Raw genomic sequence first — 60,948 nt, 5'->3', positions numbered from 1 at the left:
TAAAACCTGCCTGTCCAGCACACCCATCAAAGCATTTTAAAAATGGGTTAATTTATGACCTTCCCTCAGTTTCTATAAAAACTTGATGGTATTGCTACTTCACTAAAGCATATTTGGGGCTTATCTAAATCCGTGTTCCTAGGCTATGGCTATTCATATTTGCCCCAGAATAAATGATCTCTTGTGTTCCTTGGAGGCATGAGCAGTTTCTCTTCTCCGTTATTGCTCCAAGCACTTGGGTAGGACATCCAGGAGTGTGTGGCACGCGGCATTCTTCACTTTACGGATGACAGGAAGTAGAGGAAGAGAAAGATGCGGAAACTCCTGGTACAAGATACAGTGGGACCAAAGAATCCCAGTGATCTCTTCCTCCAGCGAGGCCTCTGGTCCTAACATTCCCTGTGCCCCCGCTACACAGCGCCACCAGCTGGGGGCTGAGCACTCAGCACATCACCGGTGGGGGATAGTTTACCTTCAAACCATAGCAGAGGCCCTTTCCACAGGGAGACTAGTGGCCCTGTAGGGCTTAACTAGCCTCTGAAAGCAAGAGAAACCAAAAGTTCACTCAGGCTCCCCCTGGCTTCCTGCCTTTATTTTACAGTATAGAGCACAAATCTCAAGACTCTGTGCTGGGAATTAGTGACAAAAGTGTTGAACTTGCTGGGCAGTGGTGGCGCACACCTTTAATCCTAGCCCTCAGGAGGCAAAGGCAGGAGGGTCTTGGTGAGTTCCAGGCCAGCCAGGACTGTTACACAGAGAAACCCTGTCTTGGAAAAAAAAAGCTGATGATGCATCAAAAAAGAAAAGTTAATTTTTAGTATAAAACTTTCATTAGGAACTCTCTTTTAGGAATAATCTATTAGTTAATGTTTACAAATGTGATTTTTTTTTCTTTTCAGGAAGACACAAGATTACTGCCCCCAGGCCAGGCTGTGGTGGTGCACGCCTTTAATCCCAGCACTTGGGAGGCAGAGGCAGGCGGATCTCTGGGAGTTCGAGGCCAGCCTGGTCTACAAGAGCTAGTTCCAGGACAGGAACCAAAAGCTACGGAGAAACCCTGTCTCAAAAAATCCAAAAAAAAAAAAAAAAGATTACTGCCCCTAAACATTTTTTTTAATTGCAAGCATCTCTATTGATTTCCTCTACTTAAAAAGTATTGTTGGTCCCTAAGGCCCCACCAAGGAGGAGGTCACAGCACGGTTGATGCAATAGCAAGAGGACTTTTTATTCTGCCACGACAGAGGTCCCTCAGCCTTGAGAGGAGAAGGACTCCTGCTTTGTCCTTTACATGTTCTTTTAAAGGAAAAAAATTTTACAAAATCAGGGAGGGGGTAGTACAGAATCAAAGGGAAAGTCCAGAAATCATTTGTCAACTGTTTTGACTAGTTCATACAATGGTCAGCTAACTCTACTTGATCAATGTTATGGCGGTTACAAGGAGGAACACCTGCAGGTCGTCTCATCCCAGTTCCAGGGTCCGGGTCTATTGGAGAAAGACTACAATGGGGATGGAAAGTACTCAAAGCTCCTGTGCATGCGTGGCTGGTTACTAGGGACCTGGTTCCCAGGAAGGGAGGGTGCAGTAGTGCTAAGGTGCCTCCTAATGCTAGAGGCCTGGTTCCCAGGATGGGGGGTGCAGTAGTGCTAAGGTGTCTCAAAGTCTTTCATTATCTCCCCAGGGTTGAGGCGAAGCCTCAGTTCTTGGTAATGTTTGCTGTGCAAGCGTGAGGACCGGAGTTCAGATCCCCAGTACTCATATAAAAGGTTGAGTGTGGCAGTGCGTACCTGTAATCCCAGAATAAAAAGAATGAAGACAGGAGGACTCTGGAATCCACTGGCCAGCGAGACCAGTCCAGTTGGTGAGTTCTAGGCTCAGTGAGATTTTAAAACACAGGATGAAGAAAAACAGAGGAAGCTTCCTGATGTTGATCTGTTCCCCATGAATGCATGTACTTGCTCACCTTTATGTGCAAAAACACACACACACACACACACACACACACATTTCCCATGGTATCTTTGTTTTTACTTGTTAAACATGTGAGTTATTTTTTAAATGTGGCCTCTAGCTATGCCTGTAACAGTTTGATGGTCATTTCTTGATTTATATTTGATATCTGATATATATGGGAATGTAATAATTAGCTTTTAAAAGTTTTGCTGACATGCATGTTTCTTATATTCACACACACACACACACACACACACACACACACATTTTTTGGCAGTGTTCAGGATGGAGCCTAGGCCCAAGCATGCTAGGCCAATGCTCACCGTTTCTTCTGTTTTGTTTATTTATTTAGACAGGGCCTCATTTAGCCAAGGCTACTCTCAAAATCTCCGGGTAGCTGAAGATGATCTGGAACTCCCGATCCTACCACCTCCACTTGCCTTTTTCCAACATGTCTGATTTATACAGCGCTGGGGGTAGGAACCTGGGCTTTCTATGTGTCAGGTCTTTATGTGCCTCGTTTCTCCTGTTTTAGTCTTAGGTGACTCTGAGATTAAAGCATGTTCATGCTTCTTTCCTGAATGTTTATTTGGAATAGATGCCCGATAAATATGAGTTACAAGCTACAGTAATAGCTTTATTAGCATAGGACAATTCCGGGGGCTTATCTTCTGCTTGGTCCAGTCTTAGGCTTACTAATACCTGTTTATAAGTTGGAAAATCATCATAAGACACTCTTAAACACATAAGATACCAATTTAAGCCGGATGGTGGTGGCACACGCCTTTAATCCCAGCACTCTGGAGGCAGAAGCAGGTGGATCTCTGTGAGTTCGAGACCAGCCTGGTCTACAGAGCTAGTTCCAGGACAGGCTCCAAAGCCACAGAGAAACCCTGTCTCGAAAAAACCAAAAAAAAAAAAAAAAAAAAAAAAAAAAAAAAAAAAAAAAAAAAAAAAAAAAAAAAAAAAAAAAAAAAAACCAATTTGATTGCCTGATAAAATTCACCTTTGGAATTATGACATAATCCTTCCAATGAGCAAAGCTATCTTACATATTTTTTCCCTCAATCTCAAAGAAAACAATCAAATCAAAGCATATGTTACTGGTTAAGAGTCCAGTCGAGCTGGGTGGTGGTGGCATAAGACTTTAGTCCTAGTTCTTGGGAGGCAGAGTCAGGCAGATCTCTGAGTTCAAGGCCAGCCTGGTCTATAGGGTGAGTTCCAGGACAGCCAGGGTTACACAGAGAAACCAGAAGAAGAAGGAGAAAAAAGTCCAGTTGGTCAATAACATTTTAGTTTGTACCAACATCTGGGGAATGGATCTTTGTACTTGAAATTTGTCAGCCTCCTATTTCTCCACAAGACACACATGTGTTGTCAATGAAAACACTCACCTTTTCACTTGCAAATCAATATTTCCAGGGTCAAAGTCCTGGCCACCTCAAATGTTAGCCAGCAGGAGGCTTACCACAGGCAGGAAGCTCGTCAGCAGGGAAGCAAGCGAGGCAGTGGTAAACTCAGCTGCTGACCAGAGGAACGGATTCTTGCTCTAAGGAGAAGCCTTAGGCCGGGCAGTGGTGGTGTACACCTTTAATCCCAGCACTTGGGGTGCAGAGGCAGGTGGATCTATGAGTTCAAGGCCAGCCTGGTCTACAGAAACATCCTTGGGAAAGCTGTTAGGGAGACATTTTATGCAGGAGATGGGTTATTGAGGACTGTTGTCTTCTCATGTCTGGAGGTTTGTGGCCAAATGACTCACAACTAAACTCATCCTAATTGCTGGTTGGAAGGTGGTTTTCAATCATGCGAATCTCAAGAAGAACATAGGTGCCTAGTTCATCATCTACTCTTCTTTAAGAGATTTTTTAAATTATTTTTAATTATGTGTATGTGTATGTGTCTGTGTGGGGGTCTGTGCATGTGATTGCTAGTGCCCATGGAGGGCAAAGGGATTTGGATATCATGGAGCTGGAGTTATAGATGGTTGTGAGCTGCCTGATGATGTGGTGGGAACCGAATTCAAGTCTTCTGGAAGAGCAGCAAGTGTTCTTAGCTGCTGAGCCATCACCCCTCTTGTCTGCTCATGTCACTGTTTGGTTTGCCAAGGAGCAGTTCCTGCCATTTCTCACCGTGTCAGGCTAGAGGATGTAGCTGGCCGTCCCGTCCTCTTGCTGACCACCAGACTCAGGGTAATGGAGGAAAACAAGCTTCTCTAATCGTTGTGAGAGACAGGGTCAGGGGAGGTTAAAACAGTGGTGTAGGGATCTGGCCGCTTACAAGTACTCTATCTTCCTAGGCAGAGGGACTCTCTCTGAAACTCATGCCTTGACAGTGGGCAGAGGGTCTCTAGAGTGGCAGCTGTGTGACATACATGTTAACCCTTGCACAAGTTTTTAATGGCAACTTCTCTAGCCTTCAAAGCAAGCCCGAGAGGTTGGGCACGTGTCTTTAATGCCGTCACTTGAAAGTCAGGCAGGTCCTGTGAATTAAAGGCCTCCCTGGTGGTCTACACTGTGAATTCCAGGCCAGACAGATCTATGTAGTGAGACTGTTTCAAAAAGCAAAACAAAAGAATGACACCACAACAGGCATTTCGTGAGCATGGACCGGGTGATGGTGGTGAATGAATGGGATGTCTTCATCACAAAGAACGCCAGATAACCAAGATCCGCTGAGACTGGAAGAGACTTCCCCAGGGAAGAGCACAATAGTACCAAATGGCTGGCCCTGAAAACATAAAAACATGTGACATTATACAGACTGAGCAGGCTGTACTTATTTATTTAGAAACACACTCAGATGTAACAACTGTTAAAGAAAAAGAGGTTGTGAATTTGAAAGAGCAAGGTGGGGGGAAGGTGTATGGGAAGGTTTGGAGGGAGGACAGGGAAAGCAGAAATGAACTTAATTGTAATCTCAAACAAAACAAAATAAAACAAAACTAAAAAGTAAATAAAAAAAAAAGATGTTTTTTAAAGAGCCCTGGAGTTACTTATCTCCAGCTAATTTGCTCCACCCTTCCTGCCCCAGCAAGGTCACCTGCTAGTTCATCTTCCACAGGGCAACCAGACCACATTTTTGCGACCACGCCCCCTTTGCACTTCGAAAATGAGGTGGACCAGATGTCCCTATTCCCCGAGGTTCCAGCTCCCTTGACTCCTGTCGCTTTGCTGACTCAGATCTTCCCTTCCTAAACCAAGGGGGTCTAACCTGAAGCCAATCTTGTGCAATCGCGGGGTTTAGGGGGCAATCAGGAGGGCGGGGCTAAGGGGCGGGGTGAGCGCCGTGACGCAAGAGGCTCGGGCCAATGAGGGCACCTCGCGGCGCCGGCAGAGTCGCCCCGCCATAAAAGAGAGGCGCGGCGGAGCTCCCCAGCTGGCCGCTGCCCTTCGTTCCAAGTGTTTCTCTCCAGGCTGACACCCTGTGCCGGTGACGGCCACAGGTCACGGCCGCCGGCGAAGCTGAGCCGCAGCGCTTGCAGCACCCCTGGGTGTCTCGGGAGCAGTCGCGCCGGGTCCATGGAGACGGGCCCGCTGCCGGCGGAGAAGCCGAGGGGACCCAGGTGCACCAATGGGTTCCCCGAGCGGGAGCTGTCGCGGCCCGGGGCCAGCCGGCCTGCCGAGAAGTCCCAGCTGCCCGAGGCCAAGGGCGCACAGCCCGCCGACGCCTGGAAGGCAGGGCGGCCCCGCAGCGAGGAGGATAACGAACTGAACCTCCCCAATCTGGCGGCCGCCTACTCGTCCATCCTGCGCTCTCTGGGCGAGGACCCCCAGCGGCAGGGGCTGCTCAAGACGCCCTGGAGGGCGGCCACCGCCATGCAGTTCTTCACCAAGGGATACCAGGAGACCATCTCAGGTCCGTGCGGCCGCCGGGGAGTGTGGGGCGTGGGGAGGCGGCTTCAGGAAGTGGGGCAAGCTCCGGGAACTTTCCCGAGTTGCCTTACTTTTGGCGCAGCGAGCTAAACTGTCACCTCCCAGCCGCAGCCCAGGAGCCTCCGCCTTTCTGAGGCGGATTCTCCTCCTGGGTCGTGTGGCTGGCGCCCGGGGGCCTTGGGGAGTGGGAGCTCTCGAGGACACGGCCACGGACACTGAGCTCCGGGGCGGGAGAAAATGTGGGACCTTCTCACACGAGCACCCAGAGCATGATGAGGCACAGGCAGCACCGCCTTCCCCTGGACTTAAGGATCTCCAGGACACCTGTGGAAGGGACGCAGTGCAGAGCGTTGGGGGTAAAGCCAGGCTTCTTGTATGTCAGTGAGCAAAGTTAGGTACTTGTGTGTGTGGGGGGGGGGGGGGGGGGGAGGCGCTTCTTCACGGAGTTGTAATTTGCATCCTACCTCCTCAGGTTTACTCCAGGTTTGGACTTTGCCAAAACCTGGCACAGTTCTGGGTTCAGGCTTCTGCAGTTTGAGGTGCGGGTTTTTCTTGAGCTAGTATTGTTGTTGGGGGCCTTTCACACTCGCTCCATCAAAAGAAATAAAGTAACCCCTGCCCCCCGCTACTGCTGAGAACTCGTGGGGAGGTTCAGTGGGCCTGGGGCTCCGTGCTTGTGGGCGCCCCAGACTAAAATCAGCAGGCTAAGCGTTCAGGCGGCAAACCCTTTCCACCCAGTGATGGGGAAGCAGTTGGTGAGGTAGGATGCCAAGGCAGGTGAAGGGGAAGTGGAGGATGACTAGGACCTCGCTGCCTGATTGTGAGCAGTGTTGGTCTCCATTTTAAAACAAAAACCTGATTCTTTTGGCTGAGCTCAAAGGCCTCATGTTCAGTTCACATCTGTGCACCTCTGACATGGTTGGTTTTTTTTTTTTTTTTCCGTACACCAATTTCTCCTGAAAAAAAAAAAAGAAAATAACAACAACAACAAAAACGGCACTGCTTTGAAAGGTAGTCCACCCTGTCCCCTGTCAGTCCCTGCCATTTCCCCGAAGATGTTGGGAGACTGAGAACCCGCCCCAGAAAGAACAATTATTTCTACCAAACCTTCCCCACCTCAAAGGAAGGGGTGGGAAATGAGAGCCTGAGAAGGGTGGGGCCCCAAAGGAAGCAAACCACTTCCTAGTGCTAGGAAGCTGGCCTAGACCTAGATCTGAGTCTGGGCTTCACTCTTTTGATGGTGGAAGTTTGGGTCTCAAAAGCAGAGCTTGAAAAATGGCAAAGACTGAAGGATTTCCTGTGAGTTCAGTATCTGGGAGTGTCGGTGTGCTTGGTAGTCCAGGATGTAACGAGGAGCATCCCGATGGAGCCTTGTTCATTCTGCCTCTAGTAGGTATACAAAGATGGTGTCCCATCAGACAGCGGAGTCTCTCCCTTCTGTGGGGCTCATCACTCCAAAGGAGAGTTCTCTAGAGAGACTTGCCTGTTATTTGAGAACTATTGCCCCAGGCTTGCCTCATAAGCTGAGCTTCAGCTACAGAAGTGTAAGCACCCTGCGTTCCAATTTCTCAGTAGGAACTCCTTTGACATGGAGACAGAAGATTGGCCTCTGTCAGCCGAGGAAGATGGAGGGCAGGAGTGTGACAGCTTAATGTGTATAGTTTCCTTTTCCAGTGATAGAATGTTCTGGAACTACACAGATGTGGTGGCTGCACCCATTGTGGGTACTTCCAAACAGCACACCATAGATGGTGAAAATTAAGAATTTTATAGATAATACAAACACGGGCTGTTGAAGATTATTGATAGCTACCAACTGAATTTGTAAAAATTATTATGTAGCCTTGGCTGACCTGGTGCTGGATGTGTAGGCCAGGCTGATCTAGACCTCACAGGGATCTGCCTGCTCCTGTCTACAGCCTGGAGGGATTTAGATCTTTTGTGTGTTTGGTGCCCTATCTATTAATTTCTTGTCAGAAACCGTGTGGCATTTCACATTACCCCTTTATCCATTCCTTACAGGTTCTTTTCTGTTTGTTTCTTGGCTCTGGGGAGTTGGTCATTTTCCCATCACCCTTCCCTGTCAGGCCTTTCTCCTCTTTCCAGTACTGCCTTTCCATGGGAGAGACTGTGGTCATCCATGACAGGACTGCATGTGTCAGGGTTCCCAAGTCTCCCTGTGGCTGTCTCCCCTGGGATACAGCTTGTGGGCCAGGAGGTGGGGTGGAGGAGAAGCCAGCACCCCTGCCAGGGCTGACTTCCCTTTGAACCTAGCATCACAGGCTGATCCCTGGTCTAACTCAGACCAAGTCCTTTCTCCATTTCTGTCTCCTTTCAGTTTAACCAAACCCTCGTCTCTTTCAGAGGTGAGGTTTTAACCTTGCAGGGTTGCTCCGTGCAGGGCACCTTTCTCCCGCCTCCTCCTGAGTGCTGGGGTTACAGGTATACAGCACAAAGACATTGTCTACGTTGCTTTCATTCAGAACTTTCACTAATTGAGTTGGCAGCTCCACTACTCCACTCCCCGAGGCCCTTTGGAGTGGCCCTTGCTCTCCGCTGTCTTCTCCAGGTATGAATCGTGACAGCCCTCTTGCCGGCAGCGTTAGCCACCGAAGGTTAAATGCTCTACCCGGCCCCATCCTCAGTTGTTCCTCTTCTGAGTTTGTGGAAATGCACAAGACTTCACCCTTCTGTTGCGTTTCTTCACGGCTGTGTTTTTGCTTGTCTCTCCTGGACTGCCAAGAGTCCTCATGACCATGGCGACAGTGTCCCGGATTTCAGGAAGCATATGTAAAATCCAGCATGAGGCCATGGCACTGGCAAGGACAGTAAGCCACGGCCCCCTCAGCCGTTTGTGTTGCAGATAGTCCCTGCTTCCTGAAGAGTTTATCCTGACAATGGGACAGTTTGTTTTTATAAAGACAGAGTCTTCACTACTTCATGAGAAAAGTCAGTAATTATGGAAGGTTTTCCTTGGGAAATCACAAATGTGTCTGATTTATTAGATCAGGTTGCATCAGTGAACTAAAAAGTGATAGCTCTGAAGCATCAAGAGAGACAAAAATACAATTCTTGAGATTTATTTTACTTTTTAATTATATATGTGGGTTACAGAGAGAGAGAGAGAGAGAGAGGGAGGGAGGGAGGGAGAGAGAGAGAGAGAGAGAGAGAGAGAGAGAGAGAGAGAGAGAGAATGCCCACATGAGGACATCACATTCCCAAAGCTGTAGTTACAGGCAGTTGTGAGCTATGGGTGCTGGGAATTGAACCTGGGTCCTCGAGCAGAACAGTACATATTCTTAACCTCTGAGCCATCCATCTAGTCTCAAAATAAAATTCTTTCCTATTCCCTCCTATATCACAGATGAAAGACAAATTCATGCCCTCTGTTTTAAAATACATGTTCTATGAGCTTGGGCAATGACTCAGTTGATATAATGCTTACTGAATAATCATTAAAACCTACCTCTGGTTCCCAGCACCCATATGAGACAGCAACGCATGGTGGCACACTTGTATTACCTTAGCATTGAGGAGGAGGAGGCAAGAGGATCCCCGGGACTTGCTGGCTAACCAGTCTAGACAAACTGGCAAGTTCATGGGGAAGTTGAGGAAGACAACTGACATCGATCTCTGGCCGTGTGCACATGTGCATACAGAACAGTTCATCTTAGGAGAGGAACTGTCACAATGGACAGATATGACATGTGGCTCATTTAAATCTTGACTCACTAATACTTCCGGTTGTTAATTTTGTTAGTGGATTGTTAAATAGAGCATATTTGTTGACAGAAAGAGAACCATGAGTAAAGGGGAAATCAGGAAGCTGTTGACACACAGTTTATGTGGATCAGAGCTCTGAGAACCAGGAGAAAAGCTTGAGTAGGTGGGTAGAGGCACCATGCATAGTTCTAAAATGACAGACAAGCATGACACGTGCCTTAATTTTCTATTGCTGTAAGAGACAGCGTGAACAAAGCAATTTATAAAAGAAGTCATTTAAGTGGGGGCTTTCTTGTAGTTTCAGAGGGCGAGCCCATGACCATCGTGTCGGCAAGTGTAGCAGCAGCCGGTAGGCTGGCTGGCAAGGTGCTGGGGCGGTAGCTGGAAGCTTACATCTTATCTGCAGGTTGGAGGCGGGGTGGTGGGGTCTGGGCTTGGCATGGGCTCCTGAAACCTCAAAGTTTATCCTCAGTATCACACCTCCACCAAGGCCACACCTCCTAATCCTTCCCAAATGGTTCTACCAACTGGGGAGCAGGTGTTTAAACATGAGCCTCTGGGGGCCATTCTCCCTGCCACCACCACAGCATTGGTACTGGCCTTAGTGTCTTAGGGCTGCCATGCGGAAATACCACTGGGGGCTTAAGCAGCTCACATCAGTGATTTTACAGTCCTGGAGGCTAAGTTTGAGAATGCGGAACCAGCAAACCCTTTGCAACTGTACTGGAGACCTCCCATGCTTTATCCTCGTTTCTGGTTGTGAAATCCAATCCCTGATCCTTGGTTTGCAGCCCACATTCCCATCTCTGTCTCTGTCAATGCCCACATTTTTGTCTTTTGAGGACATTGGTGATTGTAGACACATGTTCTAGTGTATCTCCTCTGAGTTACACCTGCAGCAACACTGTAGCCAACAGAGTCACATGCACCCAGGGCTTCAGCATGATTTTCTTGGGAGGGTTCAATCCAAAACAGTACTGAATATATTTATTCATAATATTCCCTGGGAATTTTTATTTATTTATTTAGAGACAGGATCCCTCTAGGTAGCCCTGGTTCTCCTGGAACTCACAGAAACCCACCGGCCTCTGCCCCTCATATGCTGAGACTAAGGATGTGTACCACCAGGCCTAGAGTCGTTTAATTTCTCTGCAGTGTTCTGGGAATTGTGCCTGGGCACAGAACGAGTGAAGCTGAATCTGCTTCTTACCCTCACAGGAGCTCACAGCCGCCAAAGGAGAGAAACATTAAGCAGTCACAGGAAGGAGAAACATTGACAATAACCACATGGCTCCGTGAGCGTTTAGCAAAGGCCCTTGACTAGCGCGGGGAGATGGCAGCGTGGAGGGTACAGTGGTGCCGGGACTGCTAGCTGCCTGCCCTGAGCGCCTGACAGGTGTCACCTCGCTCTGTCCCCACAATTGCCCTGTAGAACATGCCGTATTCCTGTGCCGTGCAGAGAACACCGAGGCACGCCCAGGGAGCACAGCCTCCAGGTAGTGGATGGAGGGATGCTGAGCTGAGAGGGTCATGGGCATCGTGTGACTTCCAGGCAGTGACAATATTTTACTAGTTTACTTGGCTCTTTCCTTCTTTGCATTTTTCCTGCCGTTGATTTGTCTGGCTCTAGAAACTCCTCCACATCCTAGAATCTCCCAGGTTTGCATTTGCAGCATCCTATTTGAGTTCAGGGTTTGGGTGAATGAGACTGCAGTACCAAAACTGACCAGGAGAGGGCTGATGCCTGATTACTGGTTTCTAGATTAGGGAGTCTTGGATTGCAGGGATCCTAATTCCAGCCTGCGTGAGGGGAGATGTTTCTGACAGCTATAGATTCTCTGTTGAGTCTGTGGCATTTATACTTGGGGACAAACTCGAGTGAGTTAGTTGAGATTTTCTGAACTATCTGGGAAATCTATTATGCTCAAGGCTGAAGATACTGATTTACTAGAATTTTGTTTTTACATCTTCAGAAAAGAAGGGACTGTAGGCGCTCCTCTGTGAATTCTCAGCAGCTTGCCATACACAGTGATGGACTTAATGGATATTTGGATTTGTTTTTGAAGGAGAGAGATCATTCGGTGCTTTGTTAGGACTATGGATTTAAAAATTATTTGTAAAAGACTCTTATTTTTATTTTGTGTGGGGGTTTTGTCTGCTGGTTTGTCTGTGCACTGTTTATGTGTAGTGCTCATGGAGGTCAGAAGAGGGCAGTGGATCCTCTGGAACTGGTGTTACAGATGGCTGCCATATGGGTGCTGGGAACCTAACCCTGGTCCTCTGCTGAGCCATCTCTCCTGCCAAGAATTAGAAATTTTAAATCCTTTCTTGTGGAAGGGTTTCGGTGTGCATGAAGAAGAGGCTGCGCCCCACAATGCGGCCTCTGTGACTGTTGACATAAATACAGGTCTATCTTGCTTTGTCCCTCCCTGCCTCATAATCTTTCACTGAATCATCTTAAAGCAAGTCCCTGACGTGACGGTCTCGTTGGTAAGCACTCTGCTGATCTCTAAAATAATAGGCTTTGAAACACAATAACATATGTGCCCACGTCCAGTTGACCATGGCCCCTTAATGCCAAGTGTCTTAGCAAATGTTTGCGGTTGTGATTCTCACAGGTTTCTTTGTATAACCTGGCCCCTTGGCTTTGTCATTATCATTTGCCTCAGACCCTTTGCCTGCTGGAGTGAAACAACTTGTTTTCCTGTGCCTGCAGCTGCTCTGAGCACGAGACCCTCACGAGTTCCTGATGTCAGGGGAGTGAATTCGGGTGGGTTTTGCAGCTGGAAATCCTACGAGTTAGGGCGTGGCTATCAGTTAAGGGTCCTTATATAAGTTTCCCTGGAGCACAATAAAGTTGGCATTCTTGTATCAAGGATGACCAGTGTCCAGGTGTCTCTGTCTGTATGCATTTTTTCAAACCCAGTCATTTTTTTAATTAATTAATTAATTTATTGTTTTTTGTTTTTTTCTAATAATTTTTTCATTACTTTATAAATAATACCATTCAAAATTTCCACTTCCTCCCCTCCTCCCACTTCTCTTCCACTCCCCCACTCAACCCTTCCCACTCCCCCTCCAGTCCTAAAAGAGGGCAGGGTTCCCTGCCCTGTGGGGAGTCCAAGGCCCTCCTCCCTCCATCTGGGCTTAGGAAGGTGTGCATCCAAATAGACTAGGATCCCAAAAAGCCAGTACATGCAGTAGAGACAAATCCCAGTGCCATTATCATTGGCTTCTCCGTCTGCCTCAATTGTCAGCCACATTAAGAGGGTCTGTATGCATGTTTTTAAGTCTCCAGCCTAGTTCCCGGCTAGCGAACCGTCCTGTAGTAGTGCAGGCATTACATAAACTGATCTTGATTAAGACAAATTCCCCACATTATACTGGGATACTCTTCTTGTGGTCTTCTTGTTGCTGTTTTTGAGACAGGGATATGGGCAAGGATAAAAATGCTCATGGCGCTCCACAGTTGTCCGGAACCAACCCCTGTAGAATTCTACATTCTTGTCGAACTTCCAAGTCTTCTAAGACAGGAACTCTTACTAATAACAGACAGACTAATACAGAGGTGATATGTTATATGTACTATACATAGTAAAAACATTTACAAACTATGAGAGATCATTTTTTCTGGGTTATATACAACTTACTAGAGAGAGGAACTGCTCAAGATTGGCAGAGAAAGTCAATACAAACTCATGACAATGGGGGAAGCTATGAACTCATAATGGTTCAACAGTTAATAGTTTTGTGGGTCAGGCGTTGAACCTGGGGTCTTGAGCATCCTAGGCAAGGGTGAGTTGTTCCACCAGCCTGGTTAATGCTTTTCCAGTTATGATTTAATGCTGAGGTGTTTATTAGCGTTTGACTACAAAGGGCCAGTGTGGGTTACACTAGCACACACCTGGAGGCGTTTCACTCTGTGCAGGGATGCGCATGTGTGGGGGGCACCAAGGTTAACTGATTTCTGGGACAATGTGGGTCCCTGAACTTGCAGCTCTCTGATTGGCCTGATGGTCTGCAAGACGCTGGGGATCCTCCTCCTGCCTCTGCCTTCCCAGTGCTGAGATTGTGGCCACCGTTATGGCTACCAAGCCTAGATTTTCTTTTATTAATTAATTAATTACTTTTGTATTGGTTCTGAGGGCCCTAAGCCCAGGTCCTCAAGCTTGTACATCTAGCACTTTTCCAACTAAGCTATTTCCCCATCCCAAATATTTACTTTAAAAATGGATTTGTGTGTATTTCCACAGTAGTAAATGATTAAAGCAGACTGCTGACGGTGTCTATTTTATACAAGCCTTCATCTTATAAATGTTGGTAAGCTACATGATTCTGATACTCGCCCCCTACCAAGCTGTCAGAAATATCCTCAGCAACCTATATGTAAGTAAATCAACACAGTCAACTTCATGGGTCTACTGTATTTAGTATATTTAATTTTCTAAGTACATGTTCGGATTTTCAAATAAACTAAAAATATTGTGACAGCCACGGTATGTAGCTTCAGTGATCTAAGAGCACCATGCTCACCCCACTACCCAGTATAGGTAGAAAATGGCCCCGCCCTGTAACCGACCTCTGCCAGCCAGCACCTCCTCATGTCACTCATAGTGGCTGTCCCATAGACTCCGAACTCGGCCACAACTGCCGAGCCAGGTTGTTCGTTCAAGACCAGGTCCTCCTGTACTGCTCGGGGTTTGTCCGTTCCATTCATCACCAGTGCGATTTACCCAGCTGCTCTGACGTCACCATTTAGTACCGTGAGCCCAGTCTCCTTACAGGTTGTACAAGCAATGTCAACACATGTAGCTAACACAACACATGGGCGGTGGGTCTGGTCCTGCAGCAGCTGCTGCCGGAGCTGTTCTTGCTGTTCACACCGTTGCCCAGTGAAAATATGCTGCAGGAGTCCCTGCTCCACGGTGGACTTAATGTTCAGTCACCGTGCGACAGCCTGCTTGTACATGGGTACAAGGCCAAGAACCGTGGACCGCTTCCATGTTGGCATTGGTTCCCCACCAAAAGCAAAAGTTGGGTGGACAGTTGTTTCTCTAGTTAATGTCACACACCCAGCTCCTGCTTGTAAGGTCACTAGCGTGTTGCTGGAGGTTGATGATTCAGAGCCACTTTACACGCTCCAGTCTCCAGAGTCCCTCCAATCCCTGGCTGACGGGTATCCTGCAAACCCTTCAAGCTGGAGAGATTGCCCAGGAAGCAGTCAGCCAAGCCACGCTGTTCAGCTCTTAAAATTGATCAGGGACCATGAATAGAAAGCTGTGCTTCACCAAAGAAAAATAGCTAAATATGAAAATTTAAATATTAGGAAACTTTGCAAAATATAAAATAAAAAGGAAAAGAAAAAAATCCCAAATAAATGCCAGGTCTGACAAAGAGTGCCACTCCTAGATTACCTAGATTACTTTACTTAAAAGCAATAAACTCCCACAAAAATAAATATAAAAACCCAAATATTTTATATGCTCTGAGAAAAAGCATTTTCAGTAAAATACAAACATTTTTTAAATTCAATTGCATATATATTATAGAAGAGTTCAGCATGGCATTTCTTTCTTTCTTTCTTCTTTTTTTTGAGACTAAGTCTCATTGTGTAGACCAGGCTGGTCTTGAACTCACAGAGACCCCACTCGTCTCTGCCTCCTGAGTGCTGGGACTAAGGGTGTGCACCTCCACGCCTGGCAGCAGCCCTCTTTCAAGTGACAGAACTGATAATGAGAGAGGAAATGTAATTTGAATTATAGAATTCTTGCTTTCATAGAAATTCCTCAGTGTTACAGGAACCGGAGCCGGGACAGCTTCCCCACAGGGTTCCTGGTGCCCTTTGTGGGAGGTGCCGAGGTGGGAAGTGATGGAAGGGGACTGTGGGGGGAGGGGCTGCCCAGACTCAGGCATCGGATGCTGGGAGACAGGTGGACGCCTGGAAGGGGCTCAACCACCAGCTCTGAGGTTTCCCCTGGTGTCCAGCTAGCTGTTGTGAGGACGCTGACAGCGCCAGCTCAAACCCAAGACTAAGTGACTGGCAGTCATTGTGGCAAGAGCATGTGTAGCGCTGGAAACTTGGGCCTGCAGTTCAAGAAGAGGATGCATATGCAGTTCTGGGCCTCCTCAGGCTTCCATTAGCACCACTCATGTATGCTGTTGTGACCCCGTAAGATCGTAATGGAGCAAAACCCTGGTGGTCAGGACACCCCATTATTGATGTGTGTCAAGTTCCTCTGTTGCCAGTAGGTTAGGATCATAGCCCACACAACTGTGTATTACACCAATGCTGGACAACGATAAACCACCATGATCCCGGGAGGTGATTGTTATGTTAAACTCCTTATTTTGTTTGTTTGTTTTTTTTTTTTTTTTTTTGAGACAGGGTTCCTCTGCATAACAGCCCTAGCTGTCCTGGAACTCACTCTGCAGACCAGGCTGGCTTTGAACTCACTGAGATCTGCCTGCCTCTGCCCCCCAAATGCTGGGATTAAAGGCGTGCGCCACCACTGCCTGACTATGTTAAACTCTTAATCGTTATTTCAGGATGTGCACCTACTCACTGAATACACTTAACTGTGGAACAGTCTGCCTTGGTGCACTGGAGAGCCTCTTTGTCCTGTGTTCATCTTCCACTCAATTGCATTATTTTCTTTTTGCTTTAATATTGTGTTTTGTTTGTCGTGGCCTTAAAACAGGATATATCTATAAATATGTAGACATACGCACACAGATACACACCACCAAGATCATGTTATCTAAGTGTATAGTAGGTTGTGTAAGCATGCTCCATGGTATTCATACAGTAACAAACTGCTCAATGATTCATTTCTCAGAGCATAACCCTATCATAACCAGGCATAGTTGGCACATTTTTGTAACCCACCACTTGGGCGGTGAGGCCTGGGGTACCTGAGACTCTGTTTCCAAAAAAAGCCCCAAAACATGTCCCCACCATTAAGCAATGCAAGTTTGATTTTATTGACTACAGGAAGATAAGAGCTTACATGTGAACCCGCCCCTTACCTGTATGATTACTGTCATGTCTATAGACTTGTTCTCCTTTTCCTTTTGTCTATGGTGGTACTACTGCTTCACCTGACCTGGAAGAATTAAGAAACTGCAAAAAGCACTGGGTGCTCAATATATCCCCTGTCTCATGCGGTTGGCCTAATTGGAACGTGTCTTAAGAACGTGAGCCTCTTTGGGGCTTTGAGTTGTCATATAAAGAGTCCAACAACCCCAGGGCTTCTGCTCTCTGGGAACATCCTGAGCACATGCAGGAACCGCATGCTGGTGTTTGACACGCGAGTCAAAGCCCATAGTTGACTCCAGCCCCAAGGAAGAGGAGCAGTGGCAAACACCTGTCTCATTTCTGGTCTATAGAATCTATATACCTAAGAAGTTAGCTGTAGGACACTCACTTCTGATTATGCAGCAGAAGCATCTAGAATGGATTCTGACATGAGGATACAAAGAATTTGCACAAAACTCAAGTCCAAATGGATTAAAGACCTCAATATAAATCTGACCACACTGAAACTGATAGAAGAGAAAGTGGGAAGTAGACTGCAACACATGTGCACAGGAGACCACTTCCTACATTTAACCCCAGTAGCACAGACAACAAGAGCAACAGAGAATAAATGGGACCTCCTGAAACTGAGAAGTTTCTGTAAAGCAAAGGGCATTGCCATTAAGACAAAAAGGCATCCTATTGAATGGGAGAATATCTTCACCAACCCTGCATTTGCACAGAGTAAAGGGAGAGCCCTAAACAGTTTTAGGCTAGAGATGTAAATGTGTGTATTACCAGTGGAAATTGGTAATTTCCAAGCTCCCAGAGAGTGCCTGATCCCAGAGAGTGCCTGAGTGCACTAAGGCAGAGGGCAGAGGCTTTTGGATGTCCGAATTGTTAGTGGGGGGTGTGAGAGAGCCCTCAAGCTAACTCTGCAGGGGTCTTATGTTGACCTTTGTTTTGGTGCATGGTGTCCCAAGGGCACTGTGGAAATGCCAAAGCCAAGGATGGAGTGTTTACTCTGGCAGCCTGGAACCCACTCCCTGTGGAGTCAGGCAGCCAATGACACAAGTGCTGTGGGCCTTGGAAGTTCCTCTGCTAGTGACACAGGGGAGGTGGATCTGTGGTGCGGGTCTGTTTCTCTCAAACACGATAGCCTTATCTTTGATGGTACCTTAAAGGATTTAATCCTGGGCAAGAGCAAAGAGTTCTAACGCCCTGGGATGTGTTGCCCCCTTTCAATCCTTGGGCACCATTGTTCCTCCCCTTATCTTTCCTTAAAACTGTAGGCAGACCCTGTTATATCTTTTTCCTTAGGATGGATGAACACTGAAGGTACCAAAGCCATCTTTCAGCAGGTTCGAATGCTGGAAGAAGCATCAAGTGTTACAGCCTGGCCTCGCATGCCTTCTCATGCCCAAAACACTGAAAACAGTAAAACAGACTCCACTGGTGGGAGTGTCCTGGTGCTCAGAGTCCTTCCCTTCTGCCTTTCTTCCTGGCGGAAAAAGCCTGTGCTTGTCCTAAATATGCACGTGCGTGTTTGAGCAGCGGCATCTAGGAGATGAGCGTTCTTGTAGCCATGAGACTTCAGAACAGGAGTTCACAGAACATGGGTCAGACTTGAATCACAGGTCTGGGGTCTTTTCCGAAATCAGATTCTCAAGCCCACCCCGACCTACAGAGGACTGTGTGTGGATGGGACCCAGCAATTTGTGTCTTAGCACAACCACTGGAAGGGTCTGACAACCCCCGCTTCAAAGGGTGCGCAGAGAGCCTCACCCTGCGGCCTCACTGTGTTTCCAGGACAGGTCCTAGCAGGCTAAAAGCTGCAGGGATGGGTGCTGGGCCGTGTTACTTCATTGTTTAAAGCTGACAAGTGCAGGGGTGGTGCGGACAAACCTTGACTTCGGGACACTGCTCTGGCTTCCTTTGTGGCTGTGACTAGCAGACAGTAGGAGGGAGAGTGGTGTGGACCCCGTTTCCAGGGTTACCTTCTTGCTACTGATAACAGGCAGGAAATTAAAACAATCTGTGATAAAGCTTTGTTCTTATTATCCACAGATGGCAGCTTTCAGATACGTGGGAGCAAACATAAGTAAATATAGCTGGGAAGCTTCATTATTGAAGAAAAATAACTTGGTGCGGTCAAGTTCGTAGTCTGGGCTCGTTTTAATGAAATGGGATATAGGCAAGGCAACACGCTGGTGTCTCAGTTCTACACAAAACCTTAAGCCATATGAGGACACTTAAGGTTTCTTTTTGGTTTGATCTTGAGTATCTAAATATTTATATGAACTCAAAGTCAAAACTACATGACACGGGCTGGAGAGATGGCTCAGTGGTTAAGAGCATTTGCTGTTCTTCAGAGGACCCAAGTTCAGTTCCCAGCATTTCCAGGGATCCAATGCCCTCTTGCGGACTCCACAGGCACCTGTGTTCACATGCGCACATACTCTGCCCCATACACATAATTAATTTTTAAGAATTCTTTTGAAAATATGACAAATTATATTTTAAAGCAGCTATTTCCCTTCTTGCTTTTTTGTAACCTTTTATAAGTAATTGTTTTACTAGTTTTGTGATTTAGACATCTACTGTTCCTTTTGGGGAACAAGCATATTTATATGTTACACATGAAAAAAATGAAGTAAACTTTATTAAGGAACAACAAAGATCTCCCAACTCTGCAAGGTGTGAGTTGAGATGAACACACACACCCGCATACACACGCACACACACAGCACACACACACACACACACACACACACACACACACACGCACATGCTGCCGCTAGGGCAATGACAGTATGGGCCTTTTCAACCACTCTAAAAGTTTCTTCCTGTCGTTTTGCAGTCAAATCCTTTCCCACTTCTGTGCCCCCGTAAGCCACCTATCATCTCTCTACTACTATTCTTTCGCCTTCCCCAGAATTTCATCGCTAAGACCATCACATGTGACTACACAGTTTCTTGAGACTGCACAGAACGGAACTGGCCAGTTCATGGCAAGGAGACACTGTCTTCTCAGGCCACCACTGCCTGTGGCCTGTCCTTGGCTGAGCGTAGCTGTGCAGTGCACAGGAGCAGCCTTTCGTGTTCCCAGTGACTTGATGCCACTCAGACTCGGCAGATTGTTGTCACCAGGTCACTGTGTTTTCACTGAATCATACGCCACTGTTTTTGTATTGCAGTTGTCGGATATTATTTTAAATTTTGAAGTAATTTTTAAGACTTCAGACAAAATTACAAGAACGGTACAGATAGTTTCATATACAATTTCACCAGCTTTTCCTAAAAAAAACCTTACATGTTCACGGTATGGTTACTAAGACTGAAGAAGTCAATATTGGCATAACTACATACCTTAGGTTCTGACTTTGGTTTTAATTGCACTTAGCTATTATATTTCACTAATCTCCTCAACTCTGAAATTTCACTGCTTTTTTATGTTTTTTTTTTATGGCCTTCATGATTTATTCAAAAGAATATCCATTGAGCTATGCCTGGTGGTCTACTCTTATCATCCCAGCAACTTGGGAAGCTGAGCTGGGAGGACTAGGAGTTCAAGACTAGCCTAGATAACTTAGTGAGACTTGGCTCTAGAAAAAAAGAAGATGAAAACGTGACTTAAAGTGATCTTAAAGTAGTGTGTGCCTCAGTGCTAAGGCTACCCAGGTGGCCTCCAGTGTCATAGTATGGCCATAGTGTAGCGTATGCCTCATTGTTAACACTACCCAGGTGGCAGCCAATGTCAGAGTATGGCCGAGTTGCCCCATCCACCAGGTTTCTCCCATTGTGTGCCTTGCCTGAGGCCCAACAGCCAGCTGATAACAGAACCAGATTCCGGCTTAGCCTCACTTGAGGCTGACTCTTTTCTTTTTTTTTCATTTTTTTTATTTTATTGAGAATAAGAAAAAAAAAGTTTCCGCCTCCTCCCAGCCTCCCATTCCCCCCCCTCCCCCACTCTTCTCCCCCTCCCCCCACTCCTCTCCCCCTCCCTCTCCTATCCAAAGAGCAGTCATGGTTCCCTGCCCTGTGGAAAGTCCAAGGTCCTCCCCCCTCCGTCCATGTCTAGGAAGGTGAACATCCAAACTGGCTAGGCTCCCACCAAGCCAGAACATGAAGTAGGATCAAAACCCCTTGCCATTGACCTTGGCTTCTCATCAGTCCTCATTGTTCGCCATGATCAGAGAGTCCGGTTTTATCCCATGCTGTTTCAGTCACAGTCCAGCTGGCTTTGGTGAGCTCCCAATAGATCAGCCCCACTGTCTCAGTGGGTGGGTGCACCCCCCGTGGTCCTGACATCCTTGCTCGTGTTCTCCCTCCATCTGCTTCTCATTGGGACCTTGGGAGCTCAGTCCAGTGCTCCAGTGTGGGTCTCTGTCTCTATCTCCATCCATCACCAGATGAAGGTTCTATGGTGATATGAAAGATATTCGTCAGTAATGCTATAGGATAGGGTCAGTTCAGGTTCCCTATCCTCAGCTTCCCAAGGGACTAACTGGGGACATCGCCTTGGGCTCCTGGGAGCCACTCTAGGTTCAAGTCTCTTGCCAACACTAAGGTGGCTCTTTTAACTAAGATATGTGGCTGTGAGAACTTGGACAATTTCCTTTGCCAGAGAGAATGGATGCCTGACATCCCATGATCCTCTTTTGTTCATTTAGAAACAATGTTTTGTGTTCACACTCATATTTCACACGTGACTAAAGATCTTAGTGAACTGTACATGGCCTTATCATGATATTAAACTCTTGGAGAGAGTCAGAGCACTTCCGGGAATACCAAGGAGCTATATTTAAACTGTTTTCAGAAATACAGCCAAAGGTTAGGGCAGGGTATTCTGCATAGGAGATGGCTGCTGGAGAAGGAATATTGACTTAGACAGTGACAGAGAGTTTGTCCCTGCCCTGCTCTTGCCCTTATTGTTCTGTGTGTTTAAACCCCTACACATGTCCATTTTTGGTGGCCACAGTAGTGACTCTTTGACCACCCAATCCCAGGTGACTCCAAGTAACCTGACTTGTATGGGGACAGAGGCTCAAGTGTGACTCAGTACAGAGCCATGAAGGTCAGGCAGTGGGGGTGGGCGTTTGCACATCTCTGACTCAGAGCCTGCCTTCTGAAGGGGGAATAGGTGTGGGCGGCTGCAAAGCCATGCTCCTCTCCCCAGACTCTGTGGACTGGGCACCCCCTGAATCCTTTCAGTTAACACTGGCTGTCTGTGTTATGTGGTCTGCCAAGCTGAGGTCGGGGTTTTCCTATCCGTGGATTTGTTTTGTAAAAGTGAGAAAGCACCCACTGTGTAATGTCTCTTCTTATTTGACAAGGACACATGACATTCAATATTAGGGCATCCACCAGTTTGTCAGTTCCATGGCTATATTATGGTGGTGGTGGCTGTGGCTTCTGTTCCTCTGTCTTTCCAGAGCCAGAACAGGGTGCTCTTGCTGGCCCAGGTTGACTCTCTTGGTCATCTTCTGGTTAATCTTCTCCTTTGCAGATGAGGAAGGGACACTTAATTAAGTGCAGCTTTTAAACACACAGCATTTTGTTTGAAATGTCTCTTGTATGCCTGACCATATAGCTGAGGTTCACAGCTTTCCTATGATCGCTGCTCCCTAGAGAGGAATACACATGCAGGTTATGGGGTTTATTTCTTTAGGAAGGCAACCATGTCGTGTAAGTCCAATGCTTCCCCAAATAACTTTGGAGAACTTTGTGAAGTGTAGAAAACTATTTGGATCGAATAGAGGCCAAGTTTACAGGCCTCAGAAGTGAGAGGGCCAAGGCCTCTGTTTTTCTCGTCGACGGCTTTGTACACGTGTTAGAGAGTCTGAGAGTGGGAAGAAACAGCCCGTGTTTGTCATGCCTGCTCCTCGCTTCCCTTCCTCCAAGTCTCAGGATACATTGTCCCAAGGAGTTTTTATATCAACGGAAGGAAAAGAGTACTCACTCAGAAGGGGAACTTGACAGTTTTCATTTTTATGTTCTTAATGTCTTAGTGGGTGTTTAAAAATATTTACTGTCTCTTTGTATTTAACCAAACTGGCTTTTCTATTTTGTGTTTTTCTGATCTCAGATGTCCTGAATGACGCCATATTTGATGAGGACCACGATGAGATGGTGATTGTGAAGGACATAGATATGTTTTCCATGTGTGAGCATCACCTCGTTCCATTTGTGGGAAGGGTAAGCTTCTTCTTGTTGCCTAATAATTTAAGAATGTATAACGAAAGTTTTGAAATAGGATAGTTATATTTAAATTGTCTACTGATTCTTAATAGTCTCTGTTTACAGTTTATATATTTTTTTTATCCTATCAATTTTGGGTAACCTAATAATTGGAAATTTAAGCTGGGCAGTGGGTGTACACCTTTAATCCCAGCACTCAGGAGGCAGAGGCAGGCGGATCTCTGTGAGTTCCATTGCAGCTCAAGCTACACAGAGAAATCCTATCTTGAAAAAGCCTTTTTTAAAAAAAAGGAAATTAAAAAAAAAGAACCAGCCAGGTGTGGTTGCTCACACCTATAACATCAGCACTCATGAGGTAGAGGCAGGAGAATAGGATGTTTGAGGCCAGCCTGTGTTACATAGAGAGACCTTGTCTTAAAACCAAACAGAACACAACCAAAGATGTCCAGAAGCAGCCTTTCGTCTTTGATGCCGTGTGAGTAGGTTGGGCTAGTGAGGTTAAAATATACTCCTTTAGAGGTGGCTGCTGCAGAGTTTTGCTATATTTTGAGTGAACTGTTTGATCTAAGATCTATGAGTGTAGAGTGTGACATCATGACACAAACAGGGATGACCACAAAGTGTCTGGAGGTAGACGTTATGGCATTAGTGAATTTAAGTGGATTCTATCCCTTTTATATTAGAAAAAGATAATCCAGTGCAAGCTAGATAAGTCATGTCATTGTCATTCAGCGCACCTTTGAGAACATGTATGTTTATGGCAAAGAGATGTCCTGTTATGCCCACTATCATAATAGTTTAATTCTATTTTGACTTTCTATTATTAATTTTCCAGCAGAAGACTAATAGGGAATAATTGAATATTTACCCATTATCTAAATTTATAAAATGAGTACTAATATCTACTTTGCTTTTACGTTAAAATATTTTTGTTTTGCTTTTCTATGGTTGTAAAACAGAGAACTAGAACAACACACAAAGATGTGTTTATTTTCGGTGTTCTACATTATTACATTGTACAAACTGCAGTTCAGCGCTCGGTCGGCATTTGTGTTTTCTTTTCTCACAACTGAAAATACTGTGGTCGCCAGCTTTCTCTTGGTGCACATATGCCTTCGTTTCTGTTACGGCTGTGTCTAGGAGTGCGACTGTAGGGTCACAAGTGTGTTGCAGGATATTTGATAGCACGGTGACACCCCAAGACTCTGTTAATAACGTTAACTTTGAATCAGGGTGGAGCCAGGGACTAGCTGACAAGAATCAGTCATAGAGTATACAGAGGACCGAGGATCGATAGGGAGCCATTTGGAGACTCACAGGCTTTTTGGACTTTCTTCAGTCTGGGAATTGTAGAGAGAAGGTCAGCTGGTTGCTCCTCCACCATTACCGTGATCTAGCAGGTTTTCACCCAATCTGACTCCTGAGTCTTTATTGGTAATAAGTGTGTCCATATTCGCCTTACTCCCTTGCTGACCTTTGGCTCTGCAAAGTGGTTGTACCAATTTGCTCTCCCAGGAGCATGTGGGAGTCATCAATATTTACTACTTTAACACCACTTGGCACTTTCCTCTGAAGTTTAGTATTCAGTACACTGCATAGTTATCTATCATCTGTCTGTACACTCCGTGTCTGTCTGTCTGTCTTTGAACACTTTTATAAAGGAAAGAGGGAACATATCTAATAGCAGAAAGACTAGTATCACTGGCGTTCATGTTCCCATCATCAACACCAACAGTTCTCAATACAGGACCAATCGTATGATATGGAGCCACTTACTGCTACTGCAGTCAGTCCAATCCCAGATTTTATTTATTCTGTAATATCATCTAGCATGTTTCTGTATAAGATAAGGATTAAATAAACAACTTGATAAGTTGTCCAACCTTCTGGGTTTGCTCCTGGAACCTCTGGTTTGCCTATAAATTAGACTAGATTTGTAGTCTGAACATTTCTGACCCAAGTAGTTCACAGAGTGCTGAAGACGTCATATTCTGTCACACCAGGAGATATGCGATGTCAGGCTATCCACAGGTAATGTTGAGGGAACCTTGTTGCTCATCCCTTGCTTTTATTGTGGGTGAGAAAGCTTGTCTCTAAGATGGTGGGAAAGATTAGTGCCCTGACTGGGCTGGACTTAGGGTTCTTTGTTCTGTTCTCGGCTCCTCACTGCTGCATCCTGCTGCCTTCTGTGATGATCCCCGGGTTTGTGCCTCTTGGCTTTGTTCTATCAGGAAGACAATTCCCAACTCTTAAAGCACAATGCTAAGTACTACTGCATGGACTCTATAAATGTCTAATCAGCATTATGTGAGGATGTGAAAGCTAGTTCATGCTGGCATTCAGGATGCAGTTGTACTAGAAGTTTAAATTTGGTCAACTGCCAACAAATGGCCCCTTACTTTATTAGTCCTTTTAAAGGCATGTTTTCTCATACTTCAATTACTGGCTCAGAAAGTGATAACAGCCTAGATATCCATCCACGGATACATTTTAAGATGCTAATGCTCCAGCCCTTGGGAGGCAGAGGTAGGTGAATCTCCTGTTTGAGGTCAGTGTGTTCTACAATTTGAGTTCCAGGACAGCCAGGGCTAAACAGAGAAACCCCATCTCGAAACAGAAAAACTAGAGAACCTGGGTCATAAATTCATGTTCCTTAAGAGCCATCACGTGGAGGCTGCGTCCTTTTTCTTCTGCCAGGATGCTGGAGCTCTCTAGCAGCTTAGGGACAACTAGGAGTAAGAGGACGTGGAGACAACTGTGCACAGGGCTCAGGGTGGGATTCTTACAGCTGTGTGACACACGTAATAGTGACATTTGTTTCTGCCATTTAGAGGAGTCTCTTCTGATGATACTGTCACATTATGGGGTCATTTCCCCCCTTTGCCAAGTGCCCTTTTCCTAGAGGACAGACTTTCGTATGTGAATCAAGAACCCAACTTTACCGAGGAGCGCTCCAGCGTGACTTCTGTCATTTCAGCAACAAGTCTGTCCTTGTATAGTTTCCTCTTACTGGTCCTCATTTTGCTGAAAATTTTCTTTTCCCTGAAGGTCCACATCGGTTATCTTCCTAACAAGCAGGTCCTTGGCCTCAGCAAACTTGCCAGGTAAGAATGAACTTTATAAAATTGTTCCTATCTGCTGAGACCCTCAAGATTCCTTACCTCTGTCTCTGTGGATCTAACGTATACGTTATATTGTAATTTAAAAATCTGTCCTTGCATGGGCAGACCTGCTTTCAAGATTAGAAACGCTATATCTCTTCCTGCTTCTCCTTCGCTGCCTGTTCCTCTCTCCCCCAGCCCATCACTGACATATGAGCTCACAACTTTCTCTGTAGAGTTTCCCCTGACTGAAAAAGATCCAAGATTGCGCCCCTCCCCCAAGTTCAGCCCTGGGTCTTAAGGGGAGGTTAGTTAACAGCGAGGGAAAGAAGCATATGCCTGGGTCTAACTGCTTTATATTTTGGGGGGCAGGGAATTGAAGAGCATCTGCATGTGTGGAGAACAGTGTCAAGGGCATCGTAGGAAATACTTGGATGTTTATATAAGTCTTGTAGGCAAAAAACAGAGCCAGAAGACTGGATTTGGGTTCATACTCACAGTAAGGCCTAGTCTCATGAAGACATGTCACTGCCTCCTACACTGGTTCCCAGTGAATTCAAGTAGAGGCTTTGATTGTCTCATTGTTCAAAGTTTTCTGCCAGGGTGTATTCTTTTATGCTCATGAACTGAACAGAAGCCACTAGCGACTACACACTTCATGTTAGCGAATTTTCTTCATCCTCTTGGGCGCTAGAAGAGGCTTGTGGTTATACAGTCTTCATATGTTCTTTACTGGGGTTTCTTCCCATTGTGAGTCCTTCATGTTATCAAGCGGAACTGGACTGATCGATGCTTTCCAACATTGCTGACACAGATAAGTTTTCTTTCTAGTGTGAGTACGTTCAGGTTTGCGAGGGTACAAAAAGAAAAAAAATAAAGTGAAGACTATTCCACATTGCTGTACCATATGGTATCTCCTAGTGAATACTTATGTATTTGAAAGTTACTCATAGAACACATTCATAGGATTTCTGTCCACTGTGCACCCTTCGTGTGAAAGGATTTCCTGTCTGCTTCCACATACGGTTTCTCTCCAGTTTCAGTTCTGTTGGTCCACAGAAAGGATTCTAACCAGTGAAGGTTTCCCCCTTCCTTAGATACACGATACGCTGTCTGGTGTGACTCCAGAAAGCACTGAGGATGACTGAGGGTTTCCTGCCCTCCTTGCATTTACATCTTTGTCTGCTCCTGATATTCATAGAATTGAATCCCAGTGGGCGTGCCTAGGGACGGATAGCCAAGTGGGACTTCTCCACTCTCGTTGTTCCTGTGTGGTTTTACACGAGGATGAGTTGTCTTATTCACTGCGTGGTCTGGAAATGGGGTAAAGTTTTCTCTGCATGGACCACCGTTTTTGTGTTCTGTTTTCTTTCTACCACTCCACTCCACGCTTTCCTCTAGAGTTTTTATAGTATTTCAGTGCCTGGCCTTTCCTTTATTTTCTATTTCCTAGTATTTACAGTGTTGTGGTATCTGAACCAGGACTCTTGACGGTCTCACAGTAATGCGAGCCAAGCCACTTGGGGGCTCTGTTAGCATGTGAAATATGTGGTTTTAAACTTGTGACAGACCAGCATGTGAGGCTCTGGTTTCCTCTTGCTTTTCTTTCCTCCCGTGCCTTGTGTGTTTCTGAGCCCTGCAGCCTAGTGCGTTCCCGTCTAGGCCATTTGCCCCTGCAGTAGGGCACACCCCACTACTTTGCTTACTCTCATCCTTTTTTACTTACATGTTCACGAATTTTAAAAAATCATTTTTGAGCTGAACATGGTGGCACACACCTTTTAGTTCCATCTCTTAGAAAGCAGATTTTTGTGAGTTCAAGGCCAGCCTAGTTTGCATAGTGTTTTTAGGACAGCTGGGCTATGTAGAGAGACCCTGTCTCAAAAAATAAAACAAAGCAATAACGAAAAAATGTTCTTCCACTTTTATTTGGGATTTGAGAAGAGGTGATGTGTATATTTGGCCATTTGTGTTTAACTGGAAGTCAGTGTGAGGGTTTGTGTTCATAGATCTCTGCCAAGCCCTACCCATCAATGTTTTATTGCCCCTAAATGTCCTTTTGTGTTTTAATTTGGTGTTATGGAGACAGTGAATCCTGGGTTATCTGGAGAAATACTGGGAGGTGTAGGTGCGTGTGTGTGTGTGTGTGTGTGTGTGTGTGTGTGTAGAACCAAATGAAGGGGTAAGTAATGAATGTGCAGTCATTGCATTTAAAGCTATGTTTGAATCACTTGATTGAGGTTACAGTGACCTCAGTCACAACTGGAACAGATATGACTGGCTGTTCCATGGCTTTGATGTATAACCCATCAAAGCGAGGTTTGCCCTAGTCCTGAAGTGGTAGCCCTCATATTTTTCATTTCCTTTTTGGTATCTATATAAACCTGTGGTGCTTTGAATGAGAATGCTTCTCCTAGGCTCATGTGTTTGAACACTTGGTCCCCAGTGGTTGGTGTGGTTTGGGGATCTAGGATATCTGGCCTTGCTGAAGGAAGTAAGTCAATGGGGGTAGGCTTTGAGGTTTCAAAAGTCTTCTGCCATTTCCAGTTTGTTCTCTGGCCTTATGCATTTGGTTTAAGATGTGAGCTCTCAGATTGCTGTTCCAGTTTCTGTGCCTGCCTGCTGCCATACCTCCCCACCAATACGCGATGGATTCTTATCCCTCTGGATCTACAGCCCAGATAAGCCCTTCCTTTTATAAGTTGTCATGGTCGTGGTGTTTTATCACAGCAACAGAAGGCAGAGCAGTCTTCCTCTAGTTACTTACTCCCAAATAATAGTAAAAACAAGTTTATGCCGACTGTGAATAATAGTACTACCAGCGTGCTCATTGTACACAGTCATAGGCCAGTGTTCTTTCTGGTGTTCCCTTTTCCATCAAGAAATGTTAGCTAGCTGGGCCATGGTGGCGCACGCCTTTAATCCCAGCGCTCAGGAGGCAGAGGCAGGCGGATCTCTCTGAGTTCGAGGCCAGCCTGGTCTAGAAGAGCTAGTTCCAGGACAGGAACAAAAAGCTACGGAGAAACCCTGTCTTGAAAATCAAAAAAAAAAAAAAAAGTTAGCTCTATGTATGTGTGAGGAAGTGAATCCACAAGAGCCTGAAATATCAATATATTTATTGGAGAACACTCACGAGCAACAAGGTAGCGAGCTTCCATGGTCCTCTGCTCTGTGGGTGCTAGAAGCTCCAATTAAGACCACTGACCACCACCCAAGAGAGTGAGCAAGCCCCTCCTCTTTTTAAAGCAATCACACACACACACACACACACACACACTTCCCCTTTTGTCTGAATAAAAGGGCTTTAAATCTAGTACAAAACTATATACAGTAAGGACAAATATCAAGTGCCAACCAGGAGAAAGAAAAGGTAATAACACATATAAAATAGAACTACAACCATCAAGCATGAAACACACATACTAAATGTCCAGGATGTAGATAAATAGGCAACTAACAGAGAGTAATCCAATAGTTGTCCTATCCTAAGAACTCAAAGTCTTGTACCTAAAATGTCTTAGTTAAGTTATGAGATGATATTAGGCACGATTGTCTAGTCATCAACCCCATCAAAGACTTGAAGAAAAGTAATGTTACCTGAGTAAGTAGGAAGAGCAAGCAAGTGGCTTTCAAAGCCTGTAAGAAATGACAGAAACAGCTGGCTACCTGGACAGTCACCCAAAATCTCATTGGCAATGTTGGGACAACCAACTTTGACTGGGGCCTAGAATATCTGACAGGCCATTTTTAGAAGCAGGAAAATTTGAAAGACTGTCCTACCCTGTTTTGGCAAGTTTCAGCAGTTGCTTTTGTTTGTATCCTGCTTGCCCAATTTTGAACAGCATGCATACTTCAAGGGCAGTTCTTTGCCCAAAGGCCAGTTATGCCAAGAAGAAAACAAGCTCTAAGTGGAGTGTCTTCAGAGCCCAACATTCTCTCAGGAATAGATTGCTGCTGCCAGGAGCAACCGTGTCTCAAGTCTACAGAATCCTGAGTTATTTAAATGCCATATTCTTCAGGTCTTTGAAGTGTTTGAAGATTACCTATCTATGGAGAGTACAATCTCTGTGCATCTAGAGAGCCTGACTAACATGACTAATAGTATAACAAACATGGGTGACTATTAACCTGTCATTCTTAAATAGCCTGTATAACTAAAAGCGTCATATAAAAACATAAACAATCTTTAAGTAGATGTGCAGCATGAGGACAATGACCTTTAAATTGTATCAATATAAAATATCTTGATCAGAAGTAGAAATGTATAGTGCAATATGATAAAAAATCCTAAAATTACATCAAAATACAAAATATCTTAAGCAGAGGTAGAAACATATATACATACACTATGAGAAAATAACTTTACATATGTATTCAAATATTGTAAGCAGAAATAGTATATACAGTATAACAAATATAATTTGAATTTGTATCAATATACAAATTATCTTAGACAGGAATACAAAGATAATTTTACATATATATCAATATACAAGAATCTATACCAATGTAAATTGTCTGTAAGTAATAGTAGGTACGCTGATCTACCGATTATCTCATTTTATCCATTCCCTCTTCTTTCTTTTCCAAAAGAGATTCCTGAGCCTAGACTTCATATTCCACCCTCACATTGGGCGCCAGGTATAAGCGTGAAGAAGTGAATCCATGAGAGCCTGAAATAAAGGGTGGTATCAAATATTTATTGATGAACACTCATGAACAATAAGGTAGACAGCTACAATGGTCCTCTGCTCTGTGGGTACTAGGAGCTGCCATCAGATCTCCCACCACAACCCAAGAGGGTGAGGGAGGCCCTCCTTTCTTAAAAGCAATCAGTTCACAGACAGAAGATCATGCCCTTAAGTCCAGTACCCTCAAAAGCTGTTGGCTAAATGAATTTCCATAACAACTATATGCCTTTATTATGGAAATTCTGGCACTGTTGAGACTGTAACAGACTGTCTATACAGGGAAGATGGAGTTGGGGAATGGCTTCCATACTAAAAAGTTTCACAGAGCACTATAAGCTTAGGTGTGATCTTTTAATTTCCCTCTCTTTGGTGCTGAGGATCAAGCCCACGGCTTCATTCAGTCTAGGCAAGTGAGTGGCTCTGCCTCTGAGTCATACCTCCAAGACCCCGGAAGACCTTGAAGACATCCTCTGCTGGTCTTGACTGACAGTATGAGCAGTGGCTTCTAGGGTGATCCAGTGGGGTCATGGAACAAATGATGACTCAGAAGCACAGGAGGACAGTCTTAATTCTGTCCTTTCCTGGGAAAAGATCTTAACTAGTTAAACCTTCTGTGGAGCAATATAAAGAAGCCGATTGCTTGCAGGAGGATTTGCCGTTTTGCTAATAGGATTAAATTTTAGGAATAAAAGGGGGCACCAAACCAAGGCATTGAGTATGTGTTACTTTCACACTGTAAAAAACTGAAAGAGAGGGCATGTTAAACAGAAAAGTCAACTGAGGTTTCTATCCAACTGTCTATTTCTTTTAGGAAGTAGGAATGCTTAGAGAATAAGGAGTAATAAAGAAAGCTGTATCTTAGCAAAGCCTTACTGTTCATTTTAATCTTGTGGTGAAGTTTGTTGTGTGCTCACCTTTAAATGCATGACCTTTCCATTCCTGTAAAGTCAAATATCAGGCAGGGAAGCTGTTAAGTAACAGGAGGACACCAGAAGTGAGCTGGTTTGATTCTCGGGGAAGTCTAGAGTAAACTCACATCAAATAGAAATTCTCTTTGTTGCTAAAAATCTGATTGTTTTCTTGCCTTAGAACAATTGAATTAATATAATTAAATCTTGAATTTGGAACTGTAGTTCCTGGGGTAGCCTTGGCCAACCTGTATATTGATTTCCCTGGTGTGGAAGGACTGTCTAGGCCAGCTACTGCCATGACCAACTACTTTCATGCAGTCCATTGAAAGCTAGGGAAACTGCACATGACTACAGAGGAAGTCAGATTAATGCTACAGGAAAAAAGGGGTCAGAGCTGGCCAGTTTTGTGAACAGTCCTTCCTTGTTGATTAACCAAAATAACCATCAATTTTTGATGTATTAATAAATTTATAGAATGGTATGGAGGTACATATCTTTAATCCCAGCACTCAGGCAGGAAGATCTCTGAGTTCAAAGCCAGCCTGGTCTACACAAAGAGTTTCAGGACAGCCAGGGTTACATTGAAACCCTCTCTCAAAAAAGCCAAGAAGAATTCATAGAAGAACCTGTAACGTTGCTTGAGTCAAGTGATGATGCCACCTACTCCTGATAACGGCCTGCTAAGACTAGATAACAGTTATAGACTGAGCTCATTAGTCGCAATGCGGTTTTCAACCCAGCGGGACTCATTGCTGTATAAGCGCTTTACACTAAAATCAACAACCACTCACACGGGCGCAGTGAATGCGCTTGTTGATGCTTGCCCGGCCCTGCATGTGGGCGGTTACGCTTTGGGGATGCAGAAGCAACTGCAGTGAGATGCACAGGACTTAGCACTCAGCCATAGTCTGTCCCCACGGAACAGAGGAGGGATGCGATCCTTGATTAGGAAGAGCCGGAAGAAGCGCACACAGGTTCATGTTCACAAAGCCCTGCTCAGAATGGATATCACCAAGACAGGCGGTGCGGTTGACGGTGATGCAAAGATGGCTTGGTCCCACAATCTCTAAATATGTCAATACTTGAAAAGTCCAAGTTTTCTTTAAAAATCCAACATCTAAAACATTTAAAAAGTTCAAAGTCTCTCAACTGTGGGTTCCTGTAGGGGAAAAATATCAAAAGCTTGATAAACACTTTCATACTCCAAGAGGGAAGCACCAGGGCACACAGTTACTTTCAGATCAAAGCAAAGCCACAGTGCAGCAGTATGAAGTCCAGTGTTGGGGTCTGGGACTCTCATCTTCTGGGCCTCAGGAGCTGGAGCACAGGTGGCTCACCCCACAGCTGCTGCTGGACTTGGTGGTCATCCTGTGGTACTGGCATCTCCAAGATGCTTGGGTCTCTGTTGAGGTGGGGCTGTACTTTCAGCGATAGCCTCCTGGGTTCTTTTCAGGGACTCTGACCCTGCCACAGGGTGCCAAGTCTCCACTTCTCTCCGTGACCCTTTCAATCCCAGTCCTGGGGCTTCTACTACCCCTGAGGCTGCTCCTTCACCAATGGCCTCTCCTGGCTTCTCTTATGTCTTCAAAACCGGCAGCACATGACTAAGTTTGACTACCAGCACGAGATACAGCCTCGGGTCACTTTGGATTATAGCTTCTGTGTGCTGACCCTAAGGAAACATCTCAGGGCATTTCCCCTCAGTGATGCTGGACGGCTGATTCTTCAGCCCTGGCTGGACTGTATGGATGGCCCCAACATCAGTAGTGTTAGACTCTTGTTAGTAATCACAGCTGATTCTTCAACTCCAGCTTGCTAGACGCTATGAATTCTTAATTCAAAATATCACATGAATGGTCCTCATAGACTCTGACTCCCTCTGAAACCTCTCAAGTTCCGCATCTTTCTCAGCATTGTCTTCATTATCTTCACAGTTCCCACGCCAGCTCACGAAGACTTTTCCAGGCCAAAATTCCTAAGTCCTTTCCAGTCCTCCTACACCAGCACGGTCATGTCGGTCGCAGCAATAATTCACTCTCTGCTACCGGTGTTTGTCTGTTTTCGGAGTCTTGCACCATCTGAGAACATACCATAACCCAAAGCAGATTGGGTAGGACAGGTTTATTTCATGTTAGAACTTTTCAGTGATACTCTATCACCAAAGGAAGTCAGGGTAGAGACTCAAGTCCAGAGAGGTATAGGGTGTGTGTGTGTGTGTGCGTGTGTGTAAGGAAAGGTCTATAGCGTGAGTCTCCACTTTCACATGGGTTGTCCCCACTGCCACCTGGCAGGTTTCATTGCACAGCCAGGAACCTCTTATTTGGGAGAGCATTAATCCCGTGAAATACTTACATAAACCTTTCATAAAGAAATGCCTGAAGAAATCTAATCGCTCTAATCTGATTACTCTAATAGATTTAGCTGGTTCAGTAGTTGGTCTACTATTAATTAACAAATGCCTTTTTATTTTTAACTTGAACTTTAAGCTCTGATGAGACAATATGATTAATTAGAGTGCTTGAGACTTAGCCTGAAGTTGATGACCAGGGAGCGTCAAGGCTTGTTACTCCCCTGCAATTCTGTTTTTCATGAGTGAACGCTACACTCGAGGACTTACTAGCTCTTCCTCTCTCTCCTTGGGGACACAGGGAGCAGAGCTGAAGTGTGACTGGTGGTCTCTGCTTGTGTGTGTGTGTCTCTCTCTTTCCCATAAGCCATCACTCCTGCCTGTATCCCACCATTGCTGCCACAAGGTCCCTTTTCGTCTCATGAGGAAGGTTTGCCAAATTCATTTCAAATGTGTAACTAAAACAATTCCTTCTTTTCCAGGATTGTAGAAATCTATAGTAGAAGACTGCAAGGTAAACATTTACAAGTTTTATTTACAGAAAACATTTTCCCAATGGAACAAATGTTTTTACTCTGTTGCAAGTGGAATAAATATGAAGGGCAGAAATGGAGCCTTCCCAGGGAGGTACGAGATAGTCTGTTTACACCGTTAGCAGAAACCCTGTCATGCTTCTATATTCTTTCTGTGTCCGTGCGTGTGCCGACATTTTCAAATCAGATCGTACACATGTAAACAGAGGTGGCTCATATGGGACTGGCCTCACTTCCCTCCCCATTTCCTTTCCCACATGTTGAGCAGCCCCTCATCCCACCCCCTAACCGTGTCATTCACTCCTGTGGATGCTTCAAGTCTAGCCAGTCTCTGCTTTGGTAGACATCTGGGGACTTTTGTCAGTTTCCTGATGTTGGCACGATTCTGAGAACACCCTTATATGCGTTCAAAGACGAGTTGAATTGTTTAGGCTCCAGCATCGGCTCTCAGCAGTCCGGCAGTTGGCTTCCAGGCTAACTCTGCTGCACGGTGGTGAGTTCTTCACTCCACCCGACCCATGGAGATGCTTGTGAGCTGGTGTTCTTGATGCACACAGAAGAGGTCTTGATGCTCGAGACCCTCCCCTGCAGAGTTTCCCCAGGACCTGTGGTGCTCGGGAGGACACAGGCCAGGGGCTTCTTCGAGCTGTAGCAGATAGAATAATCTCAGAGAAGGCTGGCATGTCATGGATGTTAAATCCCACAGTTTTGTAAGATCACAAATATTCTAGAGACAAAAAAAAAAAAAAAATCTTCCAGTTGTTTGTGTCTGGCTTTTAAACCTATCTCTCGGTCACACCCCACAGTTCAAGAACGCCTCACCAAACAAATTGCGGTGGCCATCACAGAAGCCTTGCAGCCTGCCGGCGTTGGGGTAGTGATTGAAGCAACGTAAGTCCAAACCGCCTTTGATGCGTCTCAGTACAATCAGTAGCAACCTCCACCTCCACGGCCACTCAGCTTCTCCAGGGTCAAGCAAGGACCACTTGCAGCTGCTGGTGGCCCCCATTTATGGGCCTGTAGCTGCTTCCTCACTGGTGCTGACGGAGGAGCCAGGGGATAGAAAAGGGAGTTTTCAAATAAGAATCCTGTGTACATGTGTGTTGGTGATATCTGTGGAGGCCAGAGTTGGAGTGACAGAAGTTGTGAGCCTCCTGGAATGGGTCCTAGGAACCAAACTCTGGTCATTTGATGTTCTCTGAATCACTGAGCCATCTTTCTAGCCCCTGGTTTTTGGTTTTCCCTCTTGTGAGAACTTCGGAGCTCTTGGGACTGCAAAATTTTATATGTGCAGTCAGTAGTATTTTTATGTTGCCCTTTTCCTTAAATTTTTTTTTTTTTTTTTGGTGAGTGCAGATTTGCAAAATAGAGAGAAAAGTAAGAATTGGTATAAAGGGTAGTGAAGACACTGTTTTTAAAAGAAGAGCAAGTTTTTCTGTTTTTCAATTTAACTGTTAACTGAGGTTTTAGTAAACACGAAAATAACCTGCTGATGATTTATAACACGGTGTCTTGAAGACTATAAGAACGCAGTGTTTAAACTGGATTATTCTCCAGACATTCATCATTCCTCTATAAGTAAAAAAAAAATTAAATAATGCAGACAGCGTTGCCATCTCTACTCACCCCTCTACAACAGCGGGCCAGGTTCTCACTGGACTTAGCGCTAACTTCAAGCCCATCTACCCAAGTCAGTGCTTTAAGCCTCTGGGTAGAGCTATTCTGTTCACGGGACCATCTGTCTCAGATCCCACACCAGAGTGAGAGCCTTCTGTGTCTCATGTAGTGATCTCCAGACACTCTTGAAGCTGGAGTGAGTTATGAGAATCGCACGCACGCATTGTGGAGGCTGTTCTGCCCGTGCAATGCAGTCCCCAAGCCCTGTGCATGCTGTCTGGCTTCACCGTGTTGCTTAGACGCACTGATTGTTTTTACCTTCTCTCTGCGGGCAGGGTCAGTGTCCACGAGTATCTCTCGGGGCACTGTCGCCAGCACAGAGCCGTCATGGTCCCGGGGATGGGTCAAGCACGGTTTCCGAATTTCTTTTGATTTAGAACATTCGTGTTTCTCCATCAAGGCTTCACTCCTTTCCGGTTGCATATACCAAGGACTGAATCACAAATAGCTGTATGACAAAAAATGATTCAAGAAAAAGTTTAATAGTTTCCTAAGAAGGAGTGTTTTAACATGCCTGATAGTTTGAACTGGAATTCATCTTTGCCCTGCTTTCTGTTGCACTGAAAATAAGACAGCACTGTCTATGCCTTTGAACCAGCTCTGCCGTCTTGTTTTCTAGACACATGTGTATGGTGATGCGAGGGGTGCAGAAAATGAACAGCAAGACCGTCACCAGCACCATGCTGGGCGTGTTTCGGGAAGACCCCAAGACCCGGGAAGAGTTTCTCACGCTCATCAGGAGCTGAACTTCGGTGTGTGCACGTGGCCCGGTGTGCAGCCCCCACTGCTGCCGGCATTGTCTGTCTCAATCATGCATTCCAGTTTCAATTTGTACAGATTGAATTTTGTTTCTCACCATGAATTGTATTTAATAATTATTTATAGATATGTCAAATAAGAGAAATTAACTGAGGGGTGAGCCTTCTGCTTTCTTTTTGCCACTTTCTTAGTGGCAGCGTTCAGAGTGAATTGCCAAGAGTATAGGTTAACTGCACCAACCACTGCCATGCAGATTCCCCAGGATGCTGCCAAGAAGGAGAACTCATGCATTTGGTTAAAATCATAATTGACTCATTAGCAGAGGGCACTGGACATTCCAGGAGCCGTGGCTACTGTGCCGGGGTTTCCACCTCCAGAGGGCATGGTAGAATGCTGAAGGAAGTGCTGGGGACACTGGATGTGCAGAGAGAGACCGTGGACTCCACTCTGCTGTCCTCAGGCTTGTGAAAGTGCCAGGGACGTTTTACTCTTGGGACAGTCATTAGCTGTCTACCTGTAACACCAGCTTCTGAGGGAGGGAGGTGGGCTGTCTGGCTTTAGCTTTGCTGTGAGTTAAAAAGGCACTTCCTGTATTTTAGACTTGAGTGGAGGGAATTCGTTCCTGGATTGAGTTCATTCCGTGGCGGCATGCGTGGATGTCGAGGGTTGACTCTGTGCCTTGTTGAGAATATCACACCATTTGGAGTGGAGGGACTTTCACGTTTTAGGAAAAGCCATTACTTCATAAGTTGACAAGTGCCAGCCCTGCAGGTAACAAGCCATTGTGATTTCCTGGAAGGAGTTCTGGGAGTTGGTTTTGTCTGTTTCACGGAGAGGCTTCAAAGCATTTTCAAAAACTCTTGCGAAGTATTTTTCTAAGTATTTCCAGCACCCTTTGAAACTGCCGATCCTGTCAGCTCTGCAGACTCCTAGCTCCTCTGAACTGGAAAGAACATAGAAGGGGCTGAGGGAGGCCTGCATGGGGGCTGTGCCCACTGCTGCTGGTGTCTGTGCAGGTGCACTGGGGACTTTGGTCTAGGTTCTTCCTTGTCAGTGTGTGTCTTGTCTTCAGTACAAGTACGCTCAGACGGTGCTGCTGTTCAGGAAGCTCGTTACCACTTACTTTCAGACCTGCACTGGGGCAGTGTGGGCCAAGGGAAAGCACAGCGTCCAGCTCCCCTGCACACACACGGACAGAGCCGGTCCACGACGAGGTCTCCCACGGCTGACAGTGCTCTCAGTGTCTCCCTCTGGCCCTGCCACTGCCACGTAGACACTCACCAGCTTATGGTGAAGCAATGATGGAGCTGGCTTTTTATTTTATTAATTTTCTATCCTTACCTCTCCCTGGCACTTTCCACAGTTAGTATCTAAAGTATAGCCAGGTTATTTTGTGTTCCTTTTAAGATCTGACCTGATAACAATGTTAGCCCAGTTACTATTCAGATATTTCTAGGTAGAATGCTAAGTACTCTTGCTTGGTATTTTAAGGTAAAAACCGGTGTGACTTGGCTTGGAGGACCAAAGAAATTGTTTGCTATAACTTCATCTTTCTGGGGTGATCCTTTATATCCCTTCCGAATGGCTCTGTTTGCTCATTCCCTAGAAACTCTTTAACAAAAGCGTGACGTGTCCACAGGCTAGTCTCGTCAGTAGCTGCAAAGTGACCGCCTTGTCTGTTTCACTCTGGTCTGTCGTGCTTCAGAGTTACCTTTTCACACCATGACACTGAGTCCATTTGGGAGATTTTTAAGAATTTGATGTATTTACATATACTGTTCAATTACGTGGTTTGGATTTTCTGTATGTGTATGTATGTCCCTGAAGTTGGTTCTATTTAAATGATTAAAGTGTTATAATTTTGTTCCTGTGAACGTTTCTTTTTCAATCTCTGGTATAAATATAGCATATCAGTTGATTCGATTGTTTTGGTTCTGTTTGGCTAAAATACCCACCACGAAGCCTTTGTTCATCCAGTAAAGTGTTAGAGCACACAACACCACGCAATGCCATCCGAGGCTCTGAGCTTCTCTGTGGTGAGTGACCGAGTGTTACTGGCTCCAGCCTCTTGCTGCTGTCAGGACAGGGAGGTCTGGGCTAGCTGTAGCCTCCTGGGGACAGGCGCTGCTCATGTGTGAGAAACTGATGAGGAAGGAAGGTGGCTGGGGCAGGAAGTGGAAAGGAATTTCTCTCCTCTTTTGGAGGACCTTCCTGGGGACAATCAGAGGTGAGATGCAAGGGGTTTGCTGTTTTTTTTTTTTTTTCTGCCCTGTGCCCGAGTCCATGTGCCCTCTTATCATGGCCTTCCTGCTATCCCCTGGACAATGGCTCCAGCGCTCACTGGTTGTCTGTGTGTCTAGGTGCCAGGCACCGGAGTGGTCCACTGCTACTTACAACACCCTGCAGAGGCATGTCCGTGTTCCAGAGGCAGTGCATGCCTTAACCCTGTCGTGAGGCAGAGACAGGGGCATTCCGTGACTCCAAGGCCATCCAGGGCTACACAGTGAGGCCCTATCTCAGAAACAAGACAACAACAAAACCAGAACAAGGCTTTCTACCAGCCTGTCGTGGGCGGGCACGGGTCTTTCACAGAGCAAAGAGGAAGCCCTAGGAGATGAGTTCAAGGGGAAGGGAATCCATAACTACCTTACATTCCCCCAAAGAAACCTGGCCTGTTTGTTTTTTCTGTTACTGTGTGAAATAAAATGTGTACAGCAGTAGAGACACTAGCACATGAACCCCCACACACCTCTTACAGCTTCTCTATAGCCTCTACACCTCCATCCTGACTTAACTGTTGCAAAACAATTCTCAGCTAGCTTTTATCCTCCTTCTCCTCCCTTTTCTCCTCCTTCCTTCGTTCCTTCGTTCCCCTTCGTTCCTTCCTTCCTTCGTTCCTTCCTCCCTCCCTCCCTCCCTCCCTCCCTCCCTCCCTTCCTTCCCTCCTCCTCCCTTTTTCTTTCTTCTCCTCCTTCCTCTTCCTCCATCCTTCTCCTCCTTCCTCTTCCTCCTCTTCCTTTTTTCTCTGTTTCTGCCCTTTTGAAACAGGCTTCTGTTTTAAAATCTCTGCCACATGCCTTCTTTAGCTTTGACTTAAAGGGTTGCTCGGCTGCCCAGGTTTTGGTTAAGGTAGAAGGTTGTGCCAGGACCGGAAGCAATGAATCCCACAAGGCTGTGCATCTCTTCCGGGGCCTATCTCCGGGAACCCCAAGAATGAACTCGGGTGGTAGGAGTGCCTGGAATTCCCCACCCTTGCCTTCACTCCCATTTTGGTGATCCTCTGAGCAGGAAAATCTGGCTTTGGCTTGGGATGGAGGGGGGGATAGTGACACTTCAGGTATTGTACCTCTGTCTTTCTGCCTTCCTCCCTCCCTCTTCCCCTCTTCCCTGCAGGACTGTGGATTGAGCCCAGGTCCTCTTATATGCTGGGTAAGCACTGTAGTACTGATCTCCAGCCCCAGCCCGGCAGCAGCCTCTTCCATTCTTGGGTAGCAATGCCCTTGAGAGACCTCTAGTGCATGTGATCGTCCCAATGGTCTGCTTTCTACTATATTCTACCGCTTGTTCTGAGCGACACCTGCACAACTCTGATCTTTTGGGAATTCCCTTAGCTTCTGGAACTGACTCTGCTGGCCAGGGAAGCAGGGTTTGATGGTTGGTGAGCTGAGGGGATCCTGTGGCGTGATGCCTGGGCTTGGTGAAACTTCCAGGGGTCATTGGTTATTTTTTTAATAACCACTTTAGGAGGTGGAATTCTTGCTCTCCTGCCCTAGATAGACAAACAAGACACAATTCTGATTTATCTTTTTGTGTTTTTTTTTTGTACTACATACATGGTGATGATAGGTTTTTTTTTAATAGGCTGCTCTGTCTTGACCATAAATTTCTTTTTTAATTATTTATTTATAATGTATACAATATTCTGGCTTCATGTTTTGCCTGAACACCAGAAAAGGGCATTAGATCTCATAGTAGATAGTTGTGAGCTACCATGTGGTTGCTGGGGATTGAACTCAGGACCTCAGGAAGAGCAGTCAACGCTCTTAACTTCTGAGCCATCTCTCCAGCCCCAACTATAAATTTCTTTATGGAAGTTTTTTTTTTTTTAGCACGAATTCTAACTGGTCTAAATAATAAAAACTCAGAGTCAGATATTAAGGGGTGGAAGCTGAAGGATCAGAGAAGCAGAGCAGCCAGCCACTAGAGTTCTTACCTCTATCAATGCTCAGACCAAAGGGGCAATCCTGTCCTCAGACTGCATCCTCAGACTGGCTGCTTCAGTCACCTTATATTCCTCTCTCCACCCAGCCACATCTCTCCTGCCTCCACCTCCCTAGCAGGGATTAAAGGCGTGTGATCACAAGTGTCGGGATCACTTTCATGTGAGCTGTGTTTCTCTTTTAGACAGATTCAATCTCATGTAGCCCAGGGTGGCCCTGAACTAACAGAGATCCTTCTACCTCTTTTTCCCAAGTGCTGGGATTAAACGTGTGTGCCACCACTGCCTGGCCTCTATGGCTAAAGTGGCTTAGTGCTGCACTCTGATCTTCAGCCAAGCTTTATTTGTTAGTTCATTGCATTTTGTTTGTTTTTCTTGAAGGGCGTTTTACTTGTAGAACAGAGGTACACTGAATAGTACCAACGAAAGCTGGGACTGAGGAGAAACTTTTGTGGCTAAAGTACTTGCTGCATCAGCATAAAGACCTAAATTCAGGTCCCATCACCCGTGTAAATGCTAGGCACGATAGCACACCTATGTAACTCCAGTTTTGGAAGGTGGATCCTCCCCACTCCCCAGAGCTTGCTGACTAGCCAGTCCTGCTGAGCCCCAGGTCTCAAAAATCAAGGTGAAATGTGATCGAGGAAGAGACCTGATATTGACCTCTGACCTTGGCACACAAGCAAGTATGTGAACCTGTGCACTTGTCTACACCACACACACACCACCATACACACCAGCTTAAAACAATTCTGAGTAGCAGGGACTCCAGAGTTCTATTCTGGCAATCATTTGGGAAATTCCTTTAACCAGCTAAGGGCAGCTAATCTCAGATGAAATTTTCTCACTAATTTCAGCTCAGGGTTTCTGAATGTTGATGTGCCTCTAAGCATGGAGCATGGGCACATAAAGTCCTCATCCGAGTACCTCTAGCCCAGTTGTCCTGAGGGAGGAGAGGAGATCAACTTCTGTGGCAGGGTTGACAGCCCTAGCAGCATCTCCGTATTAGTTCAATATGGGAAAATAATCACAGGCCGGGCGTGATGTGGAAGCGGGAAGGTTGCACATGCAGGGCCACCCTGGGCTGTTTAGTGACAGTCCCTATTTCAAAACTTAGAAAAAAAAAGTTGTGTGTATCACCTTGTCGTTTCATCTAGTCTGAATTAAATGCTCGCACTGTCTTAAGACTACTCCTAATAGGTGTTCCTGTGCCTAGCTCGCAGTTCACATGAACCAGAGCATCCCCACGGGGGACATGTGGCTCGAGAGTGGGAGTGGCTTCTGTAGGAGTCACGCTGGAAATTCTTCATGACTGTTTTTACGGGGTGGATGCTAACCGTGAAAAATGGAGAAGCAAAAATATCTGCATTAAAAAAAAAATGTGTCCTTTGGAGAAATTTTAACACCCTGGCGTGAGAGAAAGAGGGTCTGGGAGCTGAGTGCCAAGGCAGAGCCTCTTGAAATCTGGTTTCCTTCCGCCTTCGCTTTACGTGACCTTAGAACATGCTTGTGCAAAGCTCAGAAAGATCAAAGATCAAGAAAAGTCTCCCCCTCTTCTGCCTCCCAGCTCCCTTCCCCGCCGCCACACTTATGTATTCTTCCAGAAGGATCTCATGCACATCCACACACATTTCTTTATATCAGGGATTTCAGGCTACACGTGCTTCCCTCCCCCAAACCACCTACGAAGCTTTTGTCAATACATACGCCTGCACCCTATGGAGAACTACTCAGTATCCTATAATTGTGTTTCAGGGAGGAAAATAAAAAACCCTTTGTTATCCTAGTGAACTCCTTCTGTTGAGAAGAACTAGCTAAAAATACAATTCCTCAGACCCACGGAACCAGACCACCAGGAAACTGGTACCACATTGCCTGGGCAGTTTGGGCGGGAGCAGCACATGGGTTATTATGGGAGAATGGGCTCCAGATCTAGTTAGGGCAGTTAAGAGCATCTGCAACCACTCAGCTGATAAGGCTAACGGTAAATTGCCCCTTAAGAGAGACTGTCTCCAGATTAATACAATCAGTGCTAAATTACCTGTGTATGAGTAACTTATTTCTCTGGTCTGATTTTTCTGAATGTACCCTACTTCCACCCCCTGATTCGTCATGGAAAACTGAGAAAACAAAGTAAGGTGGAAAGAAAATACTGGTTACTGGATTGTATCACTCAGAAGTCACTGCTTTTCAATATTTGTTTTCTTTCATTTTATTAATTGTATAAATAGTATATATTTAAAAATGCTGTGGGATAATACTCTTGTACACTGTAAAGATTTGTCACTTTTATTGGTTTAATAAAATGCTAATTGACCACTAGCCAGGCAGGAAGTATAGGCAGGGCAACCAGACTAGGAGAATTCTGGGCAGAAGAAAGGCAGAGATGCAGTCACCAGCCAGAAGCAGAGGAAGCAAGGTGAAGATGCACTGAGAAAAGGTACCAAGCCACGTGGCTAAACATAGGTAAGAATTATGGGCTAATTTAAGTTGCAAGAGTTAGTAATAAGTCTGAGCAATAAGCCGAACAGTTTATAATTAATGTAAGCCTCTGTGTGTTTCTTTGGGACTGAAAAGCTGCGGGACTGGGTTGGACAGAAACTTCTGTTTACAAAATAAAAATAAAAATGGTGATTTAAAGCAATCTCATCCAGACATTTCACCTGTATTTACCTCAGGCTGTATTACTGATGGATAAGGAGTAAAGAGTTAAACAAAACCTTGTTGGGGGCTGCAGACCCCTGCCCCTGAGTTTCTTTGCCCGCCTCAGACCGTTTGCCTGTTGGAGTGAACTGAGCAAAAAACCTTGTTTTCCTGTGCCTGCAGCTGCTCTGAGCATGAGACCCTCATGAGTTCCTGATGGCAGGGGAGTGAAGTCTGGTAGGTTTCACAGCTAGAAATCCTAAGAACTGGGGTGTGGCTATCAGTTAAGGATCCCTATATAAGCTTCCCTGGAGCCCAATAAAGTTGGCATTCTTGTTTCAAGGGTCTTTGTGTCTCTGTCTGTCTCTGTGGGTATGTTTTTAAGTCTCCAGCCTAGTTCCTGGCTAGCAAACTGTCCCATAGTGCAGGTGCTACAAAGCCTCACCCCACCCCCAATGTCTAATGATTAATTCCTATCTGATTCTAACCCTGTCTTGGCCTTTCCCAGGTGGTTTTAAACTTCTTTTAGAGTCAGACTTTGACATCTGTACTTCCGCTCTGCCCCATTCTCCTTGATGTAACTATCTATGCACTGGAGACCCCAAGGGCCACATCGCTTTCCCTACCCTTCCTTGGTATTGTATCTTTATAGTTTCGTTTAAAGCATCTCATGGAATTCTATGGTATAAATAACACAGGCAACAATTATTTTTACAATGACAAACTTTTAATTGTTTCCAGTTTCTTGTGACAAACGAGGTTACAGTAGGATTCTAGTGGAGTCCTTGAAACAAAATAACTCATCTGTCTGTTTCCCTAAAGCAGCAAGAATGGATGTCTTCAGATGAGCTATTTGCCTCTGGCTTTTTTTTTTTCTTCTTTTTTTTTTTTTTATTGAGAATAAGAAAAAAAAGTTTCCGCCTCCTCCCAGCCTCCCATTTCCCTCCCCCTCCCCCCAATCTTCTCCCCCTCCCCCCTCTCTTGCCTCTGGCTTTTGCCTGGTACAATTGTTCTCATATATCTTAACTGTCTTATAGCTAAACTTTTAATGGCACACACATTTATGGGGACGCCATACCAATATTGAGATTGCTTGTACCTCCCGTGTGTGTGTGTGTGTGTGTGTGTGTGTGTGTGTGTGTGTGTGTTAGATGCTGTGATCAGCTCACTCTGGGTCCGTCATGTATCCACCATGACCATGAATTAACTGAGAGTTCCAATTGTGGGACCCACCAAGTTGCCTATTTCATTGACCACTTGCCACCAGCCCCTTCCCATTTCAAAGACTTTTGGCATATACTTCAAATTGTTTCCTGATGAGCTATTACTAAATTCATGCTAGATTCATGACACACCACCGTCGAGTGTATCGTTTTTAAAGTGTAACATGCTGTTAGGTAGGTATATGAAAGGGTTTTGTCACTAGATCTATCGGGGGGGGGGTGTGGTAAAGAGACTGCCAACGTGACCATTTCATTATTAGGGTCAGGTTTTTATTGTGAATCCAAGAGATAAAATATCCAGAGGCACCTGGAAGAGTCTAGAACAGAGAGAAAGAAGCAGCCTGGACATGGCCAGGTCTAGGGAAGTGGGAGTGAGAGACAATAGTGGAGATAGTGAGCTAGCAAGATAGATGTGGAGTGAGATTTCATTTGTATTTTAATAAATAAAACAGCCTGAAGGCCAGAAAAGCAAAACAGCCAGTCACTGGCTCTTTTATGTCTGAAACGGTGATCCTGCCTCCAGGAATCTCAGAATGAGACTGTGTGTGAGAGCTGTCTTTTCCCATTTTATATTCCTCTCTAGGGCTAGGATTAAAGGCGTGCACCACTACTGTCCAGTTTCTATGGCAAACTAGTGTGGCTACTGGGATTAAAGGTGTGTGCCACCTCGGTCTGGTCTATAAGGCTTGACCAGTGTGGCTGTTTTACTCTCTGATCTTCAGGTAAGCTTTATTGATTAAAATACAAATGAAATATCACTACGGGGATGTGTGATTAGAGAAAAGAAAGAGAGAGACAATATGAATAGTAAAATATAGAAAGTAGTGGGCTATAAGGAGGATGTAGCTATGGAGAGGGAAGGACCAGAAGACTAGTGTGGACTTTGAAATGAATAACAGGTACTTATGATACCGAAGGAGGCTGCAGGCTAGTATGGGCTTTGATGTGCTGATAGGCACCACAGGTAGCCACAGTCCTTTCTGTCAGAAGTAAGAGAAGTGACCCCTTTGGTCACAAATTCCTGAGGAATGATGGTTTTCACCTAACCCTCCAGAAATCCTTCTAAGCCCAAGCTGTGCTTATTTCTAGATCTATGGATGCCCGTGAGACCCAACAATAGGTGATGTCAGAGTCGGTGGAGCAGAGGCTCAGCTCCGCGCTGTCACTCACAGCAAGCTTGCTGTTGTTACTGAATGAAAAGAAAGGAATAAAAAGGAAAGGAAAGGGCAGGACCGCTCCTGGATGTGATGGAAGAGAAAGGTTATCTTAGATCTGTGGGAGAGCATAGCCAGAGACAGGGCCACCAGGGAGAGTGAGCCCTGTGGGGAAGGAGGAGAGGAATCGGGAGGGGAGAGGGAAACCAAGTGCTGCAGCTAGGAGGACAAAGGCCCCAAAGGGAAGGGAGGGGTGTGTAATGAACATGGCTAGATTATATAGGGAAGAGCAGCTGGGGGAAGGACAGCCCAGCTCTGGGCTGCAGAGTTCAGGGAACCCTGTAACAGGTAGGGATGGAGGGATGCTGGCCGAACCTGGCAACCCTGTCCAGCTTTGATATGTCAAATAGGCACCTTGGCTGTTTTTCCTGGGTTAGAAACTTAACAGTTAACAGGGTCTTCTCCTCCTGTCCCTCCGACCCCGCCCCCCACGCAAGATCAAAGGAACTGTGGGTCAGTAAAGATTCCCAAGATGAACCACTTACTTCAGAGACAGTTCCAGGGGATCTCTGCGCTCTATAGTGGAAGCCTCTGTGATTGGGTAGCATGCTGCCTCAGATGGACAAGAGCACTCCAGCACTGGGGCCTCTGTGAGGAGGAAGCACCTAAAAGGAACATGGCCAGCGCAGGCTCATCACCCGGCCGGCTGCTTCAAAACCCAGCATGTACGCAGGGACGCTCAGGAGCATGCGGTACCAAAGCTTCTTACTTAGAAGCAGTGTGCCAAGACAGCTGGCCACCAGGTCATGCCTGCACGCTCTCCAAGTCTGAGGAGTTCCTTTAATCTTTGAGGATCCTCAACTCAGAGCAGGATCCTTGCTTCGCTGCAGAAAAGAATTTGGGGATGAACCAGTATGACATGGGGTTTATTAATGATGTTTTTGACACGGCTTTTATGAATGGGGGGTTAACAGAAAGGCTCTCAGGAAGAAAGTCACACTGAGAGAGAATGGGTCTCCTCAGAGAGGCATCAGCCTCCTGTCTATTTTGGTGACTCTCAAGTTATTTCTTGAAGGGTTGCTAAGACTTCCGCCTGGGCCCCCTTTGAGGAATGAGATTACAGTGTGGTTTAGCACTGCTCTGGATAGAATAAGGCAATCAGAGAAGTTAAAGGAGAAGACAGCAGGATTGTGAAAGGGCCTTAGGGCAGGTCCTTTCTCCGCTAACATGGCTTTAGGGGAGATTTTGCTGGAAGACTACAGGCTTTCCAGCAGGAAAGGAGAGCGAGGGAAAGCAGTGATTCTCAGCCTCAGTAGCACTGCACACCTTTAAACAGCTCCTCCTGTCATGGTGACCCCCACCAAGAAATTATCATTATTACTCATAACTGTAAATTTGCTGCTGTTATGAATGGTAATGCAAATATCTGATATGTAGGCCATCTGATATGTGCCCCCTGTAAAATGGGCTGTTCAACCCCCAAGGAGGTCGTGACCCACAGGTTGAGAACCACTGCTAAGTGATTTTTTTTTTTTTTTAATGCTGAATTCCTGATTCTCAGCAGGTGAGGGGTTTCCTGGACTCAGGGCTGGGGCTTCTTCCCTTCCTGTGCCCTCATGGTTTTCTGTGTTTTCTGTCCTGCCTCAGATAATACTGACAATGTCTAGCTTTATGTTAAAGTTCTGGAATGTGGACCATCAGATCTGCTTCCTGTACCATTCACCTGTACAGTCCTGCCTGTCTACCACGTGGCAGTTCAGGAGTGGAGCAAGGGCCTGGAGACTGAAACACATGAAACACACACACACACACACACACACACAGACACGGGTTATCCTTGAAACAAGAATACTCCCTTTATTGTGTTCCAGGGCAGCTTATATAGGGTTCTCCTTGACTAATGGCCAGACCCTACCTCTCAGGATTTCTCAGCTGCAAGCCCACCAGAAACCATTAGGAACTCATGCCATTAGGAACTCATGAGGAAAACAAGTTGTTTACTCCAGCAGGCAAGGGGTCACAGGAAATTCAGGGTCTGAGGGTCTGCAGTCCCCAACAGCTTCCCAAGCATTGCTGTTATTATCCTACAAGGAAAGGGACACATGTTCCTCCTCTCTGGTTGTCCAGTTCTTGGAGAGACTGTTTTCAGTGAAACTCAGATTCCTGAAGCTGCCAAATGCAATAGCATGCGGATTTCCATTTTAACAAAGCTGCTGTCCATTTCAGAAGCACTGCTTGTGGGCCTGAGGCAATATGGGTATATTTCAAGTTTGGTGCTGAGGGTCAAAACTAAAATAAAAAAGCCTTGTACATGCTACACATACACACTAAACACATGCCGCACACACACTAAGCATAGGCCATATACACACTAAATGCATGCTACATATACACTAAGCACACGTCAAGGTCTTGCTATGCATGTTCTACCAGTAAGTGACATTCCTAAACCATTAACTACCCCCCCTCCCTTCTTCCCTCTCTCCCTCCCTCCTTTCCTTCTTTTTTTTTTTTTTTTCTCTTCTTCAGGTAAGATCTCATATAGCTCAGACTCGCTTCAAACTTGCTACATAGCTGAGGGTGAACTTGAACTTCTGATCCTCCTGCCTTCACCCCGAGTGCTGGGTTTGTAGATGTCTACCACCTCCCTGGTTTAAGGTAGTGCTGGGAACCGAGTCCAGGGGTTGGTGTGTGGTAGACAAAAGTTCTGCTGACTGAACTCAAACCCCAGCTTCCTCCCCCAGTGATATTTTCTTATTAGGTTTTCTGGCTATAGGCAGACTGCAAGCCTTTGCCAAAATTGTTAAAGGGATTCTATCTAACTCAAAAGACACTTGCAAAACATTTAATAAAAATTGTTTTTCTTGAAGTTGAAATCATCTCTGGCAGGTGGTGTGTGTGTGTGTGTGTGTGTGTGTGTGTGTGTGTGTGTGAGTTTCTCTGTTTGAAGTCATCTCTGAGGAGGGTGCTCAGTTTCCCTGTTTTGAAAATATGCATTTTTTTCCTGCTGGGTAAGCTAGGTAACCTGTCTCCTTCGTGGGGTCAGAATGCTTAGTGGTCTGTGTGATGTCAGTGGGATCTGGCTGTGTCGTGAGCTCAAATTTCTGCTGAAGGGTCTGAGGGTCTGCAGTCCCTATAAACAACAGAGTAGAGAATGAACTTGGAATAGAGAGGATGCCACCCCCTGTGTGGGGTAGAGAGGTAGATGGCATGCGGAAGACTGTCCTTAAGCAAATGTAAGTGGGGAGGTACTTTATCAAATAGTTAATTTAGGATGAGTTAGTCCCCAGTTAACCTGGAAGAATTAATTTACAAAGATATACTTTAATTTTAACCATCTAGTCATGCATATTTTAAGTCAAGAAATTATAGATAGAGTATGGACAAAGAAAATCAGAGTCTAAAGTGTTTTTATACATGTATGTATGCTGTATACATGCCGTTTAAAACAACAGCAATGTTATGTATACTTTGTCCCAACAATTCTACTTTGGGGACTTTTTTATTCTCTCTCTCTCTGCATATAATTTCTCCTGGATATATGGCTATTTATTGTGGTATTTTAAAGTTCTTATATATTATAAAGTCTATTCTAAGCACAACGCATGTGCCATGATCTCACGGGGTTTGGATTGATTTTTAGGGTCCTTCTTCCCTGACCCACTGCTCACCTCATCTCTGTAGCTCATGTCAAGCACAGCTCTGAGCTGGGCAGGACTTGGCTGGTTCTCATTGTGAATCCCTCGAAATGTTCGTCATTCTGTGTGTGAGCAAATGTGGGCCCGGGAGCGTGATCTTCTTGCTTTTCTGTTACTTCCAGGATCTGAAGCAGGAAGGGCAGGCAGATCAGGACAGATACAGTGGTTGTGGATGCTCATTTTCAGAGGGACACCTGGGCTGCAGGATTTGCTTTGTAGATATATAATCGCTCTAATAACCTGCAGGGCACTACAAGCAGGGAAGGCCTAGAACTTCTCACAGTTTTGTCTCATGGAGTTCCCCTACTAAAGCTTTCAAAAGTGTGGAAAAAGAACACGAGAAGGAGCGAATTCTCCAGGGCTTCACCTGTGTTTGCTGGGAGACACGCACATGTAGTCACAGGTGAACAGCAGCTGCTGAGTTAACTGAAAACTGAGCTATCCGTGATCTTGGGAGGAAGGATGGTGTGAGCGCCATTCTCCGCTGTCCAACCATTTGCGCAGCATCTAAACTGACCAGCCGGGAGGAGCAACTGAAGGGTGAGTTTTCGGTGAAGTAATTTGTAGAGGCGAGAGCTGAAAGTCTCACAGATACCTGTCCTTTTTCAGTGAGGAGGTGGGGCCCCGAGAGACAAAGAACCCTTCAGTTCGACACGTTTTCTCTGTCACTATTTGCTGATCAAAAGTTAGGCATCCATACTCCTAGCACTCAGGAGGCAAAAGGATTGCCACGATTTTAATGCTTACCTGGGACCACACAGTCTGAGACTAGCCAAGGGCTGCCCTAGAAGTTGGAGGCTAACCTGGGATCACACAGTCTGAGACTAGCCTAGGGCTACCCTAGGAGTTTGAGGCTAACCTGGGACCACACAGTCTGAGACTAGCCAAGGGCTACCCTAGGAGTTTAAGGCCAGCCTAGGGGACATAGTGAACACTATCTCAAAACCACACATGGGGCTGGAGAAATGCCTCAGCAGTCAAAGAACACAGATCATTCCAGAGGACCTGAACCCCTGTCAGGTGGTAACTTCGGCTCCAGGGGACTCAGTGCTCTCAGCTGGTCTCCAAGGGCACCTGAATTCATGTGTACACACCTATATGCTGCCCCCATAATATACCCGTGGTTTTAAAAAAAAATCTACAAAAGCAACAACAACTCAGGCCTGTTTACTTTGTTAAAAGTGACAATCTTACCTGGCTTGAATTTTTGCATCTTCATTTCTCGGTACTCACAGGTGTTGAGCAGTCTGGATCAGAGACCAGCAACCTTTTTCTGGAAAGTGCCTGGAAGTAAACACTTTGTAGATAACATGATTTTGGTCTACTCTGGCATCATAGTGTGAAATTCACTGTAGAAAATGTCTTAGTCACTCTTTCATCGCTGTAAAGAGACACCACGACCACGGCAACTCTTATAAGACAGAACATTACATTGGGCTAGCTTAGAGTTTCAGAGGTTCAGTCCATTTCATCATGGTGGGGACCATGGTGGCCCTCTGGCAGGCACTGGAGCACTAGCAGTGAACAGTGCATTCTGGCCTGTAGGCAGAAAGAGAGAGACTGGGGCTGGCATGGGCCCACCTCCAGGGACACACCTTCTCCAGCAAGGCCATCCTTACAACCCTTCAAACGCCCCTGGAGACTAAGCATCCGAACATCTGAGCCCTGGGGCCATTCTCATTCACACCCCCAGGACACACATGAGTGGAGCAGTGTGCTGTGTCTTGGAGTAATTTTATTTATGACCATTGGCATTTGGATTTCACATGACTGTTTGTGCACGTCTCTCTGTATACCATGTGTTGGAAGGTGCCCAAGGAGGCGGGCAGAGAGCAGAGATCCCATGTGCTGTGAGCCACCTGCCTGGGTGCTGGGAACTGAATTTGGGTCCTCTGGAAGAGCAGCAAATGATAGCAACTGCTAAGCCATCTCTCCAGCCCCTTATGTGATTTTTATGTGTCATGAAATATTGCTTTTTTTTTATTAAAACATGTAAAAAGCATTTCTTAGCTCATGGCACATACACAAACAGGTTGAGGATAGGAACTGGCCAGCAGCCTGTCATTGGCGACACTCGCTCTGGACCCAACACATTTGTGTGGTACCCTCACATGCATAGCAAAGAGATCCAGCCATCTGGGCTGCTATGGGAGCTTTTGTGGAGCAGGCAAGAAATCACAGCCATGGGGATTGCCTCAGAGGGCTTTGAGGGCCTACTAGACCCTAGAGAATTAGCCTCCTTGTTTCTTTCCCGACCTTGTTCTCAATTATTTGTGTGTGCGCGTGTGTTATTCATTTGTGCATGTGTGCGTGTGGGTGAAGTTGGGTGTCTTCTTCTCTTCCTCTCAACCTTAGCTTTTCAGACAGGATCTCTCATTGAACCTTGAATTCACTGAGTTGGCTAGACTGGCTGACCAGTGAGCTCCAGGGATCTGGTCATGCCCATACCAGCCCCGGAGTTAGAGATGCGTGTTTCCATGCCTGGGTTTCACATGGGTGCCAGGGATCTGAACTCAGATTCTGATACTTGTGTACAAACACTTCACATAAGAGGCCATTTCCCTTGTTCCTGTAATTTTTTTTTTTAAAGACAGTGTTTCTCTGCAGCTTTAGAGCCTGTCCTGGAACTAGCTCTTTTAGACCAGGCTGTCTTCGAACTCACAGAGATCTGCCTGCTTCTGCCTCCCGAGTGCAGGGATTAAAGGCGTGTGCCACCACTGCCCGGCTCCTCTAAAGTAGTTTTAAGTGTCTGTGTTTAGCGACATCCCTGCAAATACAGCCATAGTTTAGTGACTACTTAGTGTTATTGGCAAGGGAAAGATACGGTCTGTCTTACCCTCTGCTGCTGTGATGGACACTATGACTCAAACAGTTTGGGAAGGAAAGGGTTTGTTTTGTTACAGTTCATCACTGAGGGAAATCAGGACAGGAGCTAACGGCAGGAATGTGGAGGCAGGCACTGAAGCAGAAACCATAGATAATATTGCTTACTGGCTTTCTCTCCACGGCTTGCTTCAGCTTGCTCTTTTATAGAACCCAGGACCGCCAGCTCAGGGGTGGGGCTGCTTGTAATGGCTGAGTCCTCCCACATCAATTACTAACCAAGAGAAACACCCCATAGACACTCCCATATCTGATGGAAGCAGTTCCTCAATAGAAAGTCCCTTTTCCCAAATATGTCTGGGTGTGCCTCAGGTTGACAAAAACCAACCAGCCCATTATTGACGGTTGTAGAGGGAGGGGTTTGGGCTCTCTGATGCAAGACGGTTGGATTGGGCACCTTGACCCGAGACTTCTGGTGGTATGGACTCAAGAGGCTTCTGGGGTGTCAGGCCCTCTTTCCTGTCACAGGTGGAAAGCCCAGGTAAATACTGGGAGTGAGGTCCTACCTGCCCAGAGCAATAACCCTGCAGGCTCCTTCCTGGCACCGCTGTGGTGAGGACACTTTCCTGAGATGCCTTTGTTCCCTTAGGTTTGACTGTGCTGTCTGTGGAAATACAAAGGCCAGGAAGACAGTCCTGCCTCTTCAGACTCAGGTGCCGTGTGAGCAGCGGAGATACATGTTTGCAACGGAGATGCATGTTTGCAACGCACTGAAGAGCTCTAGTGTGTGTGGGTCCCACAGTGGACGGAGGTTCTAGAGACAGAGGGTTGGAGAGATCCTCGGAGGGCCCAAGAACGGACCCAGAAGCAGTGGAAAGCCTTGAAAAGCTAGGAGGAGGCTTTCAAGCAAGCAGCGTTGGGGCTGTGATCCGAATTGGAGGAGGGGCATCATAGGGGCTACATTACCTCTGGGCAAAAGCAGGTCAGTGCACCGGACGCTGAGCGGAGGAGATGGTAGAGAAGTTTAGAAGCTACGAGTTGAAGAGCGTGCCCACCACCAGGAGTGGATAGAGTGGCCCCTGTTCTCCGTGCTAGCACCAAATACTCAACAAGAAGCAACTGAGGGAGAAGAGGCTTATTTCAGCCCAGTGAGCCTGGGAAGACTCTTCTGGACCTGTGGAGACAGAAGTGGGACACACCTTGCTTATATCAGGTTGCAACTGGCCGGGCTGGACCTGGGGCAAGCTATAGCCTATAGCATCTGCCTCCAAGAGACCCACCTGCTAAAACAGCAATCAACTCCACAGTCACAGGAGCATGAGGGTGGGATTTCGCCCCTTCTCATGTCCTGGAGAAACAGGATGTTGATCTGGGACAGGAGGGGAAGCTGCTCTAGAAATCTCAAAGCCGACCTACCCCAGATAAAACCCATCTCCCCCAGAGAAACCCTGCCTCAAAAACCAAACAAACAAACACCATCTCCCCAGAGTTCCACAGCTTCCCAAACAGAGCCCCTAGGTGGGACCAAGTATCCAAACCCATGGGCCTGGTAGGGGCATTTCACAATAATGCAAACTATTAGTGGGCGTCAAGGAGACAAAGGCGGACAGAGGAGCCATCGGCTTCAGGACTGCTCCCTGAAGTCTCTGTGGGAAAGATGAGCAGAAAGAGGGCTGGGCTGCTTGCAGACCGACTCAAGTCATCCCCAGAGCTGAAACCAGCCAGGGAGAGGATGAAGAGCAAGGAAAATGGAGAAGAAATAACTCCTCAAAGATCACACACCACCACCAGGGCTCAGGAAACAGGGGCAGATGACTCATCTGACAGCAAGAGGAGATTTCCAGGAAGAGAGAATGCGGGGCAGGTGTGTGCACGTGTGTATCTGTGAAGACGCTTACTTTGAAGTTTATAATATTAGGAACTTGAAATGGCAGACACAATCAGCAGTGGAATTCTCATAGCATGTCCTATGATATAACGCCACCAAGCCATCAAAGTGTTTAAAAGAAACTAAAGGAGAACACTCATGATTTAGAAAATATTTATTGAGCTATTACTTCTGTCAGATTCTGTTTTAGTTGGTTTTCTGCAAAATATGCAAGTAATAGAAAATATTACCTTATAATGTTCACTTATAACTTAGTAACTATTAGTTAAACTTTCTTATTTTTTGTCTTTCTTTCCTCAAAATCTGTGCAACAATTCTGTATACTGTGCTAGCTTTCTGTTACTGTGGGAAAACGTAACTGAGAAAATCCACTTAAAGCCGAGAGAGCGACTTCATTTTACAGTTTCAGTTCCTGGCTGGCTGACTCCGGCCGTTTGGTGCCTGAGGCAAGACAGTGGTGCTGACCCCCGGGCCAGGGGAGGCCGCCAGCAAGAAAGAGGGTGGGAGAGAGGGGAGAGGGGTAGAGGGAGAGGCAGAGAGAAGCAGGAGCCGGAGAAGGGCCAGGGAGAAGGTTAGGTTAAAACACAGCTCCTAAGAGCACCCCCACCCACACTCCCTCAACTAGGTCCCATCTCCTCAGTTACCACCACCTCTGAACCTATCACAGTGGTCAATCCACTGATGAACTCAGAATGCTCGTGGTCCATCACTCACAATGTCCCCTCTCTGAACTGTATTAGGAACCAGTTTTCAACATGTGAGCCTGTGGGTAATATTTCAGATCTAAGCCATACCCATAACTATTGTAAGTAAATCCACCTGGCCAGGTAGGCTGCCAGAGGTGGGGGTTTAGTAGCGGGGAAATTTCAGCCATTTAGCCTGAACTGTTCATTGTTTCCCAGGTGTTGAGCCATTCTTACCTCCCCAAGGCAAACATCAACTGGTCGAATTTGGTTTTTGGTTGAGTTACAAAAAATTATCAGTGAAGAACCAGAGAATTTAAATTTCATTAAAGCTTTGTGTCTAGGTTCATCAGAGACACAGGCCTGTGGACGCTTATCCTGAGGTATATTTGTCTGGCTTTGATACCAGAATAATTCTGACCTCTTAATTCTTTATTCCTCTTGAACATTTAGGAAGATTGTTAGATGGGGTGGCATTGATTTTAAACTTGTGGGACTTTTGAATGAACTTCTCTTAAGATCTTGGTCAACGAGTCTGTCTCTATACTGGGTACGGATGGCATACACTTTTCTCTCTCTTTATGGTTTAGGTATGATTATATTGTGTTTCCTGAAATTGATTAATTAAATTCTTCTGAGTTATCCAGCCTGTTGGTGTATAATTAATTGGTCATCGTAGTTTTGAATGGTCCTTTTAAAATTTCTTTGACATCAGCTATACTGTCTTCCATTAAATTTCTAATTTTATTTGAGCATTCCTTCTTTTTCTTATTAAGTTAATCTATCAATGTATTTATCTTTCTGGATTTTTAACGATTTACTTCACTTTTTAAAAACTGTCTTTCTGTTCCCTAGCTCGCCTACATCATTTCCTCCTATGGTCTCATTCTCTTTGCTTCCCAGAGGTGGCGCTGTCCACAGTGAGCTGCCTCCCCCCCCCCCACCACTCATCAAAGACAATCCTTATAGACTTGCCTACATCCAGATTGTGTGAAGGCATTTTCTCAGTTGGGATTTCCTCCTCCCAAATGATTCTAGCTCATGTCAAGTTGACATTGATGTATGGCTTATTCTTTTCTAATTCCTCAAGGCAAGAAACTAATTGTTATTTTGTATCTTTCGTGGCACACACCTTTGATCCCAGCTCCTCGGGAGGCAGACGCAGGTGGATCTCAGGAATTCCAGGCCAGGCTGGTCTACAGAGCAAGTTCTAGGACAGTCAAGGCTACACAGAGAAACTCTGTCTCTAACAACAAAGTACTACATTTACTTATTATGCGTGGGAAGAGGTGTGTGTGCACAGTGTGGCATGTGTGTGGAGGTCAGAGGACAATTTTAGAACACACTTGTCTCTTTCTGCCACTGGAGACCTCAGGTCATTAGGCTTCTTGGCAATGGTCTTGGCCACAGACATTTTCCTGACCCTATCTTTCTTCTCTTTAACATAGGTTCTTATTGTGATAAACTGCATCGCTATGGCCTTTGCTACACTTCTGTGCCTTGAAGTCGAAGGCAAGTTTCTTGTAGACAGTCTGTAATTGCATCTTCTTTTCTTTCATTCCGCCACATCTGTCTTTTTACTGTAGAGTTTAATCCACTTGCCTCTAAGGTAATTATTGATGAGGAAGGATTTACTAATTGCTGTTCTCTTAACTGTCTTATATTCATCTGATGGTCCTTTTCTCTGACTTCTCCCTTTGTGTGTTTTGTATTTTTGGATGCTTTCACACTCATGTACATGGTGGTTAATTTTATGCGCCAATTTCAGTGGGTCATAGGATGCTCACGATAAACTTTGGTTTTGGGTAAGTCTGGGAGATGTTTGAGTTGGTGGACTAAATGAGTAGATTTTCCTCTTCACTGTGTTTGGGTATCATCTAATTCATTGAGAGGAAGAGGAGGAAAGTAGTCTCCTTTGCTTGTTGCCTACTTAAGCTGGGATGTGCCCTTTCGTCTCCTAGCCTGGCTCTCAACCCCTCAGAGTAGTTGTATCACTGGTGTGTGAGGTTTTGGAGAGCAGGTCATAGGTTTCATAATTACGTGAAAAATTCCTCACCTCTGCTCTGACCTCTCTGACCTCTCTGCTACAATTTGGAATCCCTACCCACCACAGGCTCATCTTTTGAGTACTTAGTCCCCTGCTTGTGGTGATCACTTAAAGACTATGGAGCCTTTGGAATGGGGCTCAGCTGGTCAACTAGGTTACTGGGAGTGGACCTTTGAAGGTTATATATACATGCTGTGATGATTATTTTTATTGTCAATTTGACAAAATTTAGAATTTCCATGGAAACATACCTCTGAATGTTCCTGTAGAGATATTTCTAGCAAGATTTAGCTAAACAGAGGAGTCACACTTTGGAAGTGGATGTGGGCAGCATCGTTCCAAGGGCTGGGATCTCAGACAGAATAAAAACAGGAGAGCGACCCAAACCAGCCTTGATCTCTCTGCTTCCTGCTTGTAGGTACCATGTGACCCTCACAGTGTCTTCCCTGCCTTGATGAACTACATTCCTTCTTAAACCGTGAGCCCAAGTAAGTCTGTCTTCCCTTTGGTGAGTTCTGGTCAGACAATGAGAGAAGTAACAAATACATAAAAATCAGTACCTGGACCGGGTCATTGCTTACTACTCCACGTGGTTCTTAGGCCTTCAGAACTAAATGAAGGGGGAAAGTGGTAGAATTTGGAACTCTGGGCTCGAGGAGTCCTAGAACACTGAAGCAGACCTTAACAGGCCATGCTCACAGGGGGCTGGAAGACCAGAGGCTGAGAGAAATGTGGGCAGTGGAGGCCCAGCTCGTAAGGTTATACAGGAGAGCCAGGCTTCCGTCAGGAACTGGGCGAGAGGCCATTTGTGTGGCTGCTCCTGCTAGCACCCTAACCGGGCTGAGACCGAATTAAGAGGTAATGGATTAGCATATCTGGCAGAGGAAACTGCATCACAGGAGAAATTCAAGTTGTGTCCCGATCTCTGTTCAAAGCTGTTGTCCAGGTCCACAGAGAGAAAGGCAGCAAGTGGAGCCAGAAGACATGGAGAATGTGCCGGTTGGCAGGGCAAGGGTAGCGTTTAAAGTTGCACACAGGTAGGTACAAATCCAGCAGCAGTTATGAGAGGGATGAGCCTCATGAAGAGAGACCCAGAGCTGTGAGAAAAGTGCTCCTCCACATCACAGCCTTCAACTTGTAAAAATAAAAATGCGTTTGAAAGAACAGAACCTGAATTAAGAATGCAGCTGAGAACTGTCCCCTGCTTGAAAGCAGTCACGACGACACACAGAGGCCACTTCTACCTTGGTCCAAGGGTGCCAAGATGTATTTTGAGTTGGCAACAGAACTTGTTGGCATTGTCCATATGGTTCCGGTTTTGTTTTGTTATTTATTTATTTATTTATTAAAGATTTCTGCCTCTTCCCCGCCACCGCCTCTCATTTCCCTCCCCCTCCCCCGATCAAGTTTCCCTCCCTTGTCAGCCCAAAGAGCAATCAGGGTTCCCCGCTCTGTGGGAAGTCCAAGGACCACCCACCTCCATCCAGGTCCAGTAAGGTGAGCATCCAAACTGCCTAGGCTCCCACAAAGCCAGTACATGCAGTAGGATCAAAAACCCATTGCCACTGTTCTTGAGTTCTCAGAAGTCCTCATTGTCTGCTATGTTCAGCGAGTCTGGTTTTATTCCATGCTTTTTCAGACCCAGGCCAGCTGGCCTTGGTGAGTTCCCGATAGAACATTCCCATTGTCTCAGTGTGTGGGTGCACCCCTCGCGGTCCTGAGTTCCTTGCTCGTGCTCTCTCTCCATCTGCTCCTGATTTGGACCTTGAGATTTCAGTCCGGTGCTCCAATGTGGGTCTCTGTCTCTGTCTCCTTTCATCGCCTGATGAAGTTTAATATTCAGGAGGATGCCTATATGATTTTCTTTGGGTTCTCCTTCTTATTTAGCTTCTCTAAGAACCCGAATTATAGGTTCAATGTCCTTTATTTATGGCTAGAAACCAAATATGAGTGAGAACATCCCATGTTCCTCTTTTTGGGTCTGGCTTACCTCACTCAGGATGGTGTTTTCTATTTCCATCCATTTGCCTGCAAACTTCAAGAAGTCCTTGTTTTTTACTGCTGAGTAGTACTCTAATATGTATATATTCCATACTTTCTTCATCCATTCTTCAATTGAAGGGCATCTAGGTTGTTTCCAGGTTCTGGCTATTACAAACAATGCTGCTATAAACATAGTAGAGCATATACTTTTGTTGTGTGATAAGGCCTCTCTTGGGTATATTCCCAAGAGTGGTATTGCTGGGTCCATGGGTAGGTTGATCCCAAATTTCCTGAGAAACCTCCACACTGCTTTCCAGAGTGGTTGCACAAGTTTGCATTCCCACCAGCAATGGATGAGTGTACCCCTTTCTCCACAACCTCTCCAGCAAAGGCTATCATTGGTGTTTTTGATTTTCGCCATTCTGACAGGTGTAAGATGGTATCTTAAAGTTGTCTTGATTTGCATTTCCCTGATCGCTAAGGAAGTTGAGCATGACCTTAGGTGTCTTTTGGCCATTTGAACTTCTTCTGTTGAGAGATCTCTGTTCAACTCAGTGCCCCATTTTATAATTGGGTTGATTAGCCTTTTACGGTCTAGTTTCTTGAGTTCTTTATATATTTTGGAGATCAGACCTTTGTCAGTTGTGGGGTTGGTGAAGATCTTCTCCCAGTCAGTGGGTTGCCTTTCTGTCTTAGCAACAGTGTCCTTTGCTTTACAGAAGCTTCTCAGTCTCAGGAGGTCCCATTTATTCAATGAGGCCCTTACTGTCTGTGCTGCTGGGGTTATACGTAGGAAGTGGTCTCCTGTGCCCACGTGTTGTAGAGTACTTCCCACTTTCTCTTCAATCAGGTTCAGTGTGTTTGGACTGATATTGAGGTCTTTCACCCACTTGGACTTGAGTTTTGTGCATGGTGATAGATATGGGTCTATTTTCATTCTTCTACAGATTGACATCCAGTTTTGCCAGCACAATTTGTTGAAGATGCTCTCTTTTTTCCATTGTATACTTTTAGCTCCTTTATCGAAAATCAGGTGTTCATATGTTTGTGGGTTAAAGTCAGGGTCTTCTATTCGATTCCATTGGTCGACTTCTCTGTTTTTATGCCAATACCAAGCTGTTTTCAATACTGTAGCTCTGTAATAGAGTTTGAAGTCAGGGATGGTAATGCCTCCAGACGTTCCTTTATTGTATAAGATTGTTTTGGCTATCCTGGGTTTTTTGTTTTTCCATATAAAGTTGATTATTGTCTTCTCCAGATCTGTGAAGAATTTTGATGGGATTTTGATGGGGATTGCATTGAATCTATAGATTGCTTTTGGTAGAATTGCCATTTTTACTATGTTGATCCTCCCAATCCAAGAGCAAGGGAGGTCCTTCCATTTTCTGGTGTCCTCCTCTATTTCTTTCTTCAAAGACTTGAAGTTCTTGTCAAATAGATCTTTCACTTCCTTGGTCAGGGTTACCCCAAGATATTTTATGCTCTTTGTGGCTATCGTGAAAGGTGATGCTTCTGTGATTTCCCTCTCTGTTTCCTTATCCTTAGTGTATAGGAAGGCAACTGATTTTTTGGAGTTGATCTTGTATCCAGCCACGCTACTAAAGGTGTTTATCAGCTGTAGGAGTTCTTTGGTAGAATTTTTGGGGTCGCTTATGTATACTATCATGTCATCTGCAAATAACGAAAGCTTAACTTCTTCCTTTCCAATACGAATCCCCTTGATCCCCTTATGTTGTCTTATTGCTATTGCTAGAACTTCAAGCACTATATTGAAGAGGTATGGAGAGAGTGGACATCCTTGTCTTG

At 45.7% G+C, this 60,948-nt stretch overlaps 1 protein-coding gene across 2 annotated transcripts; it reads left to right on the top strand.

Annotated features, from left to right (window-relative positions):
* Positions 1–5,302: 5,302 nt before the first annotated feature.
* Gch1 (GTP cyclohydrolase 1) lies at positions 5,303–38,651 on the top strand. 2 transcript variants are annotated; one of them, XM_050162371.1, is made up of 7 exons: positions 5,303–5,806; positions 22,650–22,759; positions 25,811–25,866; positions 34,295–34,326; positions 35,152–35,236; positions 36,642–36,774; positions 37,381–38,651. In XM_050162371.1, the coding sequence occupies exons 1-6, from the start codon at positions 5,470–5,472 to the stop codon at positions 36,766–36,768; spliced, it is 747 nt and encodes a 248-aa protein (XP_050018328.1). In that variant the 5' UTR covers positions 5,303–5,469; the 3' UTR covers positions 36,769–36,774; positions 37,381–38,651. The 2 variants fall into 2 exon arrangements, with proteins under 2 accessions (XP_050018328.1, XP_050018327.1); XM_050162370.1 differs by having other exon boundaries at positions 36,642–38,651.
* The last annotated feature ends 22,297 nt before the right edge of the window (positions 38,652–60,948 follow it).

Source organism: Alexandromys fortis, unplaced genomic scaffold, assembly GCF_014885135.2.
Source record: "Alexandromys fortis isolate MF-2015 unplaced genomic scaffold, M_Fortis_MF-2015_v1.1 scaffold_130, whole genome shotgun sequence".
Taxonomy (NCBI): Eukaryota; Metazoa; Chordata; class Mammalia; order Rodentia; family Cricetidae; genus Alexandromys; species Alexandromys fortis.
Note: the sequence above shows the minus strand (reverse complement) of the source record. Positions and strands in the feature narration are given on the sequence as shown.

Coding starts and splice junctions, on each gene's coding strand:
- Gch1 (XM_050162371.1), top strand. CDS start 5,470: ATGGAGACGGGCCCGCTGCCGGCGGAGAAGCCGAGGGGACCCAGGTGC. Junction 25,867..34,294: donor GGCCTCAGCAAACTTGCCAG/GTAAGAATGAAC, acceptor CTTCTTTTCCAG/GATTGTAGAAATCTATAGTA. Junction 34,327..35,151: donor CTATAGTAGAAGACTGCAAG/GTAAACATTTAC, acceptor CACACCCCACAG/TTCAAGAACGCCTCACCAAA.